Source organism: Alosa alosa, chromosome 10 (assembly GCF_017589495.1).
Source record: "Alosa alosa isolate M-15738 ecotype Scorff River chromosome 10, AALO_Geno_1.1, whole genome shotgun sequence".
Classification (NCBI taxonomy): domain Eukaryota; kingdom Metazoa; phylum Chordata; class Actinopteri; order Clupeiformes; family Clupeidae; genus Alosa; species Alosa alosa.
Window position 1 is genome coordinate 24,108,301 of NC_063198.1, and position 70,995 is coordinate 24,179,295.

The 70,995-nt window shown below is 41.2% G+C and overlaps 6 protein-coding genes across 12 annotated transcripts in view; 1 reads left to right on the top strand and 5 right to left on the bottom strand.

Annotated features, from left to right (window-relative positions):
• LOC125301749 (myosin heavy chain, fast skeletal muscle-like) overlaps positions 1-2,258 on the top strand; it is a 12,764-nt gene extending 10,506 nt beyond the window's left edge. Inside the window, 9 exon segments of the mRNA XM_048254467.1 lie at positions 58-366; positions 450-653; positions 747-857; positions 859-873; positions 1,020-1,190; positions 1,274-1,378; positions 1,468-1,563; positions 1,675-1,806; positions 2,026-2,258. Of these exon segments, the coding sequence (XP_048110424.1) occupies positions 58-366; positions 450-653; positions 747-857; positions 859-873; positions 1,020-1,190; positions 1,274-1,378; positions 1,468-1,563; positions 1,675-1,806; positions 2,026-2,043 (1,161 nt within the window). The 3' untranslated portion in view covers positions 2,044-2,258.
• A 9,287-nt stretch (positions 2,259-11,545) lies between these two features.
• On the bottom strand, positions 11,546-42,354 carry cacna2d2b (calcium channel, voltage-dependent, alpha 2/delta subunit 2b). Of its 2 annotated transcripts, XM_048254440.1 has the most exons (38): positions 42,033-42,354; positions 37,087-37,168; positions 31,367-31,483; positions 30,920-30,979; positions 30,100-30,144; positions 29,681-29,810; positions 29,237-29,368; positions 28,503-28,560; positions 27,504-27,554; positions 27,113-27,212; positions 26,858-27,019; positions 26,532-26,642; positions 26,116-26,194; positions 25,905-25,954; positions 25,105-25,194; positions 24,811-24,876; positions 24,533-24,607; positions 24,148-24,222; positions 23,567-23,638; positions 23,377-23,448; positions 23,195-23,256; positions 22,918-22,994; positions 21,844-21,904; positions 21,554-21,651; positions 20,316-20,406; positions 20,153-20,215; positions 19,731-19,834; positions 19,117-19,215; positions 18,613-18,704; positions 18,391-18,438; positions 18,187-18,258; positions 16,736-16,888; positions 16,116-16,168; positions 15,918-15,973; positions 15,005-15,131; positions 14,747-14,856; positions 14,098-14,180; positions 11,546-13,876 (listed from the first exon to the last, which is right to left on the bottom strand). In XM_048254440.1, the coding sequence occupies exons 1-38, from the start codon at positions 42,146-42,148 to the stop codon at positions 13,775-13,777; spliced, it is 3,294 nt and encodes a 1,097-aa protein (XP_048110397.1). In that variant the 5' UTR covers positions 42,149-42,354; the 3' UTR covers positions 11,546-13,774. The 2 variants fall into 2 exon arrangements, with proteins under 2 accessions (XP_048110397.1, XP_048110398.1); XM_048254441.1 differs by lacking the exon at positions 30,100-30,144.
• Positions 42,355-45,197: 2,843 nt separating this feature from the next.
• Positions 45,198-53,439, bottom strand: LOC125301740 (aminoacylase-1A-like). Its single transcript, XM_048254452.1, has 15 exons — positions 53,266-53,439; positions 52,636-52,782; positions 52,152-52,216; positions 51,912-52,016; positions 51,723-51,817; positions 51,460-51,536; positions 51,261-51,350; positions 50,880-50,936; positions 50,656-50,729; positions 50,416-50,465; positions 50,005-50,149; positions 49,708-49,776; positions 47,556-47,635; positions 47,381-47,441; positions 45,198-46,547 (listed from the first exon to the last, which is right to left on the bottom strand). The coding sequence occupies exons 2-15, from the start codon at positions 52,766-52,768 to the stop codon at positions 46,383-46,385; spliced, it is 1,266 nt and encodes a 421-aa protein (XP_048110409.1). The 5' UTR covers positions 52,769-52,782; positions 53,266-53,439; the 3' UTR covers positions 45,198-46,382.
• Positions 53,440-53,499: 60 nt separating this feature from the next.
• Positions 53,500-56,560, bottom strand: abhd14a (abhydrolase domain containing 14A). Of its 4 annotated transcripts, none has more exons than XM_048254460.1 (5): positions 56,374-56,560; positions 55,702-55,874; positions 55,435-55,550; positions 54,971-55,206; positions 53,500-54,543 (listed from the first exon to the last, which is right to left on the bottom strand). In XM_048254460.1, exons 2-5 carry the CDS (start codon positions 55,866-55,868, stop codon positions 54,361-54,363), a joined length of 702 nt encoding a protein of 233 aa, XP_048110417.1. In that variant the 5' UTR covers positions 55,869-55,874; positions 56,374-56,560; the 3' UTR covers positions 53,500-54,360. The 4 variants fall into 4 exon arrangements, with proteins under 4 accessions (XP_048110417.1, XP_048110414.1, XP_048110416.1 ...); XM_048254457.1 differs by having other exon boundaries at positions 55,702-55,980; positions 56,374-56,559; XM_048254459.1 differs by lacking the exon at positions 56,374-56,560 and adding an exon at positions 56,144-56,354.
• A 1,084-nt stretch (positions 56,561-57,644) lies between these two features.
• hyal2b (hyaluronidase 2b) lies at positions 57,645-68,683 on the bottom strand. 3 transcript variants are annotated; one of them, XM_048254451.1, is made up of 4 exons: positions 68,501-68,683; positions 62,166-63,148; positions 60,015-60,104; positions 57,645-59,691 (listed from the first exon to the last, which is right to left on the bottom strand). In XM_048254451.1, the coding sequence occupies exons 2-4, from the start codon at positions 63,108-63,110 to the stop codon at positions 59,302-59,304; spliced, it is 1,425 nt and encodes a 474-aa protein (XP_048110408.1). In that variant the 5' UTR covers positions 63,111-63,148; positions 68,501-68,683; the 3' UTR covers positions 57,645-59,301. The 3 variants fall into 3 exon arrangements, with proteins under 3 accessions (XP_048110408.1, XP_048110407.1, XP_048110405.1); XM_048254450.1 differs by lacking the exon at positions 68,501-68,683 and adding an exon at positions 67,094-67,425; XM_048254448.1 differs by lacking the exon at positions 68,501-68,683 and adding an exon at positions 63,820-64,205.
• Positions 68,684-70,405: 1,722 nt separating this feature from the next.
• tusc2b (tumor suppressor 2, mitochondrial calcium regulator b) overlaps positions 70,406-70,995 on the bottom strand; it is a 3,144-nt gene continuing 2,554 nt past the window's right edge. The window contains exon 4 of the mRNA XM_048254466.1: positions 70,406-70,995. This exon is cut by the window's right edge and continues 422 nt beyond it. The gene's annotated coding sequence lies outside the window, so the exon portion shown is untranslated.

Genomic DNA, 70,995 nt, shown 5'->3' on the forward strand with positions numbered 1-70,995 from the left:
AATGTATTTGCTTTATGTCTTATATTTTAGACTTTCAAACTTCGTTATTTAATTTAGGGTACACTTGAGCACGAGGAGTCCAAGATTCTTCGAGTTCAGCTTGAACTCACCCAAGTCAAGGGTGAAATTGACAGGAAGCTGGCTGAGAAGGATGAGGAGATGGAACAGATCAAGAGGAACAGCCAGAGGGTGATTGACACCATGCAGAGCACTCTAGACTCTGAGGTCAGGAGCAGGAATGATGCCCTGAGAGTCAAGAAGAAGATGGAGGGAGACCTCAATGAGATGGAGATTCAGCTCAGCCATGCCAATCGCCAGGCAGCTGAAGCTCAGAAACAGCTCAGGAATGTCCAGGGACAACTCAAGGTACCAAAGGGTCTACCGTACATTCAGTCCATAAAGTGCAGAATAACAGTGCTAATCAATGTAATCAATGATATTTCCTACAGGATGCCCAACTGCACCTTGATGACGCTCTTAGAGGACAGGAAGACATGAAGGAGCAGTTTGCCATGGTGGAGCGCAGGAACAACTTGATGTTGGCTGAGATTGAGGAGCTGAGAGCTGCTCTGGAGCAGACAGAGAGAAGCCGCAAAGTGGCTGAGCAGGAGCTGGTGGATGCCAGTGAGCGTGTTGGACTGCTGCATTCACAGGTAAGACAATTATGAAGGGATATATTTAAATTTTGCTGGTTTCTGGTACATATCATCTGGTCAAACTGTCTTTAATTTGATAATGATATGCAGAATACAAGTCTAATCAACACCAAGAAAAAGCTGGAGGCTGAACTTGTTCAGGTCCAGGGAGAGGTGGATGACACAATCCAGGAGGCCAGAAATGCAGAGGAAAAGGCCAAGAAAGGCCATCACTGATGTGAGGAAATGATGGTGCAGTATTGTATGCATATGGACATTCAATATTACCCATTCAAAATGAAGAACAGTTAATTCAGTTCTGAGAGGAAATGTGAGGCAGTTTAAATATGCTATGTTTTAACTAAAATATTTTAAAATTTTCAGGCTGCAATGATGGCTGAGGAACTGAAGAAGGAGCAGGACACCAGTGCTCACCTGGAGAGGATGAAGAAGAACCTGGAGGTCACAGTCAAGGACCTGCAGCACCGTCTGGATGAAGCTGAGAATCTGGCCATGAAGGGTGGCAAGAAACAACTCCAGAAACTGGAGTCAAGGGTATGATCTTTGGAATATGCACCAGTTTTAAAAATACATGATATATAATATGTTTGTTTGATAAACAAATCTATATTTTAAAGGTGCGTGAGCTGGAGGCTGAGGTTGAGACTGAACAGAGACGTGGAGCTGATGCCGTGAAAGGTGTCCGCAAATATGAGAGGAGAGTCAAGGAGCTCACCTACCAGGTAGGATAGCTATGTTCATGGATTAAAACCATGACATACATACATTGTAGATGGCTGAAATTGACTGGATTATCATTATAATTGTGCAGACTGAGGAGGACAAGAAGAATGTCACTAGACTGCAGGATCTGGTGGACAAGCTGCAGCTGAAAGTGAAGGCCTACAAGAGACAGGCTGAGGAGGCTGTGAGTAAAGTCATTTTGTTTTTGCGACTGATAAACTGGTTCTGGTAATTATCTGAGACAAAAGAAGGTACTGCTTTATCAACTAAAAAGATGTATTCACTAAAACCACAGGAGGAGCAGGCCAACACTCACCTGTCCAGGTACAGGAAGGTGCAGCATGAGCTTGAGGAGGCTCAGGAACGTGCTGACATCGCTGAGTCCCAGGTCAACAAGCTGAGGGCCAAAAGTCGTGAATCTGGCAAGGTAAAGTAATAGTTCATATAAATTAGAAAACGTTTGACTAATTATTTGTATCATACAGTAAAATAATTCCTATGGCTTCTAAAGAAAAACTGCATGTAATAGATATACAAAGAACTACATATAATAGATATACAAATATACTATAAAAATAACTTTAAATAACAATAGTTTTACAAGCAGCCAAGTTGTCTTGATTTGGTTCTTATCTTTATGTTTTAGAGCAAAGATGAAGAGTGACCAGTGAAGTCCTAACTGCCAAGGAGTCATAGAATATGAATTCCTCAATAAACCCAATCAAGATTAAAAAGCTACTCTTTGCATCTTTCTTTTTTCAGATTCTCTATATAAAAGTTATAAATATATCTGGGAAAAAAATGTATGGTTATGACACAAAGTAATCAATATTTCCATAATACACAATTAAATAACTAATAAAATTTTTATTTACTTGACCAATCTTGTCAAATGTCAATCTTGTGTTCCATCAACCTAATAGTGCATCTTTGCACACTGACCTTTTGACCTACACCCATGTGAATTGTTGTAAGCACATCATATCACAAATGGTTATCTACAGCTCTGTTTTCTACATCTGTCTCATGTACAAATATCAGGAGGACATTGTGGCAGTTTAAACGGTGATACAAATTCCTTACTTTTTAGGTGAGAATCACCTTTTTGATAATAAGTAACCTGCCAGATCCAATTAGATCTGGGGAGAAATTAGTTGGTGTGGGCTGTGGTGGGTAGGCCTACAAAGTGGTTGGCCTATTATAAGAGCACCTGGAATTAGCTGGTTAACAGGCTTTAAGGGGAACTGGGGGCATGTTTTACACATTATTGAGCTATTCTATTTCTAGTTCATTTTGGAAAGTTTAAATAAAAAATCCTAGGATTCACATAACACCTTTAGCAAATATGGCATTTAGACATATAGATTAGGCTAAAGCCTATACAGCATCTACAAAAGACATATTAGTTATATGAAATGTCAAGACTTATAAAACATACGCCTAATAAAACATTAAAATGTAAAAGCATTTTATGTAAAAATATAAAAAGAAAACTTGGCTAATTTTTGTTGCATAGGCCTAGCAGGTAACTCAACTCCTGTGCTTACGCTGCTGGCTGTGTTAGGCTGAGTTATAACACAAATCCCACAAAGAGCACTGAAAACATTGCCTACCTTTGCAGAGGTTCTTAGACCTTTCCCTAGAGGGAGACAAATCCTTGGTTATAATCTGGTTGAGCCATCTGCTGTAGCTCATTCGGGCAACCTGTCTGTTGGAGAACGAGAAAAGAAATTGCATTTAGTAAAGGGAAATAGCCTACTTCGGCATATATTGCTGTATTCACAAATTTTGAACAGATGGATGCATGCTGTCCTTGCTTTACAAAAAGAAACTCAAAAATGTCCATTACATTTGGACGCATAGTGCTTTGCAATCATTGAGCAAGGACAGCATGCGTCCATCTGTTATTAAATTAAGACAAAATTCATCAATAAACTCCCAGGGTCTAAATATGGAGTTTTCCCTCAGGATTGATTAGGCCTAAAGGAAAACATGATAACATTGATTAGACCTGCCCCAGCCGTGACGCAACTAGCTGGAGCACCTCCGCCGTACGCCGGCGACCCAGGTTCATTTCCCGCCCCGTGGTCCTTTCCGGATACCACCCGACTCTCTCTCCCACTCGCTTCCTGTCATTCTCCACTGTCCTATCAAATTAAAGGTATAAAAATCCCAAAAAAATATACTTAAAAAAATAAAAAACATTGATTAGACCTACAGGAAAACACAATAAGGTTGATTATAGGCCTATAGGAAAACACAATAAGATTGATTAGACCTACATGAAAACACAATAAGGTTGATTAGGCCTATAGGAAAACACAAAAAGATTGATTATAGGCCTATAGGAAACCACAATAAGATTGATTATAGGCCTATAGGAAAACACGATAAGGTTGATTATAGGCTTATAGGAAAACATGATAAGTCAGCAACAGAGGGAGAATAGACGAAGCTTCTCGATAGGCTTGGCTGTAGACTACTATTCAGCAGCTGCAGATATTATCAGTCAACACCTTCTCTCCATTAAAACTACGATGACCTTGCTTGGCCTTTTCAAATGCTTCTGTGGGGTAACTGAACAGGTGCTTTGTTTGTTTATAGTTCATTATGAATTGTCACAAAGCAAAGCAGACTGAATTCATGTTTTTCAAAAAATGGTCCTGCCTGCAATCATCTTGACATCGTTCTATATTTCTCCCCTCACCTGGGCAAGAAATAGATCGGACAGAAGTTATTTAAACAATCAAATATGTAGGATAGGCAAAAGGTTAGGCCTATAATCTAGCAAGTAATCTGTTGCATTGCTACTTTCTTTGATATTAACCACTAAATATATGGTATTTTATACATAAAAGGTCACAAGACAAGGGCTCTCTGTAACAAAATACCAGCTACATGACCATGCTCCTCCTCAGCTAAGGATGACTCCTCTCCAACCACAGTGCACAAGGCAATACTTGGAATATTATTGCCTGTGAAAGGGAACTTTTCAATGTTTAAAAAAGTGTATGATACATCTTGAAACATTATATAAACTAAGCTTATATAAATAGTTGCTAAATATTTGAGAATGGACAATAATGTTCTATGACAAGTAACAAGCTGGAAGAGCTAACAGTGTCTTAAACACTGTAAAATAACAACTTCACTTTGAACTGTATTTGAAGACTTTACAAAAAGATCAGATTGATGATCTTTGATACAGCAGGGAAATGAAAGGGGAAAGCAAGGTATGACTGAAAATCTGACACAGAAATGACCACAAAATCAAATAACGTGCCCATTTTAGATACAAAGATTCAAAGACTACAAACGCACATTCGTGGTGGGATGATCGGGCTATTTCAAAGCGTTCAATACAGCTGGACAAAAAAGGAGGAAAGAAAAAAGGGTAACTCAAGAAATGAATGTGCCAGTTTTAAAAGATTCAAAGACTGCAAATGGACATTTAAACCCTTAAAGGGGTACCTGGGAATGTTGAGAAATGAACGTTCTAAAGAATATCTGGGTTCATTGAATTCAACATAGAATTTTAGAACCTTCAATTGTTGCGGAACTTAGAATGTTCAAAAACCTACACCTTTAAGGGTTAAACATGCAAGAACAAGAAAACAGAATAATAAAGGGAAAAAAACTTACATTGAAAAGCAGAGCTCCACTATGCTGTGCGCCTTTGTTTGTGGCCACTGTGGGCATGTGAACAGTAGCAGTTCAGATGGCATAGAGGTCCCATGCTAGTAAGATTCAAACACTAGAGCCAAACAGCAGAGCAATGACATCAGAGCTAAACAAGAAGTTGTGGTCTTTTTTTCCCCTATTAAAATTATGGTATTAAATATCATACATCAAGCACGATTCTGTTGCCTTGTCTAGGTCAGATTGTTCTATTATTACTCTGTAACATCTTTTGTTGTAAATAAACCACAATTACCAATTACGTCACCTTTATACAGTACATGTTTACTAGTATTCTGATGAACAGGGCTATGATCAATGCCTTTTTTGGCCAATGACCTCAAAATGAGGACCTCAAATTAGGACCCTTGCTGTATGAGCACTGGCAAAGAGAGGCATATAAGGAGATGCCAAGATGACAGGCAAGTTTTAAGATGCTCAAATGCCATGACTGCCATAAAGCTCAAATTTGTTCCTTCTCCGTGGCCAGTAAGCTGCAACCATATACCAGTGATATTGTGAGGCTCCCTCTCATCGTGAGCTCAGTCATTAGAATCATAAATCCACTATTTTTTATAGGTGGCCTGAGAAAGAAAATAAGTTTGTCAGTACAAAATGATAACTACTGCTAAAGGGGGGGAAAGTGTGTTCAAGTTGAAACATCGACATATTCTACCAATGGTAACATTACCAGTTTGCAACAAGTCTATAAATTGTCAGGATTCACAACAAGACCAAAATAATCCATGGCTAATCTCACAATATCAGCAGGCATGTGCTGTAGCTGACCAAACAAGGAACGCAAGAGCATTTGCACCCTGATGATGATTTATTAAATCGTTTTTTTTATTATTATTATTCATTCTAGCACCTCACACCAAAGAGGATAGCAACTCCCAGATTAGGAATTTAGTCTCAATCTCAGATAAAGTATTGTTTTGCTTTATATTCTCAATGTGGTACGGACACATGCATATGAAAGTGTTATGACATGACAGATGGTCGTGCACATAAACAGGAACCATTTTTGTTACCATATTGTTTGTTTAATCAAATACTAAATGGAGGATTTCACAGGAGGAGCAGGCCAACACTCACCTGTCCAGGTACAGGAAGGTGCAGCATGAGCTTGAGGAGGCTCAGGAGCGTTCTGACATCGCTGAGTCCCAGGTCAACAAGCTGAGTCGTGATTCTGGAAAGGTATCTAATACTATATCATAAAGTGTTATAAAGAGTATGAAATATTTCTGAGGATTAACACACCTCTAATGCACATAATTTGTCTTTATCTTTAGGGCAAAGAAGCCGATTGTGAGATGAATATCATAAGAAGTGCAATTTTATAAAATATCAATAAACATCACCCAAACTTGCCTTCTGACTTCTGACTGATAATTTCCTATCTCCACTCTAACATTCATCCATCCCAACATCCATTATTGTAACAAATAATTTGTCTATCTTTTTAATTTTTGTAACATGAGCACAATAACTCAACCAAAAACTCATCCACAGAAATATCCTATAGACCCTTTCAAGAGAGTTCCATTATCAGCATCATAGTTGGCCCCACAAGACTTCCGTTTTAACATTCCATATGTTATCTTAATGCAGAGGAAGTAGATTGGGAACCAAATAGAACATTCAAGCATTGTTTTTGTTTTTATTGTTGAAAGGGTTTAGATAATTTGGTGTGCAGTCTTGTGGGGCCAACTATGATGCTGATAACGGAACTCTCTTGAAAGGGTCTATAAAAGAACAAGAATGCATACTCAGACCACACAGTACAGTGTACCTCACAAGGAGTCACAAACTGGCATCTATCATCATATACTTTAACTCACTTTCTTCCCATATAATACATTATGGGTGTGTAGTAGTTTGAAAATATAGCCGCAAGCGGTGATGATGGCTAAGAGCACCTACGGCTCCACGACCTGTGACATTTCAGAATCCAACAATGCACTTACATGTGGTACGTTTTTGTGAAATGCACATATCTGATGTGTGTGCTATTTGTTTTTGCTAATTTTATATCGGGGACATTTACTCACTTCCTGTTTGGTGTGAAATTTTAAACTGATGGTATTCACTTAGTGCTGGTACACCACAAATATGTAGGGTACAATGGCGCATTTCCAAGTAACCAATGTATGACATACATTCTGTGATATGCAGTGTAACAGTTGACAAGTTATCCTAACTTGGGGGTCTCTGTCCCAGAGAGACTGTGAGGGATGATATGGGTGCCAAATTTCATGAGTTTTCGTGCATGTGATACATAGATTTCAGCCTAGTTGGTATGCCCCCCCATCAAAATATAAACTCAGGACACCTGCGAATTCATACACCAAATGAAATAAGTCTGATGAAACTTCTAGGGATGGTAGAGGTAAGACCAGTGAAATTGTCATTCTATCGGTTGTCAGATGGTGACACTATGCCAGACATGTGTTTTGGGCATGGCAATATCACTATTACCATAATAATCAATAAACTGGGAAGTTTCAGCCAAATCAGCCAATGCATTGTGACTTTACAGTATGACAGATTTTGTGTTTATTCAGGGATCAGATCAGATGTTGAATTTATTCAATGGTGCGCTTGACACATTTCAACATATTTGTTACTATTCAACATCAACAACATCTTGACATCATGTCCTCTAATTTTGACATAATTCTGATGAACCATCTAGGAGAAGTGTGTCATAATGTATCATGTGTCACCCGTGTAATAGCCACTCTATCTGTTACCAGATGGTGGTGCTATGCCAAATATGCATTCTAAACATGCGAATATCATCAATGTCATACTAATGAATAAAGTGTGAGGTTTGAAGCATGCAATGCATGGCAAATGTGTGACACATTTCTTGTTTATGTGGCAAGGTATGCAAATACATCATCAACAAAAAGCTTCTCAGTTTAGAATTAGCAACATTCACATTATACTATATTTGGAATGAATCGTATGTATTGTCTAGGAGAAGTACATTGAAATTGATCATGTGTCACAACAAAATCCAAAATATCTCACTTCCTGTTTGTATGGTATGGTTAATGCAATGTACTTAAGAAAATTGTTCGTCTTGGGGAGTTACAAACACCTACCAAATTTGGTGTACGTAGATGAACCTATATATGCTAACCACAGTACATCAAAATTGTTCATGTGCACAATGCGCAAAATCCCAAATATCTCACTTCCTGTTGGGTGTGGCTAATGCAATGTACATACAGTATGAAAGTGGGGAGTTGCACGCACCTACCAAATTTGGTGTGCATAGCTGAAAGTATATGCCAACCACGAGACTAAGTGAAATAAGGGAGCGCTATGGAGTCCATAGGCCACACTCAGGGCCAAGTCTATGTCCATGACAGCTTTATCGGACACCTGCCGTGTGTGCCAAATTTCATGAGTTTTAACCTATGGAGACACAACAATGGCCAAATCATCCATCTCCTTTGTAGAACACTGACAGATCATTCTCTCTCTCTCTCTCTCACACACACACACACACACACACACACACACACTAATACACAGGGAGTGGCTTCCAGGGTGCAGCTGGCTCTGTGGGTGTAGTGTGTGTCCCCTTTGTACACAGCTGTGGCTGCAGGCTGTGGGAAGGCATTAGGACCTGTGGTGATATACAGTGCCAGACAGCGCTGAAAGCCGTCCAGGAGAATCTATTTGCAGCCCTGACACACTGGTGAATCTTCAGGAACATACTGTATTTAGCTCACTGTCCACTCCAAGACAGTCGACAGCAGGCAGCATGAGAGGTTCTCTTTCTCTCTCTCTCTCTCTCTCTCTTGGCAGTTTTCCCCACTGTTTGAAACATACTCCATTGTTAAGATGATCAACATTCAAACATTCTCCAGGGATTTGCGTCACATGGCTATTTTTAGAAAGCTTTTTCCAAACAATTGTAGGTTTATCGTCTCATCTTATTTTGAAGTGGGCAAGTTTAGTGTGTGGTTGATGTCTTGTGTGTCTCTGTTACATTTAGGTCACAGTTTATTTAAATTAGGTCAAATGATAATGACTGAGAAGCCTACATTGGAGTCCTTCAAGAACTTCTTCCATTTTATGAGGGCATAGGCAGAACATCCTAGTGCAAAAAAATTGAATAACTATGCATTACATTTATATAGTACTTTTTAAGGCACCCTTGTGAATTGTGATATCACCAAAGCAATCCAAGACCATAGGACCATATGTATTAGCAGTGCCAGGGACGGGCATAGACATTTTGGACATCTTTATTTTAAAATAAAAAATGCTTTAAAATAAGTCTGTGATATACAGATTAATTAAAATACCCTCACACTCATGTAAATGTTTAATACTCAACAAATTTCTACAAAATAATCAGTTTGCAGAGACACAAAGGTCTTCTTTATTATTAATTCCCCACTTTCACATATCAGGGAAGGCTGTCTTGAATTGCAAAGAACAAACTAGTAGAATAGGCCTAGTTATTAGATAAGGCGCCAACAATCAAATTGATGCAGCTAATATTTAAGGCAGGAAACTGCAGGCAAAACAATTTTCTCCATGTACTGTAGGCTACTGGTCAATTTTGAGATTTTGGTTTACTTTTTTACTTTTTCTTTCACTGGCACCGAAATGCAACAAAGTTTAATCTCCTAATCTCAGCTTTTTGCTCAATCAATCTTTTATCTTCAGAAATAAGGACACTTTCTATCCAATAAAGGATTGGATACCTGTGCACCTGCCTGTGTGTTAGCTTAAATTAATTTCACTGATTAAAATGATCAATGTGGAACACCTAGTGAACACTTTTACAACATTTCTACAAGTAGGAAATAAAACTACACAAAGCCTTGACCTTTGACCCCATGACCCTGCTAAGCACCTATGTTATGTAGCATTCATGATGCTATATGTGTGTGTGTGTGTCTGTGTTTCTCACAGGAATTGTTCATATCTCTATCTTGCTGGCCTTGGTATCCACGATCATAGATATATATCTATGTCCACGATATTCATGAGCCAGCATGGGCATCACCATGACACTTCAGCAGTCAGAAATCCGAACCTGCGTTGTACTGATTTTAATAAAGTAAACTTATATATTTTTCTGTCTGTCACATATTGTTTAGAATATCCATATTGAGTGCAAATTTGTCAACATTTTGAAATAAATATAAGTTGAAGTTGAAGATTCTAGTTAGCCTTCTGAAAAAGTTTTTATGTGAACAGAATGGAAGTGAACCAGACGGAAGTAGTGGGTTCACAAATAAGGTGGATATCTGCAGTATTACAAACCCACTATGAGGACATGCAGGATCCAAACATGCAGAGCCATATGTGTATATAGAGAATTTGGCCAACTAGGGAATTGAATGGTCTGAGCTTTCCCGTTATGCGATTGGTTCTGAGGCGGTCACATGGTTCGTGGACGCCATGTTTCATACCAACATTCATCAGATCACCATTAGCATAGTAGTGAATAGTGGAAAAAATATAAATTGTTAAAAAATATCATTAATCATTTTTAAAAATGCCCAACTGTTGTGCATATGGCTGCAGTGCAAGACCGGGAAGTGGTTTCACAATTTCCCGTGACCCAAAATGAAGAAAATTATGGGAGCAGAAGGTAAGAAGATAAAACTGGAAGGCAAATAATTACTCCCTATTGTGTTACATGTCAATTTCTCTCTTTGACTTATGTTAAGAATTTACATAGGACAAATATAGTAATACCACCATTAATGTACCATGCTGTCAAAAAAGTTCTAACACTGCTTTAGAAACGAATGTCGGAGCCCCAGCTGTGGCGCAACTGGCTGGGGCACCTGCACCGTATGCCGGCAACCCGGGTTCGATTCCCGCCCCGTGGTCCTTTCCGGATCCCACCCCTGCTCTCTCTCCCATTCACTTCCTGTCACTCTCCACTGTCCTATAATTAAAAGCATAAAAAGCTCAAAAAATATACTTAAAAAGAAATGAATGTCTGAAGTTAGCCAAGCCTTATCCTACTGTTAACTTTCTCGCTAGCATGTTGTTCGAACTCTCTATATATACAGCTCTGCAAACATGTAAACAATATTGCCATCTACTTGTAAATAGGTATACATCTGCCCCCTCCATAATTTTCTTAGCTGAGTTGATACAGCTTTGAGCTTTGCACCTATTTAGAACAAGAGAGTGAGTATGTTCTTCTGCCTGACTGTTATGAGAGCTTAGCACCTGAAGAGGGAGAAAGCCAACAGCAGGTCTCACCTTGTCTGAGGAAAAAGCTGGAGGACTGTCAAAGACTGTGTGAGGTGGAGAGTCTGAGTCAAAGTGCTCCAGGGAAGAATAAACCACACATGATTGGCTACAGCAGCCATGTAGGACCTGGTAATGATTAAATACTTTTGATGGTTATTTCTTGTGTGTATGTCTCCTGTTGTTGAGTGTGTGTATACAGCAAAGAAATGCAGACCAAAATGAACAAACACACTTCATCTGGGTTGAAGTGAAAAATATGACATCTTTAAATCACCAGTTTCTCTTATAAACATTGTTGTGACCTACACGTTATGTTACAAATTTAGCCTTTTTCCTCCATTGTTTTGTGCCTCTGTACAAAAAATCGAAGTGAGACGGAAGACTGAAAAGAGGAGCTGTGTCCCTTTACAAACAACAACATCATTAAAAACAGGACAATAAACAAAAAGGGACAAAGAGCCCCGCAAATCTTCAATTGCATACAACACTAATGAAAACCTTTATAGAAAAATGTATCTTCCGTATGAATGAGATATTAGGGATCAGCGAAAGAGAACAAGCGCAAACGCACGGTCACAGTTTGAATATTCACATATCACACACAAACGCTCAGCCAAGGTTAAAGAGCAAAGAATAATTTAAAATAAATTGTCCCTTAAAATTGTACCACTATATACCACTAGCCTTTATAAACTTCTCACCTGTAGATATCATTATCTCAGCTTAGTGTTGACATTTTATACTATATTCTCAAAATACACAGGAATACAGTCTATCCCCATCCATATTTTAGATTCAGAACACATAGATACATTTTCAGTAATATTTAAACAAAGCTACACTGTGCTTAGAAACAGTAAAGCTGATTTGGTCATTACTATTTGCAATTCACTGTATCTGTATCCAGAACATGCAATACAGCCATCTTGATCAGTGTAGCACACTTGCAGTCAGTCAAAATGCAGTAGACATGACACCCGGGGTAAAACATAGTGCCCCAAGATACAAACTGAGTCCTTACAAAGCACTTTTTTACTACAGATCATAAAGGTGGCCCACACTGTGCAATATAAATTAAGATCCTCCTTTAAAAGAAAACATTTCTGAAAAATTATCACGATTTATCTCTGGAAATAGTGGATAGTGTAACTTCAAAACGTGCTTCTCAATATCTAAACATACCAGACCTCTTCCCTTATTTATCATGCAGCAAATATATCCATATGTTCACAGTCCAAACAAATACTACTTTCAAATGAAAACAAAAATCAGACTTGGGTCCATTCTGCTGTCCCAGAGGAAGGGTCCTGTGCTTCTATTGGGAAACACAGACCTTGAATCCACCATTTCCTTGGACAAGCGAGGGCTACACAGCCACTACTGTACATTTCCAGTCATCACTCCAATCTAACACACTCTGCCCTCAGCATGGCTTCTGAGGCATAACATTTGCACGATTGCCAAATGTCCACCAGGTCTTGTTTTCTTGTTCATCTGTATGTCCTGTAGACACAGTTGTATATCTTGAAGGGTGGAAATACACATATCCAGGTGTTCGGTGTCCTGGGTAATTTTAGCAAATGGACTAGGACTGATTTTGTCACAAGGTACAGCTGTGACTAGCGGTCGTACAAAGTGCTTTCATGGTGAACAAGGTCCTCAGAGTATTCCGGAAGCCAAATTAACACAGCCAATATTCACATCCATTCAACGGGAGAGCAGTGCACCAAGGCACGTTTGGGTGGCACACCAGGCAGACGTTATGTACACGCCCTATGAAACATTCTAGAAACATTTCTGCAAAAACTATGAGACAAAAATATTTTCAGCTTCTTCACAAATCTGTTTCTTTTTTTAAACCAAAAATAATAGGATAGAGACACTAGGCAATTGACTGTCTGGAGAAAAAAGGGTGAGATTTTAAAATACTACGCTCACCCCCCACCCCTCACCCCCACTTCTGAAAATGTACAAACAAAAAAAATCCTTACTGTGGCCAGACATTGGCGAACCTTCTGGCTGAAAAAAAACCCACACATTCTAGAACTACAACCAAAAATAAATAATTTAAATGATTGCACAATATGCATAATGCACAATATATTATTATTATAATGATGCTTATTCATAACCATAGGCAGACTTGCTAATGACAATTTACAGACCATCCCCTTTTCCCTTAAACGTTTTCAATTTGGCAAGCAAAGTTCAGAGTATAGTAACACATATGGCAGCACATTTTATGTTTTCCCCCTCAACTCATACATTTTCTGTAAAAGTTCTTTCAGATAAGATCATGTGGACAATGCTGGACTGGAGAAGAAGAGACATGGCAAGGTGCATGGTAGTCTAAAAAAGACTTGAAAGATGAAGGTAGAGTTTTGTTGACGTCTACAAAAAAGAGGAGGACACAATGGGAAATGTAAAAGCCAAAGGAAAACAGATGACAGTTCTCCATGACTGGCCTCCATTCAAGAACCGACAGTGAGGTAATATGAAATGATTTTCACCCATATGAGGACAGCAAATGAGGCATGGAGAGAGTAGCCTCGTCCACACTCGGTTGTGTTCTCCTTCAGGGGAGAGAAAGAAGGGAGAGTAAGATGGGAGAGAAAGGGAGACAGAGAAAAACATTAGCATCTGTTAACAGGACACGTCATATGCCTCTGTCAGTTGCTGTGCTGTCCAAACATTCCAGCATTTGGTTCTGGGAACTGCATGGCTATTATCCTGGGAAACTGTGGATAGCGATGTTGATACTTCTGACAGTAAAATGTGGTTGTTGATGGCTTACCAGTATGTGGTAGTCAAAGCACTTTGTAGGACCTTTGCGATAACGAGATGAGTTGAGGACTTCACATGGGTTCTCTTCCTGAACTAGAGTGAAGAGATTGAGGAAGCACAACAAAATGGACACCACGGTGGCCAGCACAAATGCAGCTATACGGACCCCTAAGGATTTGAGTCGTTGAGAGCTTAAGCAGAGACTTTCTAATGAAGAGACATAGCACTGAAAAACTCCTCCATAGACATGCATGGGGTTAGTTTGTAATGCCAGTATGGCAATTGTCTACACATATCCCGGCCCTTCCGCGGCAAAAAAGTCGACACGTGAATACATTATGCCTATCATGTGGTGTGTTGTGAATACATTGTGCCAATCACGTGCCGCTGGAGCAAGGTTGGTGTCGTGAAGCCCTGCTCATGCACATTTCTGCCGAAATAGCTGCCCGATAAGTGCCAAAAATGCGTTACAATATGGCCGCCGAGTGGAGGGACTTGCCTAAAAGGACTTTAGCTTAAGTGAATCAGTGACTATTTGCAGGTTGTGCATGAGTGTGTGTCAATTCAGCAGGAAAATGCCAGCTCAACCACCCATAGATGACTGTTCCATGTTCAGGTGTAGGGCTGCTGCAGGTATTTCTAAGATGATGGAAGGATACACTCAGTTTTTAGCAGGGTCAGTCGCTCCACTTCGCAGGTGCCGCAGGGCAGAGTCTCAGCCACCACAAAAAGCAAGTTGGTGTTCTCGATCCGTTTGGAGTGGAACAATCTTCAAGAAATACATGTCAGCATCAAGCATGTTAGAGTATGACTTATGGTATAATGCTCATCACTCATAGTAACACACACACACACACACACACACACACACACACACACACACACACACACACACACACACACACACACACACACACCTTGAGCAGTTCCCACAGTCCTGCAGCATGTCATAGGTGTTGGTTGTGTTGGTGAAGTAGAACTGGCTCTGGATGGTCACACAGCTGGTGCTTCCTCTTGGGTCGAAGCCGTCAGCCATGGCATCATCTAAACAAAACAAACTTGCTCACAAACTACTGTACTGCACCAACACACATGCATATACATATACTCACTCACCATGTTTATCCTGTCTACAGTGACATCACACTGACATACACATACACCCCAGGTACCTGGGCAAAAATATGGGTGACGCTTTACTTAGGTAGTCCGGGCACAGACTACAGATGCTCATATTATCAACTGTCAATCTGTTGACACTGTTAACTACAGTTTATGATTAAAAATGATATATTACATTTATTTGTCATATTTGATTTATTGCAATTGCAATTTTTTGCAAAAGATGCCATCAGAGATGAAAGAAACATGTTATTTTCAATTACTGGCTTCACTGACAACGATGGTGCAGCTAGGATATTCACAATGCATACCTCCATTTGCAGCCTGCAAATACTGTTTGTTTTGAGTTTGTGTTTTGGCCTGCTGCTCCACCCCCTGCCAATTTACCAATCGCACAGCTAGTAGCATTTCAACCTTTGGTTTGCCAGATTAGCCTACCTAATGCCTTTAACTGTTTTGATTTTGGACCGCAATGCCCGTTTTAAACGCTAGTGGTCGTTCTTACATGTAGCACCTTTAAGGTTAAGGTCAGGGACTGGTTTAATAATTGGTTTGGTGATGGTTCAGTAATTGTTCATCATCAATTTTTAATACAAATTTTAACAGATGATCTTTCATATCTTTATGGGAGAACTGTCCAAGTAAGGGGTTACCAAAACATTTACCATTACCAAGGCAATTATATTATATTATGTGTTACATACATACCCGCACTGAACCAGCTGGTAAAGGCAAGTCCATGGAGCAGCTGCTGAAGTAGAGTCCTATGAATGCGACAGTTTACTTCAGTGGGGTGACATGTCATCTCAGGCCACAGTTGACTTCTGTACACTTTCTACATGTTTATTTGTCAACCTCTGAAGTGCTGATTGTGTATGTGGAGAGTGCTCATATGTAGGGTCTTACCATGCAGCTGCCGAGGACCACCAAGCAAGCCGAAGAAAGTCTGCTATGGAGGGCTGAGGAACAACAGAGAAAGACAGATATGCACAGACCAAGGAGGCATTGAATTTCCACAGGGAGAGGTGGAGAGAAAAGAACATTTCACTTCACTCCCATCTCACAATTAATCTCGCTTGACCTCAATCAGGGTGCTGTATAAATGCATCTGACACATCTGTTATGGAATCAGCAAAATCAATCCATCCATCATGAAGGACAGGATCTGGGAAAACCCATCACATGTTGAAATCAAAAATCTTTGATTTCTCCATTTCAGTGAAATTTCGGCAACGTAAGATTCTGATACGTCCTTGCCAAATCCTGGAAGTTGCTAGGATGATATCAGATTCTTAAGTTGGTAAAATTTCACCATGTTATGTGGGGCTTTTCCAGATCCCATCGCATATCGTTTGTGGACCATACCAGTGAATGAAACTAATTAGATAAAATATCCTTAATATTTTTGTTGGTCTTATTCCGGATTCATCAAACAGACTTAATCCATGACACCAGTCTGTGAAATGTCTTTTCTTTTGATCTATTTTCAGTAAAAAATGCCATGCAGGCAGAAAGTGGCGTCTCACCACGAAGATGCCCCTCGGTGCTGCCCCCGTGTGGCCGCTGATGATGGGCTCACACGCAGACTGGTACTGGAAGGTCTGGCGACGGGTGAAGATGGAGCTTTCATACAGAGCATGCATCAGGTAGGGATCCACATCGCCAAAAAACAGCCCCACCTGGGGAACACACAAACACACAGGTGATCTAAAAGAGCAACGATTCTGTGAAAAAGTGTTAGGTACCCATTCGATTTTTTGTTTTAGCAATGTTATGATGACCAGGTATGTTTAATTCACATTGTCTTTATTAGAATTCAACCAGAAGATAGAGGGAGTATAAAAAACGGAAAAATGTGCATTTCTGGTTCAGGTTCTAGTCTTTTGCATCCATTCGATTGATTGTTTTTGCAATGTTCAATCTCACAGAGGGGAAGCTGAAGCCAGGTTGGCACTGGCACTGGTTCTGGCTCTGCACACTGGTATTAGAACTGGGAGGAAGATGATGACACTTTGACAGATCGAAGATCTTAATGAAAAGCTACAGCTCGAAGAGTTCATTGCTCACCTAAAGTGGAAAATGCATGGCCAAAGGCCCTTGATGAGGCAAGCTGACACTGTATTACCACCGGGGAATACTATAGGAGGGTCACCGGAGGTGTACAGTCCTTTTTTTAGGCGGCTCCTCCTCTTTGCGCCCAGCCAAAATGCTCTTGACGCCGCAGTGTCAGTTTTAGGGTGAGCCACGCACAAGTCAGCAGCTGATCTCGAGACCCCCATTGTAGCTGGATCTACCAGAAGCTTCTAGCAGGCCAGGCATGCCCATCAATTGCCTGGGTGGGGAACAACAGCTCCATCAAGAGCTTCCCCTTTGGGTGACTGATCATTATAAAACTGCTAAAACAACAAATGTAATGGTAGCTTAAGACTGAAACTGGACTGGTATCAGAACAAAAACTACATTGTGTATCAGCCCCCCACCTCTGGAACTCTCTGCCCAACTACATTGAACACTCCACGTCCATAACCACTTTCAAATCTCACCTAAAAAAACTCATCTTTTCAGACAGGCCTACTCTCTTTAATTTTTTTTTTTGGCATTTTGCTTGTCTTTATTGACCCCACCCCTTTCTCTTGCTCTTTTTAATTAATAGTATTATCATGTTATTTTATTGCTTGTTTTCTCTGTGCTTGTGTTCAGAAAGGCGCCCATAAATAAAATGCATTATTATTATTATTATTATTATTATTATTAGAACAAAAACTACATTTATGTGTGTTTAAATGGCCTACTGCGTACGTATGTCCTATGGTCTCTGGCCATATTCTAATCAAGAAAGTGAGAAATAAACAATATGGTCCTTATAGCATTGCTGAAACAAAACATGTAAGGTGCCTGAGACTTTTATGACACTGCAACTACTGTATACCACTACCACTGATCACCATAATTAGCTTCATCAGCTAGGGCAACTTGCCTTTTTCCAGTGATCTCTCTGATTGGACATAACAAGGAAACCACCATCATCAATCAGGTAACATAGTAGATCCTAGGGACAGTAAGAGGCACAGTTCAGAGATATGTGCAGCCAGCGTGGACAAATTCAGTGGTCACATTCATTTATCAGAATATCAGTGGGTTTGTGTGTACTGTATGTGTGAGTTATATTTAGGCATCTTACGTCACTGTTCACTTCACAGTCCATTTCACAGCTTCTGGAAGGCCCACACTGCACACAGTCAAACAGAAATATCTCACCAAAGGCAACCATCAGAACTCAGAAATTCACCAGGGTGGGTGGGCATTTTTAAACCATTTGAGGCACTTATATAAATAGAGCATGTATATTATGACATATATGAACTGGTTATTGTGTGGGAAATGCCAAGTCAGCGTTGGTTACCTTATGAGAGCCCTGACGATTGTCTGACACATTGCTGGCCAAAATCTTGAACTTATCCACCCAAGCTTCAAGGTCCAGTTTCACTCCCACCACTGGTCAAGAGAAACCCAACAGGAAATAAGCAGAACCAGTTAGTAAAGAAGTTAAATTATGGCCTAATCGGTCATTCTTATCATGCTGGTCCCATCATCACATGGTGCCATCCTATACACATGTTGCTAGAAGGACGCACACTCAAAAACAGCCTACTTGCTATCCAAGCAATAGTACATCTAAAACCACTTGTATCATCTTTGGGCTCCACTGTAAGCCCCAAATAAGTCTAAGTTCAATAAATCAGATCACATATGGAAAGAACAGGAACAGCACAAGACTATTCAGAGTGAATTTCCATGAGCACTGAAAAACAGAAGGGTGGTCAATGAAATCAATGCACACACAAGACACAATTAACCCAGTTAAACCAAGAACTGGACCGTTTGACAGGTCCTCCATCACACCCACCTGCAGGCTTCAGAGTCCGAGCCCCGACGGTCACCTCTACTGCAGTGCTGACCAGAATGCCCACAGTGCCATTTTCAGAGGTCAGGGGATCATCCATGGCTGTGGAGTGAACAAATACACCAGAGTCAAAGCTGTACACGTCCAACTGTGCGTAGGCACATCCAATACTCTGTGCACTCTCTAAAAAGCATAGATGAGTGTTCACTCTACCACTACAATTAAAAACTCACAGGGGCCCAACTGACAGCAGTGTAAGGCATGATAATTGGTCTGGGAGCTCACAAGTAAGTATAATTTTAAAGCAACACTTGCATAAAACCGATTAAGTATCACTGACAAAACTGACAACTGTTCACTGCACTGTGTTTACCATATGGATAATGGACTTTCAACATCTTCACAGACATTTGCTTGTGTCGCGAACGTCATTAATGACGCAACCCGCATTACTTTGAGAGCAATTGGATCTGCTCATTGCATAACATCTCACATCTCAAATTGAGCTTGCAAGACAAAGGCCATCAAACTGAATCGATGACTCAGTCTTGACCCCAGACTGCCTGAGGACAGAGCTACGCTTGGAGGTTAATGAGCCGAAGAGTGATCTGACTCACAGACACGCGACGGAGCCTTGAACATGTAGCCTTTGTTGTCGAGGCTACGTCGGTAGAAGTTGGTGTTAAAGGGCTCTGCGTCTTCCTCCCATGAATCAGCGGCCCTAGAAAGACACGTTCTCGTCATGAACCATACCATCAACAATACCATCAACAATACATGCTTTTGTTGGGCAATAATCAGTGAGTTTATATTGACCACAAGCTCCTATATAGTGTATATTGATCACAAGCTCCATCTATGAGACAAAGCACTAGGCAGTCATGCACTAGAAAATATCACTTAAACATCTTATTGTATAGCTGAAACTGAATATTAAATGATACTGTCCATTTAAGTGTATCAAATGTGTAGATTCGTTTTTCCATCCAATTGAACAAGTGAACTAGCAATAGTGAAAGCAATATTCAGTGAGTCTCACATTTTGGGGTAGACACGTGTGATTCCACTGTCTGTAGCTGCAAACAATGCCAGGAAGCCATACCTACAAAATAATGTTAACATCCATAGATCAGTCACTGGTGTAAAAAGAATGCAATAGGTATGATGATAAGCACAAGTGTGAGCACAAGTTTGTCTCTTACGTGTTGAGGTCTTTGCTCTTCCACACTCTTGTAGCCAGCTGATACATGATTTCTGAGTCCAAAAGTAGGTTGTGAATGAGGTCTTGATTACCTACACACACACACACACACACACACACACACACACACACACCAATTATTTGAGTTCTGTAAGTTTTCACAACTACATTCCAGCGGCATTTACATCTTGACTTTTATTCAGAATGTTTTCCATTTAGTATGATACCAAAGAACAGCACATAAACATTACCAACATGCAGCACAAGCAAGGAACGAACAGCAAGGCTTTATATCAGGGGTGTCAAACTCATATTAGGTAGTGAGTGAGGTAGTGACACCTCATGGGGGGCCATCATTGTCATGGTCTACATAGGTATCAGAGTGTTGTTTGATTACAGTATATCACTTATGAGAAAACAAGTACACAATTATGTACTGCTGTCATATCAAACTGATATGTAATGTACTGCTGTCTTTCTCTCTTGAAATGCCCTACTTCCATGTTATTTTTTCTGCTTCTTTTTTCCTGAGGATGCTTTGTAGTGCTAGGCTTAATCAATTTATCATATCATAGAGATATTGCTTATAACACATTGTTGAAGACAACTGGATGTGAACAACTGACAGCTGGATGTTTTTCCCTAATTTTCCCTTCTTATCCAAAACATCTGGAGGGCCGTATGAAACCTGCTGATGGGCCTGTTCGGCCTTATGTTTGACGCCCCTGTTTTATATAATAAGACAGCAGTTTTCAAAATGCAGCGTCATTTATAGTTATATCTTCGGCTGTACCTTAACGTTGCACGGTGTTTCCACAAACACTTTCTAAGATACACCTTCTCTCAGTGCAGCTTTGGTCTCTGGTAATGTAATGGTATATTACTGTAATGTCTGAAAGTATGCATCAAATGTGCTGGAAAACATGTGATTCACTAAATGAAAAGACAGCTTAACCCTTAAAGGAGTACCGTCACACCGGTGTGACGGGAATGTTGGGAAATGAACGTTCTAAAGAATATCTGGGTTCATTGAATTCAACATAGAATTTTAGAACCTTCAATTGTTGCGGAACTTAGAATGTTCAAAAACCTACACCTTTAAGGGTTAAAAACGGTCACTGATTAATTATGCAGAATGGGCCTCAAATATGACGCCAGTGACATACGCCTTACAGCACAGTTAGCTCACCATCCACCAGAGACCAAGGGGACAAAGGGAGGAACCTGAAAGGGACTCACAGTCTTCTGAGTCTGGTCTCAGATTCACGACAAAGGAGATAAAGTCTGCCAGGAACTGTGTGTTGTTCTCTGCAATGGGAAGACGCTGACAGTACTCCCTAGAGAGAGAGAGAGAGAGAAAAATAATTTGGGAGAAGAACAATCCGTTCACACAGAACACACACACAGATTAAAGGCACCCCGCTCTACCCATAACACATTTGCGTATACATAATACACACAACGCCACACTACATGCAATGTTCTGTACTTTCTGCTTTTCAATGAAGGTGATAGTCAGGCTATCATACCTTGGTGCCAGGAAAACATGTCCGCCTGCCTCAAATGAGTTTGGCAGCAAAGACTGCAAATCTGTGACAAACAAAGGTAATGAGGGTCAGCTCAGAATCAAGCCAGTGTAGTTCATTAGCTCTACGTCCTGTTAAAAGGCTCTTTACCTATTGTACACCTAATGTGTCTAACATTCGTGATGCTGTTGATAAAACTATACTGCTCAAAAAAAGTAAGGGAACACTTCAATCATACACTGGATCGGTACTCTGACACTGTTTGGTTCTGAGCACTAGTAAAACTTTTGAGGCGATTGTTTTATTTTGCAAGAACTGTCATAGATAGATAGATAGATAGATAGATAGACAATATACTTTATTGATCCCTAGGGGAAATTCAAGGTGTCATTCAAACTGTCAGACACTCTGTGAATGTAGTTTGAGAATGTAGAAAAGAAAGGTGGAAAGTTTCAAAAAATGTGTTTTAACAATTGTGGAAAACTGTAAGTGTTCCCTTAAATTTCAAAGAATATCAAAAGCTCCAGGCATAAATTCAATATCAGTTAATTCATGATAAGAGATGCAGCACAACAGATGACCCCCTTCACCCCACCCCATGAGCCGTTTTGCACAATGAGTATGCAAATGGAAATGCTATCCTAAATCCTCACTTTGCCTCCCTGTGGAATAGCCACGGCACTGAAACACTGGCAGAGGATAATAACACTGTACTGCTGCAGTCTAAGGTGGAGGAAAGATACTGCAGCAAGAAGCCTTTTGCAGTGTAGGAAATCTTAAACTCAGATACCCGAATATCGGATCTTAAAGTCAGATACTCGAATCCGGGATCTTAAAGTCAGATACTCATGTATGGAATCTTAAAGTCAGTCAGATACGGCTGTATGGAATCGTATGGAATCTTAAAGTCAGTCAGATACTCGTGTATGGAATCTTAAGGTCAGTCAGATACTCACTCGTGTAGGGAGTCTTAAAGTCAGATACTCGTGTATGGAATCTTACAATCAGTCAGATATTCATGTAGGGAATCTTACAGTCAGATACTCGTGTATTATGGATTCTCAGTCAGATACTCACACTGCAGTTGTAAAATCACATCGCTCAAGTCTGCCTGAAGGTAGTATTCACTGTAGGGTGGCAGTACCAGGCCCAAACTGCAGGGGGTGCAATTGAAGCATGAAAAGGTTGAAGAGAAAAGAAGAGGGAAAAAATGGAGACAACTTGAGTCAAACACTCCTGCGTGTTTCACATCTTTCTCCACTGATTAAACAATCAAACTAGGCCAAGCATACCTGTGCATCAGCTTCATTGTAACAACAGAGTTGATTTCATAGACACATGTGAGTGAGCCTACCTGTAATCTGTGTCTTTGATATGTGTCCAGGTATACGTCCGTTCAGCTTCATCAACGTATTTCTATGGTAACAGAACAAACATTTGTTTTTATATTTCTATATTTTATAAGTCTACAAGATACTGTTTATTGAACTCCAAAAAAGTAATCAATATGTACAAAGAAACAGACTGAGAACTTACCTCATCAACCGATTTGATCAGTGTTCTAATTGTCATTTGCCCCAGTTTCCCATCGATCATCTGCCTCCGAATCTTGATGGGTAAACACAGTATTTTTTTTTTTATTATTACTCATAAAGATGGACATTTCAATGTCATTCACCATTCTGTCCTGTGATCTGTCAAACACACAGTGGAATGTGTCTGTTACCTCCTGCTTTTTGGCATCTTCTACTTCGGCATCCAAGAAGTCCAGTGTCACTGGCTCAGGGAGGTCCATGGCCTGGAGGCAGAAAGCAAGTCAACATGTAACGCAGTAACACGTCACTGAACAGCACGTGAGTTCATTGATCAGCAATAAATTAAACTGTCGATAATATCATGGTGAATGTATGGAGAAAATGCATAACTGTGGAAGTGTTGCCGTAAAAATGCATCAAATTAAAGACATTGACCTCAATCACAGTCAATATCACAATGTACTGTAAAAACTCAGCACTGGAGGTCTCACGAACAGCCTTTGATCAGGCAAAAAGTCCAAAGCAATTTACAGTATATGGACATTACATCAGTTTAAAATAATAGTTTCAAGTTGAAAAGCCTACATTAAGCATAACAATAATAATAATAATAGCAATTACAATAATATCAACAACAATAAAAACATCAAGTATCAAGGGAAATAATGAGTTTTTATATTAACAGGACATTCTGAGCTTGTTGAGAATGCAGTACTGCAGTGACAGATGACTGATCTGAGCTCATCAGATAAAACCGAAAGCTATGACTCACCTTAGGCTGCAGGTTGGGATGGAGGAGGAGGTAGCCATTCTGATCGATGGCAAAAACATATCCATTAGCTCCAAGCTGCCAGAACAGACAGAAAAGCAGATTTAGACGATTTATTCACGTTGGCTTTCACACAGCTGGCAAGATAAACTATTCCAGTAAGGGAATGATCAATTAAGGGGTCATATTGCAGTGATTTGGATTCAAGTTACAGTGCAGAAGAGACCTAGCTAGGAATTACTACTGCATCTGTCAATACTATTAATAGAGGATAACAGTTTTACTTGTATTTTACTTGTAAGTACTAGTCAAAGTGGTAGGAATGAATGTTTAAAGAATTAGCTTGCCACTGTGATAAATGAGAGACCATGTACAGTAATATACTCACATTGTAGCGAGGAGTAAGCTTCTTGAGTTCATCCAGATGCACATCTATGCCCATCACTCCCAGTATAAGCTGGTTCTGAGAAAATGAAATAAAAAGTGCACTTAGTTAATCTCCACTTTGGATGTTGCTAGCTTTCCAAAAATGAGACACCCCTATTTTGTTCTGATCCCTAAATCAATCACAGAATCACTTCCATCACAAAATAAATCCTATCACATTCTCCATCAGCCAGTTAGCAGACATGATTCCTCGAGTCTGAGCAGCAGACATTCCAGTACCTGTGAGTTACCTTCCACCGTCAGGTTAAATACAGGCATGGTCCCTGTCACCACCAGACCCAAGCCCTGGAAACAGCAACACAGCTATATCTCAGACTGTGTACTTCCCATATAGAGACATCACACTACTCTGCTCTCCAAATATACATTCATTCCACAAATATCAACAATACTTGAAACACGCAAACACGCACACATACAGACAAACACTCAAGTAAAAAATTACTGTAAGTGGTTTACCACCAAAGGTTGCATGACACAACCCCCTTCTAATAAGGTAGTGATCTCACTCACCAGTGCATCCTGGTAGACATTGGTCCACTGGACTTGCTTGGCGTCATCCCCAGCCAAGACCATGGGACGCCCAAGAACATCCAAATACTCCTACCAGACCGGAGGGTGGAAATTTTAATCACAAAAACACCAACCAACTAGACAAAGGGGTTATCATTTGAATTACAGAAACACCAACCAACTAAACAAAGAGTTATAATCACAAAAACGCCAACCAACTAGACAAAGGGTTAGAATTTTAATCACAGAAACACCAACCAACTAGGCATACAATGATAATCAAGGATATGCAAATAGACTTAGCATCTGGCTCGAGTTAGTTAGTAGTCAGAGCGGACAGAAGAGGAGTATGCTGAATACTAAGCAAGCGTGCCGTAAGTCATGTCTGAATATACATCCTTTAGGGGATGTCGTCATACTGGAATTTTGTATGCATACCGAGGACACAGCAGTGTCCAGGGACATATCTGTGGTTGTGTGGTATGTGGGACGACACAGCATGCACACAAACAGAGAGAGAGAGAGAGAGAGAGAGAGAGCAGGTGGTATGCTGAGAATGTATGGACCCTTTCAAGAGAGTTCCATTATCAGCATCATAGTTGGCCCCACAAGACTTCCTTTTTAACATTCCATATGTTATCTTAATGCAGAGGAAGTAGATTGGGAACCAAATAGAATGTTCAAGCATTGTTTTTGTTTTTATTGTTGAAAGGGTCTATATGGCAGTCCGCATGTCTGGTTCAAATATGAACACATGTTTCCCTGTGAACAGCAGCATGATGAGAACTAGGGACACTGACCTGTGTGTTAATCCTTATGGCACAGATGGACCGGATCTCAAAATAGTATCCTGCAGAGAGAGAGAGAGAGAGAGAGAGAGAGAAGACAATGAGGCATTAAAAGGGGACAAACTAGGGAATAGGAGGCCAGCAACACATGCTATCCACCTCTACCTATTTACAGATGCTTCACTGGTACTATATAAAACTAGATGTCAGAACATACTCTTACCTTTATTTGCACATGCAATCCACTGTAAAGGTGTGACGTCGTAATTGTGCTGCCCCACAGAGAATGTGAATACTCGCACCTTGAAAACAAATGAGGTGCATGAAACACATTTATTTTGCACTAATTATCTCAGCAATTATCACTGCTCATGTATCTGTTTTTTTTTTATGAAAGCCCAGGGTGGGTTAAAGAAAAGAGTAAAAAAGTAACAATTATTTACTCATCTTAATATGACACCAAATGTGACTGGAATGTCACCTGGCTGGATTATCTCTTTTTCAGTGCCTACAGTTCCTTTCCAGCATGACTACATGCTCTAGTCTAGTGCACAGTGGACCTTCATCATGAAGCAGCCAACAAAAGCCCATTTACAGCCCCTGGGCCAAACCAGAACACCTCTAACTTGAGACACTTACTGTCTTGTTAGGCCAATTGTACTGCTCAAAAATGTCCTGCGCCCGATCCTCTCCACCATCCGTAAACAACATGATGATCTTGTTGCAGTGTGCTCGTGGCACATTTGTCTTCTGTAGATGAAAGAGGCAGATAAGAGGGAGGAGGGTGACGTAGAAGAACACAAGAGAAAAGGAAAAACAGCTTCAACTCAGTGGGCAGGAAATGGAAGCTACCGCAGGAAATGATATCTAGTAATAGTTCAGTCCTGAGCAGAGGAAACACATCTCTGGAAAAGGCTATATATGGGGCAAAGCTCCAGCTCGAGCACTCTAGAGTGATGACTCACGTTCAGAAGCTGGTCGAAGGCAAAGTGGAAGCCGGACTTGTACTCTGTGGTACCCTTGGCCTGCATCTGGTTGACAGCGTCCTTGAAGATCTTCTTGTTGCGTACATTAGCCTGCACCAGGTGCTCAAAGCAAGGGACAACCGGCTCTGCCTTCTCATTGAACTGGGGGAAAACAAGAAGTGTCAATTCCTCGTTTTCTTACTTATATCATAGCCATAGGTATGTTGTTCAGTGTCAACTCAAAAGCATACTTACTCTAGCCACATTGACGTAGTCATCATCTGAAAGTGTGTCCAGCATTTCTGTCACCGATGCCTTGATCAGCTTTAAGGTCAGGCCACTCACACTGCCACTCCTGTCATCAATGGAGGGGTCACTGATTAACATCTGACCCTGCAGGCCTCCAGTCACAAATCATGCTCTTGCAGCTACCATAACACCGGTGTGATGAGAATGTTGGAAAATGAACATTCTAAATAAAATCTGGCCTTACTGAATTCAACACTGGAATTTTAGAACCTTAAATGACTGCGAAACGGAATCTTTTGTTTGAATGTTCAAAACTGCCCTGCTGAAAGGTTTTGAGCACAGTACCACAATGACCCAGACACACTACTCTGTGTTAACGTCTGTAAATAATACTCACACATCGACCAGGATAACCATGTCCTTTGGAGATGAGGCTCCCTGAATGTACCTGCGTAATGAACAATCAAACATCAAATAATGTTGTTTCACAGCTGGACATCCATTAGATCAGTGGTTCTCAAAGTGTGGGACGGGCCCCACTAGTGGGGAATAGAGACATGACAGGTGGGACGCAATGAACAGGAGGACATTTGTTTTTTTTGTGCCTATCTTTAATAATGCCTTTCTTTTTTTCATAAATTCCAAACAAAATAGCCACACACAAACATAGGAGTCATAAACAGGCCGACATATGAATCAAAATAACAGCTGATCCAGTAGACTGAGCCGGGAAATGTAATGTGGAACCAAAATGGTTTTTAACGTTTCCATTTTGCCGGGTTGATGGGGTCTAGTGGGCCTTGAAAAATCCCCACTTCCAAAGTGGCAAATGACAGAAAAGGTTTGAGAACCACTGCATTAGACAAAATGTGTTAAGAGACTGATTTTGCCAGACTGAGGTTTTATATGTGCTCACATACAGTCAAATCTACATGTGACACAGCAATGTACAGCAATATAAGAACCATGAAAACGGTATGTCACTGTCACCTACAGATCCATCAAACATTTAATTAACATAATGGGTTCTGCATGTCCATGATCCCATGGCAAGCTATGGCACAGGGACACTCAATGTTTATAATAATCATTGCGTCAACCACAATTTGACAGTTAAAAGTTTATAAAATGAATTTAAGAAGTGAATATATACAACAAGTTCTTCCGTATCCTTACATCAGACTGAATTTCATACAAAAGGGCATTTCAGTTGTAGAGGTTTCCATCTACATGTTGTTAGCATGGTGACCATCACAATGGCTGCATGGTTGTCTCACTTATGAGTGGTAAGAGCAAAAGAATAAACCTCATCATTTCTGTTTCAGGTTACAGTCTCAGAGAGAGAGACGCCATTCTCTATCACATGACAGTCATCAAGCACATCTGGCATGCTCACCAGGGTCTCCGTCTGACATCATAAAGGTCAATCTTGTCAGGTACTCTCCACGGGGTAGCTAGGGAGGTCAACAGCAATAGGACGTGAATTGGACACACAGCCATGCATACAGTTGATATATATCCATACCCAATATTATGATCAATAAAGTTGATATACACACTGAATATTATAATCAATACACTTGATATACACACAGAATAGTATGATCAGGATATGTGCATACAGCTGACTTTATATACATTACTCATTATGATCGATACACGTTACGTTCAGCTGAGGACATTCATCAGCAATTGTTCTGAGTATGTAAAATAGCTTGTTCTATTCTTTGAAGACACGGAAATAAAAATATCTCCATGAATTATTCAGGACACATACATGTGAATAATTTATTCTTGTCTCTGTGTTCAACTGTCTGGGGACAATGGCTCTAGAAATGACTCTGTGGTGCAAAACTAGAGCTAAATACTGCAAAAGTTATTAAAAAAAACAACCCTATGGTAAAACTGGGTAAAACGTTGCAAAATGCCTTATGGACCCTTAAAGAGAGTTCCATTATCAGCATCATAGTTGGCCCCACAAGGCTTCCTTTTTAATATTCCATATGTTATCTTAATGCAGAGGAAGTAGATTGGGGCCAAAATAGAACGTTCAAGCATTGTTTTTGTTTTTATTGTTGAAAGGGTCTATAAAGGGGGCTGAGTTTGCAACATGGCTAGGTTTGGACGTACCTGGATAGTAGCGGGTGACCCCTGTGGCGCTCCCAAAGGCCTGCCAGAGGAGGGCAGGGTCCTCCCGACTGTTCTCCATGAACACCTTCTCCAGAGCCTGCGTCCAGTTCAGCTCGTTCAGAATCACCGGCGCTACAAGAACAGGGACATTTGTCCTTTCTGGTGGTGGTGCTCTGTGTTTGTATTATTTATTTTCAGCCCTTATGTCTCATTAATACAGTAAAGTACGTACAACAGACTGTTTGTCCAACAAAAGCAAACCATAGATCAATTGGAAATGGAAATGATCCTTTTATAACCACCTTATGGCTGATTTGTATATGAATATGTGATAAGTCAGAAAGCTTTATCGTCTTTACAGATGTTAAATGAGGTTTCTGTTTCTTTGCACATGAACATTTGTTTAATAGTGCTGAATCAGAAATGAGCACATTACGTCCTTACCACCCTTGTAGATGTCTGTGGGGATCTGTACTGCTGTGAATGAATAATTGACATGGTTCTTGAAGTTTGGATCATAAACAAACTCTAACTCCAACGAGTTTGATGGCTCGCTTTCACCCTCCATGGAGTACTACAGATGTAGAGCGAGAAAAACAGACAGAGAGAGAGAGGGAGAGAGAGAGAGAGAGAGATTTAAATTGGACATCTGTGAAACATCTGTGCCTTTGGGTACTCGTTGAGTAAATGCAAAAATAACACATAACGGTAATTTACTGCAGTAATGACTGAGAAGTGCACTGTTAAAATGTCAAGCTATTGAGATAAAACTAGCAATTTGCAACTGCAACTGTATGTAAAGCTGTTCGATGTACTGAAATCTTACAACAGTTAGAGAAGCAAACTGAATAGTCATAACTCACATAGTCCAGGTCTGCTTTGGAATCATAGTACTTCATATCCAGCTCCTACAAAAACATATCAAGTGGATTTTTGAGACATAGAGATTAAAGGAGTAGGCAGCTCCAGCTTTTGAATTTTACTCAATGTAGTGAGATGGTGCACTACCACCAGACGGCTACGAGCACAACCCCCCTGCAGAGCGGCGTGATGTGTGTGTGTGTGCGCGCGTGTGTGTGTGTGAAAGTGTGTGTGTGTGTGTGGGGGTTACTGAGTCAAGGGGCCTGCACTCTGCTCTCCGGCCTAATGGACTGAATCAACCAGAAAGTGGCCTGCCACTGTCTGTAGGACTCAAAGCGACCCCACGCCATGGGCTAAAAACTTCCCGGTGGCGTGCCACGTCAGAGCCACGTTCGTTACATTTGAATGAATTGCCATGGTGTGATTCATGCTGTACTCAGAGTGAGATGCGTGAGCTCTTAAGTCTACACTGTGCTCTGCTAAAGCCTTACTCCCTCACAATATTTTTGCAGGTGTGGCACCGAGGGCACTGCTAACAGGAAGCTGTTCCACTTTAGAGGAACCGGGTACTCGGGAACTGAGGCACACATGAAGGCAATAACTAAGAGGGGGAGAGTGTCCCATTAAACCACAGTATTGTTCTACAGGTTTGGAGTTGTAGAGTTCTCCCGTTCTGTGAATAAATCATAGACTATCCATTTTGAGCAGGAGGTGGGTGGGAAGTAAGTCAAGATGGTAATTTGGGGCAGCGGTGGGTGTGATATGACACAGTGCTGTGGTGGTGGTGGGTGGGGGGGAGCACGTATTCCTGGGCACGCTGACCTTGATGCTGTCCTGCCAGAGGTGCTCCTTCTGCAGACGCTCTGCCTCGCTGGCCAGCCTCTGTGGGTCAAAGGTCAAACACTCGTGTAAGTACTGAAAGACCAATCACTCGGGAGGGCTCAGCTGCAAGACACAAGCTTACTGACGTGAGTTTATTATTGAGGATTTGGCCCAGTTCCTAATATCTCGCAGGCATTAATAAGAAGCTTAGAGGGTGACTCACATTTATTTAAAGTAATACTGATATAGTGTACGTAAGCTGCCGTGAGTTGCAGTTGAGATAAACAGTTCAATTCAAATTAAACATAAATGAGCAATGGATTAATAGACTATCTATAATGGATTTATGACTATCGGATCGAAGCATCACTATGTAATGTTATTATGACATTGAGACTAAAACTGAGGTTTAGAGGATGGTATTGGTTAAAATGATACAGCACTTACACTGAGGGCCTTGCGTTTCTTTGCCAAAAGTTTCTCAATGTCTGATGCCACCCTCTCCACCATATCTTGTGGGTTGTTCTTCATCAGACTGTACTGTCTCCTTTTCTCACTGTAGATCTAAATTAAAAGGTTAATGCAAAGGACAGAATATGACTCATTCTGTAACATAGGCATCATTGTCTATCAGTAACCTTTAAATAAATAACAGCCACAAATGTTAGGGAAAGAAACAAATTCTTGGTAACCAACACTGAAAACTGGGGAGAAAAAAATGAGAGGAGCCAACATTTCAAGAGCACAGAATGGTGAATTTGTGAAGTGAGACTATCTAAATCTAAAAGGCATTAATTCAAATGTAGCCATAAGCAGCGATCATCGGGGTCCAAGCAGTGGTTTGGTTCTTAACGGGAGCATTTACTGTCTAATTACTGTCTGTCTTACTATTTACTGTCTTACTAAACGGAGTTTGGTGATGAGCTAGTGGGTGCCTTATTTCCACCCACTCGGCACATCAACGGTTAGACCAAGAATTCTCGTCGGGAAATTGAAATTCCATTGGAGCTCCAAGAGGATTAGTACACGCAGCCTTACACCACTGTTTACAGCTCTTCGAATCACAATAAAATGTCATTTTTGGTATATAGCTAATCTAGATACACTTATGGGGTGGGTGCTTGCATTTCTTTAGGAATCCGCTGTATTGGTTTGTATAGAAATTAATATTAAGTGACACATACACGTAATGGCGGAAATAGGGCATGGCCGGAAATAGGCGACGTTCCGATAGTGACAGTTTTTGCTACCCAACAGTGGGGCAGTGAAAGAAAGAACTATAATAAAAATTATATTAATACTAACAATAATAACAGTGATAATAATTATTATTAATATTATTAATAATCTTTATTATTAATAATAATCCTTACAAAAACAATAGGGATCCTGCAGTTTTTACTTCTTGGACCCTCATAAAAATCCTCATAAAAAACAATAATTATTGGATTGAGATTATTAGGTATAGATAACTTCAGGCAAAGTACTCACACAAACTCTAAGACAACCGTAAAGACCAATAAATAACTAATTGCCTTTAAATAACCAATAAACCAACCATTCTCAACTCAATCCAGAACTTCTGAAAAGGTGGTTCTTACTGCACATTATGGCAGGGATTAGTAATTAGGCAGTGATCTAAAATAATTATTGTGGGAGAGATAACTCTATTACCCTTAATGACCTATTAGGGGAGATGTACAACAGCAGTAAACATATTTTAGCCTGGGCTGAATCCCCTGATGTTGTGAGTCCTTGTCACTTTGAGCAAAAGTGTCTGGCTAATCCCACTTGCCCATTACCCATAATTTGCAATGCATTTTTTCTGCTTTATCATACAGCAATGCTGGTGATATTTCCAAACTTCATAAAACTATTCTACAAACTGTTCTACAAATACACTACATACTGTATAACCCAACCATAGCATCATGTAAGTTGGTGTGTGTGTGTGTGTGTGTGTGTGTGTGTGTGTGTGTGTGTGTGTGTGTGTGTGTGTGTGTGTGTGTGTGTGTGTGTCTAAAATGAATCTCTCGTTCTACAATTAATACAAAATGGGTGCACTACTGTTTGACAATGACCAATTTCTCACTGTTTATATATTCATAGCTGCAAACACTACTTCAAGTCAAAGCTGAGGCAGGGAGAAATAACACATACAGTACCAAAGCAGAGTGGATGGATCTAGGCTCATATCCTCAACGTATCACAGGCAATGTTATGGCTGCATGGATAACTACACTTTCTCATGGGATGATTTAGGAGAAGAAGAAAGCAGTTCTTTTCTTATGTGCAAGGGTATGCCAGATGCTGAAGTGGCATTGTGCAATGTTTGAGGCTTGAAGAGCTGTGTACCGTTTGAATCTTGGGTAACTCTTTTTTTGGCACACTAGAAAGAGACTGACGTTACCATTATTTTATAAATGGGATATCAAAGATATCCCAAACATTCATGAGGATAAGAAAACGGCAAGAGAAGTCAGGTCTACTGCATAAGCCAAGGTGTGGTATGATACCAGCACATGCTGGTGGTGCTCATTAGTGGTTTAGTTCCATAGAGTTTTCTTAGGCCCATTATCTCTGTAAATTGGGACACCCTGAAGGGCGTTAACCTCATTATATAACTGTGCCATAGCAGAAGCATAGGACACAAGGTCCTCCACAGACAGTGTAGTTATCATACACTAATGGTTGGTGTCACAGTTATCCTGAGTGCTAAAAAATTATAGATGCCAGAACATTTGACTAGCTTTATTTTAGGGTGTCCCGATATAGGGAAATTACTGCCAACTACCAGCCAATCAGAAACGTGCATCAATGAAGCGTAGTTCATCCACCTTTATACACAGGTTTCCATGCAACGTCACAAATAAAATGTGCATGCAATTAAGGGACAGAAAGCAGCAAAGAGCACAAGGAGTTGTTGTGTTGTTGTGTAAGAATTCAGCACAAGGAGTTGTTGTGTTGTTGTGTAAGAATTCATGCCTTCACCAAATAAAAATGGCGGAGGTGACATAATGTCGTACGTCAAGTGTGTATTAAATGTCAGTGGACTACTAGGACATTGTGGCTTGCCTCTGAGTATCTTTTGCCCCGTGGCTGTGTGTATCTAGAAATGTTGGTAAATGAGAAATGTGTCTATATACTTAATTTCTCTTTGACCCAATTGTTTACCTAAGGTCATTAAAGTAACAATTAATATGTAAAGTAACAGGAAAGTAACAATTAGGCATGCTCACCAAAGAGCATACATACTCCATTTTAGATAAGTTGTTCATTGAATAACAGACAGATGTTATTGATGTGAAAAGCCCTGAAGATTGAGTGGTGTGGTTCAATTGGAGTCAATCTGTCTGTGTGGAAAAAAGCCCATTTGAATTTTCTAGATCAAACATGCCACCAGCATGTCACAACTCACATTAACAAGTGCACCGATTACCAATCCATCCTGCAGTTGGGATTCTCAAATGTAGCTTTTCTATGATGACTTCTGAGCAAATAACTTCAGTGCAATGGGAAAGGAACACCAGTTAAAGAGCAGTAGTGACATCTTTGTAGCAGCCAACATACTTGCCTAAGAAACACCACTATCAGTAGGCTACAGATGGCATAGATAAAAGCTAGCTAGCTAACTTACACTAATCTCGTTTGTTTCTCTTACATTTTGTGCAGACTATTCAGTACAAAAATCAAAATGGATTAATTGATGAAAACCCTTCCAAAACAAAGTACCAGCTGTGAACAAATAAATGAGCTGATACAGCTGAATGTTTTTTCAACAAAATATCATGTGTCAATACATGGTGGAGAAATCCAATAATCTTTCCCTTTTCTCTCTCCCTGGCTGAGTGATACAAACAGCTGTAGGCGGAAACACCCAGCTGGTAGATTCATGCCCATACGCCAACGCTAGATCCTCCTACGGCTGCATTACCAGCCCAGGTCAGAGGTCAGGGTAGAGGTCAAGGATCAGCGCTGAGCCAATAAAACTGAGAGAACAAGTGTGAGTGTTCACCGTAAGTCACAACTCTGGGGAAAGAAAAGCTGGCAGTGTGCATTAAAAATCCATTGAGACATTCTCAGAATTATTAAGTCATCCATTCCTATTCTTAACCAACATAGTTGATGCGCACCAAATACGCCTTCCGTTTCTATTCTCATCTTTTGTTCTGCAACTATAAATGGCATGGTTGGAGAACAAAGAGTTATTACCTACTGATTACTACTGATTGATTGATTTATTTATTTATTTACTTACTTACTAACTACTTTACTGTCCAAATTCTCTTCTGTATCCAAACAAATTATGGAAAAAAGATGAAAAGGCAAAGAGATTTAAAAAAAAAAAAGAAAAAGGCTCTCCGGTATGAGTCATAATCCCTGGTGACATGAGATCCACAAATGATATGAGTATTTTACGCTGCACTGCAACTGCGAGAAAGAAGCCCGAGTGCAGTAAGAGGGATTTAGGGGCTGGGCAGGGGATGATGGCAGACGCTGAAGAGGCCCTCGATCTAGAGCACCGTCCACTATCCTGTACAAGACACTCGGAAAGGATTATGGGTAAATTAATGAAAAAAAAAGAACTCAGGCTCCCATCAAGGCTTTACCGGAGGCGGCCAAACCATCTGTTCAACGCTCACACAGGAGCAAAGGCACGCGCTCGGGCGTCCGGCCCGCTGTCATGCCCTCCCTGGCGTCTGTCATGGCAAGCAGAACACACCTCCAGAAGTCTGTCGCTGCAAGCCGGATATACTCCCTCAACACGGCTCATCATCATACCATGAATGATAACCCCACCCCAGACAAGCAGGAAAACACTGCTGGTTTTTTTTTTGAGTGCAGCTGTACAGAATAGGCATTTTGTATTGATATGAGGAGTTGGTTTTCTGTCAAAACAGCAATCAAAAGAGTAGAATCCTCATAGGTAAAATGCAAAACACAAATCAAGTATACTTGGCCTATAAACCTGATTTACATTTTACATGATGAGCATTTTTGACATAATAACACTAATAGGCTACTAATTATTATACGACTGCAAGACAAAAGGATCAATAATAATAAATGGCGAAGATTTTGTCATAGACTTACAAATGACTAAAACCACCAACTCGCAAGACCAGCCAACAAAAGAAGAGGTAGAGTGCATACGCTCCCTCTGAATTATAGCACACAGCTCCATCCTTACATACAGTATCTCACAGAACGCATACATGATTTGGTCCCAAAATCTTTACACATGAATCAACCAAGAAGCAGCAGGCATGCAAGAGGTCTATGCCCACATTCATGCCATCACAACAGGGCTCGGCACTCAACCTAAATCAACACAAGCTGCTTGTGAGGTTATGTCTTATTAGGTCTGCATACTATTGGAATTTGGCCAATATTCAATATGACATTTTCAAACCCATTTTGGCTAACTGCAGATGCCGATACCATTATATACATGTCTTGATTCATTTAATTGAAGAGAACACCCACAATACAGTTAACCAGTTACTCGTCTTGAGATGGCCGACTGATTTTAGAAACAACATAAATCATTTCAACTTGAATTAGATGCAAATTATGGCACATATATTTTCTATTCCTACTTTAATAGGTCTGTATGATGCTTCCCCTGGGACTGGACCAGCTTATCACATCAGCAGAAATATTCATATCTGTTGATGATGATAATTAACTTATTTGTTGCATAATGGCTGCCATGCATCAACCAGGTGGGTGCAACACTGGTGGTGTTTAGCGAGGTCAGGCCTACCCCTTCACTGTAAAATGCTTTTGGGTGTACTATAAGCACTATAAATGCAATGTGTTACACTATAGGATCATTTCTAAGCCCACCTCTACCTGTCTGGCCTGATTTGCAATTGGCAACTTTCCTCAGAACTCCGATATTGCCAGACACACACCTCCCCATATTTGCACATGAAAGGGGGTCTACAGCAGACAGGGCAGCAGCAGGCAGGAGGAAGGAGGAAAATGAACAGCTGACCCTCCCTCTGGGGGAAAGACCACACCCATCACCACCCTGTCTCCGTTCAATTATTCACGCTCCAGCTGTCTGCATGAGTGCATTCCATGAGAGTTGTAAAGCAGTGATCATTCACCATCACCAACACACACACACACACACCACACAGTCCGATAGGCACACTCACCCCCTTAAGTTGCTGCGCTCCACTGATGTGCTGCAGTACTCTGTCAATCTCCTGCTCGATACGCCGGGCCCAGTGCATGATCCTGAGGGGGCACACAGTACGAAATGAGTTAGCAGAGAGGAGAGGGCAAGCAAGGCTGCTATGCACACAAAACACATAGCACACAAAACACACACATTTGAAGAAGATACGGCAGGTAAGGCACCATCCATTTCTCAAGGTCACACAGTTTCAGCCACAAACACCATGAGCTGAGCTGAGCACAGAAACAACAACCTCAAACACGCTCAATTTCTAAACCAAATCCTGCAGAATATCTGATAGGCTATTTCAGAGCAGCCAAGACCAGCTCATGATATGTAACCATCATGACATGGCATTTCATGATGTACTCCAAAAGCTATATTTATTTGTAACTATATTGTAACTATATTTCGCCCGAAGTAGACATCTCAGACCATGTTGACCATCCCACTGTGAAATTTGAATCGCAACCAAAAAATATATTTATTCCACCATGTGGTACAGTAATGATGTAGTGTCCATGGTACTGAATGGTTAAATGACTTAATGTCGCCTTATGGCATTTCTCTGTGTAAACAACCCCAAAGAAAGACAATTTTACAGAATGCAGTCAATCTGAGCAAAAGTAATTTTTGCTAGTCCAATGAACCATTTTGTGGATTATATCATTAGCACGTCTCCTAAAACTTTTCAACTGAAAGGATAGAAGGCTGTGTAAGACACAAAGATTTGCCCTGACATCTGAACTAAACTAAAATCAAACAAGAGTGTTACACTCCAATTAGTTTTTTGTATGCTGATGAAAGCTGTGTAAGCCTATCTGTCAAAACAGACTCAGCCTTCTCTGCCCAATTCTGAAACATCAGTACTGAATACACCACATCCGTAACTAGGGCGACTGAAACACAACTGCATCATCAGCAACAGACATCTATGTTGTGTCTTTGCTTGATTGAGGTATTTATAACAGTTTATTATTCTGAACTCTTTGCTGCAAGCCATGTTTCCTGTCAGTGGCAATTTAGCCTTCACTCACTGATTGACACCATGACAACAAGATACTGATCCAAAGATGTTTTTAAGTCATATACGCACAACTCAGGCAGCACTGCTGTCAACCCATCATATTTACTTCATCGGCTCCAACCAGTAACCTCTGCCTACCAGAGTGAACACGCAAATTAAAAAACCTAACTCAACCCATAAATAAACCTAACCAAACCCATAAAATACCCTAACCTGACCCATAAATAACCCTAATCTAACCCAAATAACCCTTACCAGGATGCTAGTACATAATGGGCTCTTCACTCATCTGGTTCAAAGATGACCAGTTATCACCTAGCCACACTTACCCAATCCAGATATTTTCCGCTGTTGGTGGCCACTTTACATCTATTCAGTTTTTTTCAATATCGGCATTAAACAAATGTACACGGTATTATAACTATGCTCTTTCACAAGACTGAATACCACAACACCGGTATGCCATTGCAACCATAGATCACCCATAGCCTCATCCTCTCAGCCCCAAGAACACATTTTGTGGATCTCATCAGTAAACATACCAGTGCCTTGGAGAGGACCTTATTGGGTCATTGTGGATGATGGCCTTCTCATCCTTCCACATGCTATCATGAGTCCTCTCCGCCTTGTACTAAGACTATTTGGTGGAGCAGCAGTATCGTCACCGACTGGCAATTGATTGACCTGGGTTCGATTCCCAAATCCTCTCCTGCGAGTCCCAGTTTCTTTGGATAAAAGCGTCTGCTAAATACCAGTCAACTTTAACTTAAACATCAAGACAGGGCTGGATGTGCCAACACCATGGAAATCACAGTCCTGGTCCATGTAATTGTCATGTTCATTATGTAATGGTCCATGCTACTGGAGCCCAACTCATCACCCCTGTGTTGGTCTGCCTGCCTAAGCAGTAATAAATGGTTTACAACAGCCTGTAATCTTACACCTACACAGTTCAGTTCAGTTATGTTACTTTGCTGTTGTTAAGCTTTGATTCTGCCCTCACAGTGTATAAGTATTTTGCGTACTTTAATTGCAATATCAGGGTGAAGGACAGCTTTAATCGTAATGTTTGTTTTGGTAATAATAATAGATTATGAGTTATAGGGGGTGTCTTTTAGTGCTATGTAGTATTGACAGTTCCATAAAAAAACACTCTTTTAATTTGAATGCAAGGAAACTGGATGACTAAAACGATAGTGTGGCTTGGGTCTCTTACATCTGTCTTATTGTCATTTTGAATGTCTCTAAACTGCATTTTTTTTATTTATCTAAAATCCTCTTTTCCTAACGTCTTGTTACTATTGACCAACTTGATGTTTTTAATATGTTCAATTATAGCAGTTCTGCAACTCATACGAGGCTGCCAGTGCCCCCTGGGGTCTCCTGACCAGGCTTGATCCATCTATAGTTTCATTGGCCTTCATGTTCCTATTCCAGCTATTTCATTTTACTGTTTAATTTATTCTATATCTAACATCTAAAGCGTCCTTCATTTGGTATGTGTGGTGGTGTCGTGAGCTGTAAATAAAGATAAAAGAACACTACACTGTTAGGACACTGCCTGACAGAGAGATGCTTCAAACGTCTGTTCATTCAGCTGTTCCCGTGAGAACTCATTCATGCTGAAGCACCGGAGGTGTTTGTTCCTGTACCTTTTCTCTGTTTTGTGCTCAACCTCGGAATAACCTCACTCATCTTTGACTGACTGACTTGACTGTTTTGATCTTGGAGGTGATGTCAAAATATGTTGATAAACTATGTATAAAAACAATAAGGAAATGTTTCACAAGGGTGCATGAACATATTTAGCTAGCGTATACAATTGAGCAGTGTGGCTCAGTGTGTGAGTATATGGGTGAGAGCGTGAGAGTACGTATCATCCTAAGGCAGCTAAAGCACTCTTGGACCTTGGAGAGTGTGCTCCATTTCCTACACACTCTACCTATTCCACTGGGACTCGCATAGTGCGCCTCAGTCTGGCAGAGAGCTGATGGAACAGATAGCACACTCACTGCCGCCCCCATCCCCTCACACACACACACACACACACACACACACATGCACAAGCGAGAGAAGGAACGACTAAAGGAGACATACAGGAACCGCATAGAAAATGCTGTGACCCATATTCAGCTCCTCAAAGATGGGAAAACAATCATGAAGGTGTGGCTGAGCCGAGCAGGAGACAACCAGAGCCACGGAGGAGACGGGGCACGATCCAGTGACACGCCGGGAGACGACGCATACCAGACGGCAAAAACAGGAGCAGCGGAATTTGATAAGGGAGGCATGAGGCTGACATGAAGAGAGTGCCATGAGTGGGTGAGAGAGAGAAAGAAAGAAAGAAAGAAAGAAAGAAAGAAAGAAGGGGGAGGAGAGAGAAACAGAGAGAGAGAGAGAGAGAGAGGGAGGAAGGCAGGCAGGCAGAGCTAAGGGCTGTTGGTTGGACTGGGGGTGGAAAAACAGAGGGAGGAGTTGACAGAGGGAGGGAAAGCGCAGCCAAGAGAGTGGGAGAGAGAGTATAAATCCTGACTGCTGCTGCAGCATTAATACTTAATTGGACAGAGCTGCTGCTGCTCCTTGCTATGCCTGCCTGGTACTGTTTGCCTGTATGGAAGAGCCAGGTGGACTGAGGAACAGCCATTTGTTTCACCGCGCTCAGCAGAAAACTGTGGGCTGAGGGGAGAGGGCTGCCACCTTCTCCCCTACAGTGCAATTTATCATCCACCCCAGTCCCCTTGCACCCCACACTTCCTTGTTACAGCAATCCCCTACCTCCTCCCCTCATTGGACCACCAGCCGCCCAGTCCAGTAAATCAAACTCTGATTGGAGGAGACTTTTTTCGCTTTCTGTCCCAGGGACTACTGTTGCATCTGGCAAATCTCTGTGACTCCCATATAGGGCATGACTGGAGATTGTCTAGGGAGGGGGAGCTCCTATGGCAAGCACCAGCTGTGACTGCCTCCTCCTCAGATCTGAGTAGTTGTAGAAAATATGAACAGAGAAAGGGATTAAATGCAGGGGTTCAGCAAGGATTACAATTTCAGACCTTGCTCCAGGGCTTCCAATCCTTAACCATGATACCAGGTCCATGATTACACCAATACCGCAGCTGGATCAAAACATCCTTGAACACTAGCATAAGCTGCGCCTTAGTCAGCTCTACAAAAAAAAAAGAACCATGGGGAAATTATTCTCAAGGCAAATGATTAACAACCACGACAGAGTCTATCTGGTCATTCTGTCTATTAAAGGCATTAAATAATCTCATGGTTGGTCCATGGCGTTAGCCTTGCGCACACGGGGGCTGGCTGATAAGCGCTCTCCATGTCTCCAGCCAAAAAACGTACATCACACCATCAAGATACATCGCTTGTGCTGTTGCCACAAAACAAAAACTGACACGTTTGAAACAAAAACAACAGATATTGTGTTTAACAAATGATATCTGCAAGGTGGGCTACCACAAGGGAAACAAGATCACACATCAGACACATAAAGATCACTCAATATCATACACATTTCAGGCATATTAATAACATTATTTCTAATACGCGGATTCATGTGGTATGATGGATTTAAGCACGAGATTAAACGCAGGCGTAAAACACATGAAACCGCACAGACGGAAAACTATAAGTCAAAGCAGTAGTTAGGCATATCAATCGGTGGGTTAGCATCGAGAGACATGTTGTGTATTCGTATAATCTACAGAATAATATTTTCAAAACATCCCAGGGAGTAACAGAGTGGTTTGCTATAAAGATGGATTGCATGCATGCTCCTGCCGCACCACAGCATATCACACATGAGACACACGCATAGCATAAAGCCTTGATCTGGACCCTTGCAGTCAATGAACACAAAAATACGACTTTTCAATAAAGAGACTTACGTGTACTGCTGGGGAAACCTGTGACTATCCACTCCAAGCCATGGTACGCAAAAAATTAGGATTATCTGGACGGATATTAGGCAGGCGATGCTGCACGGCTGTGAACATATCGCCATTTTCCATTAAAAAGCCAAAGAGCAAAAATAAAAACCATGCAAGACCAATTCTCGTGAAACGAGGTAAGGCGAGTGGTCTTTAGGATTCGTATATTTTTGAGTACATGCTACCAGTTAAACTAAAGGCGATGGCTGATGTGTCCCATGCTTAGTGATCACTTGAAGCTGCTGCTGCCTTGATGCTGCGGAGTCGCACGCGCGCTCGCTCGCAGTGAGCAAGACAGGGAGCGGGTACGAATCAAGGCGCCCAAATCACCCGAGACACAGCAGGGCACAGATTCTCGTGCTCTGACGTAAGTTATGCATATTTTAACATGCTCCACGCAACATTTAAACACTGTAATGCTCTCATCTTTATGAGCCTTTATGTCTGCAATGTCCAATCTGTTAGACACCAGCATTGAGTCCCAGCCTACAACTCAATGGGATCAATCACCTGTGATTTAGGCTACTCTGTGACAGTAGATGGGCTTTTTTAGTCCTATATATAGTGAGTCCCCGGTTGTAGTTCACCCCATAGCTTATAAATTCAATAGACACCCAAGACATTTTTTGTCACTACTGGGGTGAGTAAAATCAATAGGCTCCTTTGTACGCTGGCAGAATGAGGTGAGAGCTATTCAATTATTTGCCATCTTCCCCCTTATTGTCATTAGGATCACAAAATGTACACAAAACCCATCTGTGATCGTCAGCATGGTTTGGCTTATCTCTATCAGCAAGACTGCGTGGGAGGTAGCTATCTGTATCGCTGCCAACCTCAGCCTCTGGTATCTTGGTTTGCCAAGGAGATCCAGGAAAATGAGCTATATTCTGTTTCAGTGTATTCAGTCCTACATAGAAATGCTATCATGTTTACTGAATATAATTTTACTGGCAAATACATTTTTCATTGAACCTAACTCATGGTTGTGGCGCTATAGTCTATATCACTTCCAACACAATAAACAGACATTAACTGACATTAACATTGTTCTGACCTTGTTGATAAAATCTCCAGTGCTTGTACTTCATAGCTACAGTACATGACCTCTTAAAATTACAATGCTGGAGCCAACTGATCAACACTGTTGGCCAACTAACTCAGTACCAAAATTACCTTCCCTCATTCCCTTTCTCTTTCATTGTTTTCTCTGGCCTGGGCTCACGCAAAAGGCATTGATTGGTGGTACACAGCTCTACCGCAGGCCAGCTACTATACGTACTGTTATGCAGTATGTTCCTGCCTGTGCCATCTTAGACCTGATTCTCTTCACCTGATCACCACAGAAAGGCATGCAGCAGGCCAAACATGTGAGAGTTACACAAGGCAGGAGGCGGACAGTACAGGAATTCACAGCTCTGAGGAACCTCTGGAGAGATTAAGTAACAAAATGCTGCTGGGGGGAATCAGGTGTTAAGTAAAGGGTCTAGGACATGTGACACAACACGGATTTCACTCACATCCTAGCCCGTAGGGAGCACAGCACACAGACATGTACACAAACACACAAGTGTGTACGCGTACATAGACACACACACACACACACTGTTGTCATGACAAGAACAACCCCAACATTCTGTATAATGCAATTTCAGCGACAGAGCCAATCAAAAGTTCTGTTTGCAAGTTTTGCAAAGTTTTTTTGGATATCTCTTAAATTGAGCCAATAGTACTTTAATGATTATTTAAAGCTCTGAAGGAAACTGTGAAGGACACAGCATTTGTGGTGTCCACCTGCTTAGCCACTGACACTATAAAGAGACAACATTTGTTGACCTCTAAAAGGGCAGTCTTCAACCAAGAGTGCTATACTTGTCACCCCAGCAGAATTTCAGCCTTTTCCCGACCCCTCTGCTGACAGACTGACAACAGACAGACTATAATTACTGAACACACACTTCCTGCTGCTCTCCCTTGGGAGAGAAATCCTCTCCTAATTGAAGTAGATCTCTGGGGGTTATTGAACTGTTTCAAAGAGAGAGCTGGGGACTTGGTTAGAAAATGAGACTCACAGTTACTGTATAACACAGTTACTGTATACAAACAAAATTATATTTTACGAGTCGATGTCTGAGAATCAGAAAATGTGGGCGCCAAAGACAAGGGGCATATAGAGAGACCACAAAGAGTGCTGACAAGCAAGTCATGCACTACAGTTATAAAGTAAAAAAGGAATTTATGAGACTTGAATAAAAAAAAAAAATCACTTTCAGGCTACTGGTACTGTACATGCACTTCAGTATCCCGGTTATGATCGGTATTTTGAAGTATTCTGTTTTTGTGTTTGCGCATGTAAACATCATATCCCGATTTCAGACCAAAATTAGGATAAGCTTCACAACCAGGATAATGAAGTGCATACACATAGTCATTGTGACTGCTGGTGCATCTAACAGTAGGCATTAGAAAACGTGTTGAGACGGGAAGGTTTTGAACGCACCCCCCTCCTAGTCCCATTTGACCTTAGCGTGGTGTAATCCCCACTCTGCATGGGAGTCTGTTTCTGGTACCCAGCCTGAATATGAATGGCAGGTTTAATTAACCTGACCTTAGCGGCACCAACCCACTATGATTCCACAACTCCTCCGGAAGAGAGAGGGAGGGCAGGGGCCTGCGTCGTGAGTGCCACTTAAGATGGTTTTAGCCTTTGCCTTCTGTTTTCCAGTCCGTCTAATATAGACTAGATTTTGAGCAGGTTAAGTGTGTAGCTTCATGCTGTACAATAATACATTTGATGGCATAATACAATTTATTTATTCCTGTTGAAGATAAAGTGAATGTCCAAACATTTTAAAAACAACTCCCAAATGTTTTCTAACTTTAGACAATGTACATGCTTTCAACTCTTATCCGGGGAGAAAATAAAAATCAGATAATCTCCCGCAGTCTTCCTGCACTTTAGAAATCAACTCTCATTTGTAAAATATGAAACAAAGTTCAGGAAAGGTGGTTGACCTGATGTTAAATGGTCATGGTGCCATCAAAATGCACACTGCTCTGCCCCCTTGTGGTTACTGGCTAGATCTTTTCACTCAGGATTCACAAGGCATAGAGATGACAAAGATATCATTTTTTTACCACGTTTTGAGCAAAATGTAATTATTTTATTTCTCAATTAATTTTAATTTCAACATTTCCAAAACAAAATCAGCTCACAGTATTGTTAAAGGAGTCAGCACAGCAGACAGTTCAAAAAAATCACTCTTGACAGAGGTCCTGTAAATTATTCCATACACATCTAAATGTGTTATAATAGACATGGGCGTGAAATGTCCAATGACGTGTTCATTAAAAAAATCATGTCTCTAGTATTTTGAATTACCCTTGTGTATGAAGTGTGTTATATAAATAAACCTGCCTTGCCTAGGAGATCTACAAATTCACAAGTGATTATGAGAATCTGAGATGAGATGGGAGAGAATGGAGAGGAGAGGTGATATGAGATAGAAATGGAGTCTAGCAGCATTTAATGAGCACCTTGATTCATCCCTGTATGGTTACATATTAAAGATTCCATATGAATGAATTCTTTCCCTACCGTTTTAGCAGATAAGACACTCTTTAACTGCTCAGTAAAAACTTTAGTGCCAAAAGAACTCCTGAGACAATTTATTAAAGCAACTGAATAAGTATGCAATGCAATGCCATATACCGGTATATAGTTTTTCCCCATTAAAGTTAGCCTTTGGTGTAATCAGAACTCTGTTGAAGATTAACTTTAATAAACTTAGATTTGGATATGTGCAACATCGCAGTCAGTAGAACTGGAGAATAATAAAGTTGCTGAATCGCTTCCTAACATGGAAGGAAAAAGAGAGAAGGACAGAGGCTGGAAAGGGGGAGAGGGGGAGAGGGGGAGGGAGAGAAAAGGAAAGGTGGAGAGGGGGAGGGAATAAAGGGAAAAGAGTTGAGAGAGGCCACACAGGTCTGCAGTGTCATGACATAAAGCCGACCAGGTGTGAGTACAGGTGATGTGAGTGCAGGTGTTCATGATAGCCTCCCCATCACACATGAGGACGACGCATCCTACACAGCACTGGTCTCATGGTGCTGATGCTGCCACTGCTGCAGACCTGTGCAGGAGACTAGGCCAGACAGACACCAGAGAGGAAGGAGGAGAGGGGAGAGAGAGAGAGAGAGAGAGAGAGAGAGAGAAAGAAAGAAAGAAAGAAAGAAAGAGAGAAAGAAAGAAGGCAAAGGAGGGGGGGGGGTGGTGGTTTTGGGTAGAGGGCACGATTCCAGGACAGCTACTCAAGCTTCCCCAAGTAGAGCAGGCACACTGGCCAGGGCTGGTACCAGTCTCTCATACACCTGGATGCCCCTCAGGAAGACCTGCTCGTTCAGGTGCTCGTTGTGGTCATGCAGGAGGATGGGCGTGTGGTTCATTGGTGAGAAGCCGATGGCTGGAAGACCCACCTGTGGACATGGGCAACAGTCATCACCACTGGGTCAGAGGTGAACATTTTCTTTTTTTTTTCATTTGAAACTACACCCAATTGAAATAACATCTACAGTCCAATGTTGATGATTGGTACCAAAACAAAACTCATAGGAAGTCATATGAGGGGATTGTTTGTTTGTTTGTTTGTTTACATTTATGCATTTAGCAGATGCTTTTATCCAAAGTGACATAGAAAATGACAAATAACATTCAAGCTAAGGACAAAGGACAATAAATACTACCACAATAAATACAACTATCAGAGGATGAGAGTGCAGATGTTTAAGTACTCGTCAAAGTGGGGTCAAAGGAGGTACCACAATAAATACAACTATCAGAGGATGAGAGTGCAGATGTTTAAGTACTCGTCAAAGTGGGGTCAAAGGAGGTACCACAATAAATACAACTATCAGAGGATGAGAGTGCAGATGTTTAAGTACTTGTCAAAGTGGGGTCAAAGGAGGTAATGGCAGAATAAGAAGGTATAGACCCTTTCAACAATAAAAACAAAAACAATGCTTGAACGTTCTATTTGGGCCCCAATCTACTTCCTCTGCATTAAGATAACATATGGAATGTTAAAAAGGAAGTCTTGTGGGGCCAACTATGATGCTGATAATGGAACTCTCTTGAAAGGGTCTATAGGGAAGTAGTAGGAGGAAGAGAGGAAGTGTAAGTGCATAGTAAATGCATGGAAAGTGCATGTTAAGTGTGTGGGGGTTGTGTTAGGTGTTTGTTTGTGTGAAAGGCAACAAGAAAAACACATCAAGAGAGAGGAGGGAGAGGGAGACGAATCTGAAATACATACAGCTCGGATAAAACGGCTGTCGGTGGCAGCAGGAAAGATCTCCTTCGTCAAAGTCATGTTCCTGTCAAAGACAGAACAGCAAGAACACATCATTCCACTAAAGCACTGGCCTGAGAGTCTACAAAGTGTCAGAGAATGAGATAGAGACTGTATGAGTGTGCGTGTGTTTTCTCACATGCTTTTGCAGGTGGAGCTGAAGGTGTTCCACCATGGGTCAGTGTCTTCAGTAGACGTTGTGTTCTGGTCCATGTGTTTCTGTGGAGGGACATAGCACAAACTGCACTAAGAGTCAGGAACATCACGATAACCTCCATAACATCACCCTAAGGAACATTACAATAACATCAAGGGGCCGTATTCACAAAGCATTTCATCTTACCACTAGGAGTACTCCTAAATCGCACTGAAACTTTTTAGCTAGGAGTTTTCTCTGAAAACCTATTCACAAAGCCACTCAGACCTACTCTTAGTAAGGAAAAATTACAAGTCCTAAGATAAGAGAAGAGCTCCGTTGCTATGGTTGACATCATTACTCATGCACAAGCTTGATTGAAGTGGCCACCTTGATTGGCTGGTGATTATAACGCAGGAATGATGCAAAAACCTCCCCTACGATGAAGAGTGACAGGTGATAGGTCTTTGCTGGTGAGAATGCGTGCGCTACACAGGCACAGAGCAGGCCGGGAGACGGCAGAATAAATAGCCTAAATGAATAAAGAGTAAGCACATAGCCTAGTACTGCAATACACTACGGATCGATGCAGTATCTTTGCAACACTTTTATATTCATAAGTAGTTTATGTACTGATGTTTATTTATGTTTCTGAAAATGCATCCTTGCATTTACAGACAGAATCATGGTTGGATTGAACATTTTCTATTATGTGTTCTTCAACATAAATTAAATTTTTTTTCATTCTGTTCCTGTACTGTCCCTGAGTATATTTGTGTGTGACTATGTGTTTAGAGATAAGAGGGAATATTATGGTTTTGCAGCGTTTCTCTATTCTGCATGGGTGTATCCCCTAGCCTAGAAATCTAGACGCACCCTAGCGGCGGCAATTTAATTTGCTCAGCCTGTACGTCTAGTATCAAACCATAGGGATTTCTATTGGCTAACACCGTGGATGTTATTCAATCACAGCGCTCTATTTTGTTAGAGAGTCTTAAGGCGGGCTTAACAGGATAACGACAGTCCTGCGACGGTGAACAAGGAAGGTGGCTATGGCGAACGAAGAGCGGTTGTTTGAATCGGCGTTGGCGTCGTTGGTGGAACACACTGCCAGTTCCTACAAGGGCAGGGACATCCTTTTCCACTTTCAAAAAACTCCTGAAGACCCAGCTCTTTAGAGAACATCTACTCTCATAGCAACACTTACAACAACTCTTACTGATCCTAGCACTCACCAGCCGTTAAACTGACAAGTAACTGTTAAAATACAGCACTCACCGACGCACTTATTCTTACTGTACTAATGTGTTTTTTTTAAACTGTCCTAAAATTGTGAGAATTGTTCTAAAACTTACTGTTTACCATGTTGTTAGTCGCTTTGGTTAAAAAAGCGTCAGCCAAATGTAATGTAATGTAATGTAATGTAATGTCAACTTTGGAGAAGTTGGACTTGTGCTTTTCTTTGAAAGTTGAGAAACACAATGCACTGAAGTCATTCCTTTCGAAGAAGAATGTATTTGCCGTTTTGCCGACCGGATACGGATATGGTCGTATCCGGTCGGCAAAACAATTCAAAAATTGTAGTTTGAAAGACAATTCTCTGCCCGCCCCTTGGATTAAGCGAGGTGAATGGTTCGATGCCAGACTATACATTTCAATGATATAGGATGGCCCGCCAGGCTATGTATCCCCTGCATTAGTAGCTATCTGCTCTAGATTACCAGGTTGGCACTGATCAGGGTGGGATGACCAACGCAAACTCCTGTTAGCCTGGAAGGATACTTAAACCCTGACCATTTCCTTGTTTAGTTAGAGCAGCTGGTGGATCTTTATGCAAAGTCATGCTGTCTCTCCCTTGATGCATCATTGTAAATAGAAGTCTGTTGGAATCGTGATCACTGCCTTACTAGGTCTTCATTCATCTGTGGTACCAAAATTACCACCAGATGGCAAAATCAATCTATGACAACAAAAGAGAGGGCATCAAAAATCTGAAACTAGATGGAAACTAAAATTAATTGTACAAAATTCTATAACAAATTATCTGCCGTACAAAGTGGAATCTATGGCACTACTTTATGCTCCTATTGAGTGTACCAGCCAATTTATCATGCAAGATATATAGATGTTCAGTTGATTAGGCCAGTTGACCGACCTGGGCAAACTTATATGTGATGCCTTCACCAGCCTCCTGACACCACCGTTTTATCTGTTCTTCAAATTCCTGTGGAAGAACATATATCATTATATCAGATATTTCTGTAAACTTAACAAACACGGACAATTGTATATGAACATTTGTGCCACATGAGACAGATCAATATAATGAGAATGCCATTTTAAAATACACATTTTAGCCCCCTCGTAGTCCATATTCAGTATGTAAGAAAGCAATCATTTGTTAATTCATCTTTGTTAAATTAGAAGACCTGTTTCTGTTGTGTACACATACCTGAAGGTTGACTGTTGGTGGAATCCTCATGTCAAAGCTGACGTCCATCTCAGCAGGGATGACATTGTACGCCACTCCTCCATTCACCATTGTCATGTTCACAGTGGTTACATCACCCAATGTGAAGCATTCACTGATGTCCAACCTGTCACACCATCACACACACTCACGTTCTTGTTCTTGAGGTTGTGAGGTTTAAGTGTATTTGTACAATGACTTTCTTTATGGGAAGGACTACATGGGTTGGTGGGTTTACTTCAAGGTCAAGTTTATTCATTACATTAAACGGCATAAAGCGAAATCCCAAACAAATTTTAAGGAAAGAAATATATCACACTTAAATATCAAAATATTATACTAATGCTTCAGCATAGATGCTTGTTCACTACGTTTACAAGCTCAGTGCCTTACCTATGCTTCTCTTTCTCTCTAAAGTCCAGGAAGGAGTTGATGATCTTTCGCTGAAAACAGAGCACAGTTAAGATAGGTTAGAGATTTTCAATTTTCCAATTTCTTTTTCAACTAAAAGATTACATTTATTTGTCCATACCACATACAGACCGTAATTCATAATATTCTCCCATTCTATGGATATTAGCGCACATTAGTCCGAGTTCCTGTCTACACCTGAAGTGGAGACTGCAGACTCACCAGCTTCTCTGCGGCAGTGTTCTCCACAAATCTGGAGCCGTGGCCAGGACTGCCCGGGCAGTGAACCGTGATCCCTGACCGAGCAAAACATGGAAACACATTTTAACAGTCTTCAAACAAACAAACAAACAAACAAACAACAAAGTTGAAGAGGCACATATACAGTAAGTAGTAATAGTAAGGTAATAGTGTTAAGAAGTGTTAAAAATCAACACTGTACATACACCAGGGGCTCCGCTCCCCATAAAACACAGTATACGCTTCTCCAGGGTTAGCCAGACCTGCAGATACATAAACACAGTCATGCAAACATGCAACACAATGAGCTAGCATCAGGAATGTCAGTAAGAGATTAGCATGTGGAACCATCTTAAAGCTTAATTGGAGAAAATATCCTTTTTCCTGATGCAGAACTGAAGAACAGTCTATTTTTTCCTTATTGTAAACATGCAAAATGTGTATCTAACCACTGGGCTGTTAATTAATGGACCTGAATTAGAAGACGGAACAACTGCTGGACCGCCAATCACACACAATAAAACAACCGTTACCATGCTTACAGTGTCTGAGAGCTGCAACTGAAGGAGAACTTGAATGTGTTATACCTTCATCAAGTGCAAAGCCGATGTTCAGCTGCTTAAACTCTGGGTGCTTTATGAAAGTCTCCATTCCTTTGTGGCCTCCTACTTCTTCATCTGAAATTCAGCAGATATTGGCTGAATCACTTCACAGGCTGTTGCTGTATAAATTACTGCATTTCTGTCACTGCATGAATATGGAGTCAGACTCTCTTATGTTACTCACCTGGGACAAACATCAAATGAATGGTGCGAGCAAACTTCTTCCCTTCAGCTTTCAGTCTCCGGATGGCCTCAATGTACCTGAGAGATCCCATCAAAAAGAACTGACATTTCACGAGGATAAATATGAAGCCATGCAATGATGACTTAACCAGCTGATGACCTACTTTATCTTCTTAGGAATCAGTAGAGTTCTATAAATGATTCCAGGCTGAATCCCCACATATTCATGGTATTCCCATTGGTAGAGCAAAGTTATTAACTCACTGTATGGTGACAGACTTCATATCCTGTGTCCCTCTTGCATATATGTTGCCCTCTGCGTCCTTGACGGCAGCAAACGCGTCATATTTCCAATGCTCCTGGGATTTTGGAATAGAAACAGAGTTTAGGGGGAGGAGATAGCCACGGTCCATCTTTAATACCAGGCCTGAAATAGGTGTCCAAAAGTAATACCGAATACACAGGAACAACGTCTGTATGGGAGTTCAGCAGGATGGACCGCAGGGCAGGATTGGTGCCGACCCATGTCATGATGGCAACTACCCTGCCAGGGCACACCTGGATAGGTAATGCACAGGTGTGAATGGTGTTACAGGAGTCTAGAAAAAGCTCTATGGTGTCTGAAAGGTTTAGAACAAAAATACATGTGGATGTGGCTGTATTACAGATTAAATTGAGTAAAGCTATATATACCTCCACTTTCTTCATGGGAAGGCCTAGCTCACTGGCGATGCGATCAAGGAACCCTAGGGCTGCATCTGCAAGCGTGCAAATCACAAAGATGTATTTTGACACCTACAGTACACAGATACCAAAACACCTGGGTACATTATACAGGGCTACTCATACAAGTGTCTGCCTATCTGCTTGCCAAGTCAATAATCATTACCTTGATATCTCTGAGATCATTAACAGTCAGGAGTCAAGAGTGCAAGATCAGAGTTCACTTTCTTTAAACAGACTGTACCTTGCAAGATTCTGTTGAGACAGCATAAAACGCTGGATACAACTGCCTCATTGAAAATTAAATGTCAAGGCCTTGACTAAGAGGACAATTATCACAATAATTAAAATGCATCACGTCTTCATCTGTTCAATCAACAACCAATAGTTCTCAGTTTGATCATTCCAAAAGCCTTTCTGTGGCTTCTGTTTAGTATAGGTTAGTATAGACTACCATAGTCAGGCTGCGGGTGAACGGTCTTAAGTCGTAGGTACTCCCGAAAGAGTGTCACAGAGGGGTCTTCTCTTCCATCAGTGCCCTGGGTCCCACCGCCCATATTGCTTGGCCCATCTTTATCTGGTAACATACTTGCACCCCCACCTAGAAAGAGACCATCGATTAATGTTCCAGGAATGGTGCCTGGGGAAGGTTGTTTGCCCTCGCACTGATGGTGGGAACACATGAGATTAGCCTGATCCGATAAACGTTATCACAATCTAAAAGGTAACGCAACCTGCAAACATGTTACATTTGTCAGAAAATGTGTGCAACAAGCAAATGGCAGTTAGTTAAAAACTGTCATGATGGGTAATGCAGTTAACTTTAAGGAATATGTATTCATCCCATAGGATTCATCCCTGACTAGCCTACGTGTAGCCGAAAACAACATTAGCCAGCTAGCTAGCTACAGCCAAGTTAACCAACTTCCCCTCTCTCCGAATGCGGGGGTCGTTTGACAAAGAAATTGCAATGGCACAACTCTACTCATCACGGTTGTAAAATAGTACATGATTCCCTGGCGGTGTTTTACGAATAAACATGCCTGCAGCAGCGTCAACGTTATCGTTAAGTTACCGTACCTACCTTGTCAGATTCTCACTCTGTACAAACTTCGCTTGTTCTTATCCTTGCAATTGCAAATATAATAGGCCATGTAGTCGATGTACGACTCATCGATGTTAATTATTGTCAGAGATTGTAAACCTGTGGTAAGAATGTAAACGCAACAACTCCGGTGCGTAGCACTAGGCTACATATTTGTTTGAACAATGTCCTTATCTTTAGTGTTTCAAAACGCGAATGTCAAGCGATAAGTAGTCAATGACAACACATTTTAATGTAACATTTGTACAACTGTACACGTTTTCATTTTGTATACAACCATGAGTCACATTTGCAATTGCAAAAAGCTGCCCCTTCAAATGTTACATGTCTCCATTTGTGTTAAATGTTGTGGATAATAAATAAAGCTGTAAAATTAACAAGCCAATATAGGGTCATCTTAAGATTTCAGCAACAGCAGGCCCTGTGCAGCTTGCATTAAATATTGCAATAAATATTTTGCTCAACCCCTTTTCCGTTAACATCTATTGCAGAAAAGAATGGCCATTGTGCTGATATTCCATCTCTGTCAGCACTACTTGACAACTGGTTTGAGAACAGCTGTTGCACACTATTGTGCTCCAAATAGAAAACTGTTACATGTGACACATTTTCTAACATTCTTTTGTTTTAGCATTCTCTGTTTGGTGAGAGACATCACTGCATCAAGCAGAACAATCTCTGATGGTCAATTCTTAAGAAATAATACACACCCTAACATCATTAAGGATGATAATTCTGTTTTAAAGTTCACTTCACATTCCAGCATTCTGAAATATACACTAAACTGTTCAATAAATGAATAAAATACTGCAACATGGGACTAATCTATGTAACACAACATGAATGACTGCTTCAGTGGAGCACAGTGGTTCTAAAATGATGGAACGTTAGAGCATACATATATGTCCCATACACTGAGCGGAACGTTCACGGTGGAATATCTGAATGGGAGTGTGCACCCTTCATCCTCCAAGGCCTGTGGGATCACCCGCCACCCACCTATTTTTTTTTTTTTTTCTCAGTCTCTCCACCTCTTTTGCTCTTCCTCACACACAACATGGCTTTATCCCAGTCTCAGTCCAGTTTGTTCAGGAAATCGAGCAAGGCCAGGTGGAACTCGCGGGGCTTGTCCATGTAGCAGGCATGCCGTGCCCCTTGCAGTTTGGCCACCGTGTGGTTGGGCAGCTGCAGTAGGTTCTTATGAGACTGTGCTCCCAGGTTGGTGTCCAGCTCACCAAAAACTATCAGTGTTGGTGTCTAGTGAAGGACAAAGAAAAGATTATCAATCAATGCGATACTGCAATCATCACTGATATTGTTGCTCTTCAAGGACTATTACACCATGAGCACATATATGTGAAAAACATTGCAGTGTGTGTGATTTAGGGCATCATGTAGGCCAAATAAATGCTCCCTCAATGATTCTAGATTTGTTTTTCATAATACTTCAGAGTATTCCGCTCACTGGATCAGAAAAAGATATTCCTCCAATGATGTTATGTTTTCACCCATGTCTGTTTGTTGGTTAGCATTTAGCAGGATTACACAAATCTAATGGTCCCATTTTCCCAAACTGTGGAAAGGTGTAGGAAGAGTCAAAGGACCCAAGAGAACATACACATGTAACACAGGAGAGTAACACAGGAGAAACCAAATAATCTGGGGTAAAAAGTTTCCTACTCACCTGGATGGCCTGATATTGCTGTGCAGTGTAGCTGCGAGTGCCAACTGGGGCGATGGGCACAAACCCATGCAACTGTGTGCTGTGCTTCATGAGAAAGGGCATTGAATAGTGCCCACTCATAGAGGGGCTGATCAGAACTGCAGTGCGCACCCCAAGTGACTCCAAGAACATTCGCAGTAGCTCAGCACGGCTTTGGTCTGTCTTCACAGTCTCCGAATCTGGAGAATTCCCAAATCCTGATATACAACAGAAACATATGTTGGATCCTAGAGAATTTGGCTACAGCACTGCTATGAGCACTGCTACTTGAATTTCCCCTTTGGGAATCAATAAAGTATCTATATATCCATCTATCTATCTATGAATTCATATTGGGGTACAACATGGAACTGAATAAGCCTACTGCAGGATGGGAGCACTGCATGCATGTGTTTCTGCATGCATGTGCATCAGCTGATGAGTACCTGGTAGGTCCACAGCCAAGGCTTGGTATCCATTAGTTGCAAGAAGACTAAGAGTCCCCAACTCCTCCCAGGTTTTGGAGGTAAAGGCTTGGCCATGCAGCAACACAATCTGAAGCCTTGAAATAGGAAACAAATGACAGACGCCGTTTTTAGTATACTCTGAGAAGTACATACTTATTTAGGTTTAAGTTAAGATTTAAGTTTATGAGATTGACTGGGTTTTGCATCACTACTCCGTTGTCCGTTGTAAAACCGAGTTATTCTCACTTGGGCAAGATTTGCCTTCCAGCTGCATCGACTGGGAGAGCTTCTCGGAAGAATAATGGAGGGTCTCCTGGTAGCTGCCGTGTCCGGATGGTGATATTGATGGGTGAGGAGGGAGGCGGAGTGCCCACTGACAATCCCATCCTCTGGACCTCCAAAGACGGTTCCATGCTTCCCTGGCGTATGGACGGAAGAAGCAGATACAGCAGTACAGTGGCCAGTAATACCAGTCCCAATACGACGAGGCGGTTGCGTAAAAAACTCATTATGACAGATACTGACCTGAAAGAGACACATCAGACAACAAAAGTTATCTACCCATAAAAACTAATTCACCTAATTGCAAGTCAAACGTTTGACGCTAATGTTAACGTTCCATAGAGCATCTTGCATCATCAGAGCATCCTTACTACGTTGTGCAGAGATTATAGGGATGAATACTTACCGCAAGATGCCAATTGCTTAACGTTATAGTCATTTGCCGCATTATTGTAACACGGTAACTGTGTAATAAGTATATCAATGTTGCTTCACAATCATTAATCGTTAGCTACTTTAGCTCGCAGACTTAAGGAACAGCGAATTTCTGTCGCCTTTCTTACATTGGCGTTAAAATTATACATGGCTGTCAACCTATTACACAGCAACAGAAATTATCTGCAAAAATATTCTTACAATCCTGTTGTAAGGATTCGAGTGTCACTCCATCAAAAGCAATTGATATTTCATCTGATGACGATGTCCATTTGGTTTCTGTGAGCGTACCCTTGGCTTGTTAGCAACAAACATTCCAAAGCTAATGTTTGACTACAGTACAAAAGCGCCGTGTAAAACACTTTGCCATTACACAAATGGTTCCGGAAGTCTGCCGTATGCAAGTCTACAGAGATGCCCTTGAGCCTACATGGTTGCATAATATTTAAGCATATTCATCCACTGAAACGGTATTCTGTCTTTTGCAGATTAATTTCGATCAAACCGTGTAAGTTTTCATATGTATTATATATCATATAGGCCTAATATTCCAGGCCTAGCTGTGATATGCTGACGTAGGACTAGACATTTTACATGATCTGTTTTTTAAAAGCCTGCTTAAGACTTACCAATTCAACCTTCATATTAACACTGCAGAAGGTAATGAACCAAAAGGTCTTACTGCAGTAGTTAACCAAAAACCCAACATTTGACAAACATGCAAAATGTAATAACATAATACAACATCATTCATCGAGGACCTATGTGCAGTTACCAGCCATTTGCTGTCAGCAGGGGAAACAGTGGTCAACTACTAGGGGGTCATTGTCAGAAGGGGGTGAGCTAACGAGATCCAAGAATCTTAGAGGGACTCAGAGTCTGGTTTGAGTTATGAAACAAGGCTTTCTCTGTACTTGAAGCCCAATAATATTGCTTTTGGCATACTCTGATCCAACCCCCCCGTTAGAGATGGACCAGGTCCCAAAAAGAAAAAGGGAAAAAAGAGAGAGCAGTTTAAAACAGAAAATGTACAGACAAATTTTTGTCAAGAATTGGTGTGACCTATATACAGGCTTGGTATGACCTGACTCAGAAATACAGTATGCAACTAGCCTGAGTTTATGTTTAATGACAAGATATTAATTAAAAAATAAACCACATTCTGCATACCATTATATGGTGTCTGTAGCCAAGAATTTTATTCACTTATGCAAAACGTTTGCCTTGAATTTAAACATTCTTTGTTACTTCTGCCTGGAGAATGCTGAGTGTAGCTAAAATGCATTATCATTCAGGTTGGCATTAAACAAGTAAAGCTTGGGTCAGTTCAGGCTATTTAGAGCTTGTGATTTGCCATATTATAGGATGAAATTCATGTAAATTACTGAAAGTCAATCTGACTGCCAACTTGACCAAAACGCAAATGTACATTAACTCATACTTACTCACTTTCCAAAGATAGACAATAGACCTTACTATAAACACCATCAAGATAAACATTTATTTTGTTCAATTCAAACACACCAGAGAAGGCTCCAAGGTGAAGACACAGAATACATTTTGCTGCTTGGCAACGACACAAAAGCACTGTGGTGGTGGAATATCAACACAATCACATCTGATCAAATCTACAAAGTCAAGTCTATGAAACATAAGTCTTCCATTGGAAGGTAATAAAAACCCAACGGCATGATCTCATCATAATGAACCAGAACAATAAAAGTGTGCTGAATATCAAGTTTTTATAGTAAATATTTAAGGAGAAAAAAACACAAAAAGAATATTCTGTGTTATGACAGATTGTGAAAGAGGTAATGACTTGTGTTGAACTTGTATGTAACAGTAAGTTGTGATTGCACATAAGACTTCCAGTGTTTATACTGGATGTTAAGTGAAAAAGTAATCTTAAACTTAAAGGGGAATGCATACTTGTGTCTGGGTGATATTCCTCAGTTTAAGTACTACAGCTAAGCAGTACACTGGTGTGAAAAACAATTTTTAGTGATCTTAAAGCAAAACGTTTTGGTGATTCCCAAAGCTGCAGCATATAAATGCAGGATACCTGCATAACCTGTTTAGTTTAAAAGCACACAACAAAGTTATCCCTGTTTAGTCAAGGTAAATGTTGCAATTGCGATTATCAAGGCACCATGACTAACTTGAAGGCAAGTTAACACAGCAGTGGAGGTTTACTGTATATTAGTTATTTGTACTTTTACATTAGGCTATATGTGAATTTTTTACAAACTACTATCCTCATTTGTAGACTTATCCTGTATTGGACCACATCAGTGAGTGTTTTCCAAATGTGTTATCCTTTTTGTGTCTTTCAAAATAAAGACACCGGAATACTGTGTGAAAATCAGTGATCTAAGGTCACTGCTGCTGGACATTCTCTCCACAAAGATGAAAAGTTGCACAAAGAGGTCTGCTCAGAGATATTGTTCAAAACAATTGTTAACAAATACATACAACATATTCCCTCACCAGTATACTGTGCACTGCACAGATTAAACCTATCTGTCAGACATTTCTTTTAGTGAACAAAAAGGAGAGGGCTCTATGCCACCTTTGGATGGAAGCCTCTCTCCTGTGTAGTGCCCCTTTGGTATAATGTTGAGGTTTAGACTCCTGTGCCTGAGGCCACTCCTACATGTGAAGGGGTTTCACAAGTCTGATGCATTTAGAGATGTCTCACTCTGTAGCTCATCTGAATGTGAGGGAAATGAGGAATGGGATAAAGATGAGGGGACAGATGAATATCCCCCAAAGAGGATTTTTTTTCATAGTCACAAAAACATCCTGAAACAAAAGACACACAGGCACACAAACAAACACTCATATCACCACACATTTTACTCACTAAACTATTAGTTTAGTGACTAAATAGCTAGACTAAATGACTATTAAATAATGTAATAATTGCACATACACACAGATTTTCACAAGGTATATCCATCCTTTGGGTGATCAGATCTTTGGGTTGGAATGACTCCAGAGTCACATGTGGTTAGGCGCACTATGGCGCTCTCCCTTTAACTCTGACTTTATAAAGGGATCAGCCGCTCTTTGCCTGGGCCCTCTGGGCCAACCATCCTTCGCACGTCTCCCCAAACTCAGCCACAGGTCTCAATGCAGCAGTGTCAGCAGTACGAGTGGGAGCATGAAACTGGGGAGCCAGACACGCCAGACTGAGGCTGCGTGGTTGCGTCCAGGCTCCTTCTGCGAGCAGTCCTCTCCTCGGTGGCCCGTGTAGCACTGACACTGGAAGCTCTCCCGCAGCCTCAGCTGATCCTGTGTTCCGAGCTGGCCCCGCACGTGCAGCCGACCGCCCTGCTCCTGGATGCTGTGGGTCAGCGGGTTGAGGTGCAGGTAGGCGTCCGTCTCCGTGTTCCTGCGCAGGCAGCGGCCGCGCCACCCGCACAGTGCCTTGCTGCACTGCTCTGCTGCCGTGGACACGTTGAGAAGGTAGCGACCCAGTGGACCACGCAAGTACACGTTAAGCCTGGAGCAGCTGGCCTAGAGAAAGAAAGACAAAAATATTTATTTGCTCAAAGTGTACAATGTATTTATGTGGAATTTCCTTAAATTGAAGTGCCACAAAATCCAGAAACATTTTTTTCATGATTGCCAATACATTATCGAGACTAGCTGTAAAGCCTTTAAGATTTAAGACACTGTAATTGGGTTAAATTAATGGCTATGACGTCTCTACTATTTAAGTGAAAAGTTATGAGATATGTATACGCCCATGACCCAAAACATCTGGGGACTAGAAATATTCAGAGCCTGACTGACATCCAATGATGCCCAATTAGCACAAGAGTGATGGAGTGTCTTACGTTGCTGCTGGCGTAGGTGGCATCGCCCCAGAGGATAACTCCTGCGGCCCCCAAAGCTACGCTCTCCCCAACAGTGGAGATCAGGTCATTCTGAAACATAAAGTAAAACACACACATAAAATGTAATCCAGATTTGCTAAGATTTTTGACCCACCCAGGAAAGTTTCAACATTCTTGTTCACACCCCCGGTAAGTCAGCCACACCTCGTCTTCTCATAGATGATAAACTTCTTACACATTGGACAAAAATGTCTGATGTGAACTGGTCATCATCATATCATTCTCTTCATCCCTAAAGGCACAAGGAATATCTATAAAAAAAAAAACTATACTATATATCGCTCAGTGTCTGCGTGAGAAGCAGTCAGATGGGAAAGTAAACAGTGACGAACTGGGTACTTGGCAGCACCTCATTTATCCTCACAGCTCAACAGATACGTTTTCTCTAGCCCACTTCTAGGCCTCTCTCTCTCTCTCTCATATTTCCTACCTCTGACAATTCCTATTCACACTTTCATGCTCATCCAAAATTCCCAGAAACAAGACCAATGGCTCTCACAAACACTCAGATCAGGAAGACCCAACTGCTACCATTCATTTCTTTTTTTGTGTGCTGCCTCATTACCTTTGAGTAGTTTATTTGGTATACTTATATTTGTAAATGTCAGTGTTTTCCATACCATGTTTTTACCATTTCAATGTAATCCACATAGATAATCCTGTGGGTTACCATCCTGTATTCAGTTCTCCAAATCGGCAAACAGTTTTAAGAAACTTCACATATCTCACCACTGAATGTCGATTCACCAACTCCTTCCCTCCTAATGTACACATCTGCAGCTTCAGTCATTCTCCTCACCTCATTTCAACCCCCCCAGAGACTTATGCCAAACCCATGGAGGCCCAGCTGCAGGAACAATTAAACAGCTGAATGGGGGGGTATTGTTCTCAGGAGGGAGTCTTCCTACCCACTCCAGAACAGAAACGACTCACACACATACATACACGCCGGATTATATTTCCGATGAACTACTAATGTTTAAACGCAGCAGCTGGTTGGTTCTTTTTTTACAACTTCTTTACTCCATAAAACGGTTTGTTTTAGTGGGAAAGTCTACACAAATATTATCAGAAGTCATCATTGGGTCTGATATTTATTCTTGAAACCAGAAACCCCTGATTAAAACTGTGAAAACACAGTCTCTTTGTTACTGCCACATGTGAGGCATGTATGTGTGAGCGTGTGAGCATGTGTTCTATTTTTAGCCCTGACATGTCAGTCTGTTCATTGCTGTTTGCTCCTGATGTTCCATAGGGAGCCTCCTCTCACCACTGCCAGGAAAAATATGCCACAACACCCAGCTTCTGACATATGAATAATTGAGCTCCTCTCTTTCACAGCTGAGGTCACTGCTTGGGAGCATAATTCCAACTCCAGAGTCACTGACAGGACAGAAATGAAGCTCATTCAGGGTTTTCACTTGCTACAAATATCACTTTTATGAACCCGGAATTACCCAGAGTGCTCGCTGGGTCACAGATAATGCGGAGGAGGGATCTCCTGGTGCCTCTAGAGAGAGTTGGTGATCATGTGCATGTGCAACTCAACTCGCAGCAGCAGCAGCTACATAATCTGCTGCTCCACAAGCACACTGACCACAATTGATTACCAGAGGCTTCGTGGACTGCTCACAGCCATACCAGCTCCATGAATCAGCACAGGGGTTGAGCAATTGGTAAAACAGCTGCAGATTTCAGGAGGCAAAATCCAAAGCCAATGGATAACTTTTGAGCAGGAAAATCACTCAAGGAAATAGATTAAATATGTACATTTTGGACAAAATGTAGACTTTTCGAAAAAGCATCTGCCAAATACCATAAGTATAAATATTTAATAGGAAGACCTTTGGATATCGATATACTGAAGAGGATTTATTGATGACAGCTCTCTCGCATGAGTTCTCCCAAGGAATGCTTGTATCAGCTTAACATGGCAGTAAATTAGATAAATACTTTATTATTAGATATGATATTTATTATTATTTATTCATTATATCTGACCTTCCAAGAGAAAACTTAAAGTTGAACTTTATAGTACACTGAATCCTGTGCTAGTGGCAAACCTATTGGCAGGAAGTGTTCCCTTCTCACCTCTGTTAGCAGCGTCAGCTCGTTGGCATAGGTGGGTCGTGTGTACACAAAGACAGGTCTCGCCGTCCCATTGCCCGTCGATGCCAGCCGCATGCCCTCCTTAACCCTGTTACGGACGAACTGGCGTCCAGAGAGTGTGGAGCGGAGCGCTGGGGCCACGTAGATGGAGGGGAATAGTGCCGTGCTCTCTGTCCACAGCCACTGTAACTGCTCATTGCGTGCCATCTCCACATCTGGACAGCGGCCCGTATAGTTCTCCAGCCCGCTGCGGTAGTCGTGGTTGTAGCAGTCGGGAAAGAGATAGAAGCCCCACAGCTGTCCAGGACGCAAGCTCTTGGCCGTCCGTAGGGTCTCCAGCATGAACTTGCGAGCCGACAACTCGAATTCCTGCTGAGCCACTTTGGCCACCTGGTCTGAGGACCAAATTGGGTTCTTCTGGGCCACCAGGCGTCGTGAGTGTTCCCGGTACACATCCTTCGCCTCCCAGTTACGGATCCAAAGAGGACGCCACTCTTCCCAGTCAATGACAGCAAGACCTTTTGCTGTGGGGTCCCGTATGTAGTAGCCCACATCATCGGGCATCTTCTCCAGGTGCTGAGTGAGGCTGGCACTCTGTGGGATGCCACCGTTTACAGGCTCCCGGTTGCGCTCATAGTATGGATACCGCCCCAGGCGGTCTTTGTAGAAGATGGTAAGGTTCTGGCGGACGAAGCCCTCGTTGGGTGACGCTACAATGTCAAATTGGTCCAGCTGGAAGCGGACGCCATGCCGAGGGGTGCAGTCCTCAGTGGGAGCGTTCCAGGCCAGGATCAGGGGCTTCTGGGAATAGAGAGGCCATCTCGTCGTCTTCAGCTCATGTGAACAGAGAAAATCCCAGAGGGAAATCCAGACCAGAAGCTTCAGCCCTAGCTCCTGGCCAGACTGGAACCCAAGTAAGTGAGGCATGACCGTTCACCCCGTCCCTGGACACCACTATCTATGCCCTGCAGAGAAAGGAAGGGGGTTAAAACTGTACAAAGAAAAGCTTATATGACGTTTGCGTGTTATGACATAAAACTCACATTAACCAGCTATGACCACATCCTCATTACCCAGAAACCTTTGCACAACAGGAAACTGAACTGGACTAAAATCAGTCATAGGGCAATTCCACGTAAAATTGACTTTTTGTCGCCAGTGAAATGCCTTGGCATTTGTATGATGTGAATGATAAAATGCACAAAAAATGAATTCTCATGTACATTCTTCAGCCAAAAATAGCAAATGCTCATTTCATGTAATCATTCACATCATACCATACCATCACATTTTATTGCCGTTATGGATGTTACCAAAAATGTAATTTTCCATGGAATTGCCCCAGGCAGGCAGGTGTGTAGTGCATAGTCCACACAAAATGCATTCCCAGGTGAGGTCAAACAAAGCCTGCGTCTCGGTAGAACTGACCAGTGAAGTCCCAGGTAAACACGAGTGTGTGCTAGTCGCCGTGAAAGCAACAGAAAGTATGTAGGCTACTAAGTTACCACACGAACTTTCTTAGAATTCAGTGCACAGCTACATTGTAGCTACCTCGACAATTGAAGGTGGGAAAACTGTGGTCAGTTTCAGAGATAAATACATTAGGCATAGTTCAGTTCTTCATCAAAAGACTGACCTGGGAAATATTCCAACTCGGGACACCGGCTTCCACCGTGGCTCCACATCGATCACAACGTAACATCAATGTTCCACTCCACTAAAAACTTATCTTTTAGAACCGATAAACTTTCTTCCCGAGTCCACATTTTCTAAGACCGATTTACACAACAGTTTTGGGGTCTCAAATCCTTGCCAGTACACTTCCTTGCTCACGGTGAACTGAATTGCTGACTAAATCGTGCCGAGGGAGCCTTCTCTAGACTGGTTCAATGTTAGAATATTCGCCCATTTCAAAAGTGGAGGGGGCGCGTTGACTTTTTCCCTTTTACTAAGTAAAAAATAAGCATTGGCGCGAATTGAAAGTGACGCTAAGAGGATTTTCTTTTCATTAAGGAACCTTTCCCCGATTATTGTAGAGATGGACTACGTGTATAATTAATCCAACAGCATCCCTGTAGTCTTCATCACCCCCTTTTTGTCACAGAGTTTGTATCTTCCACCATTTCGCTCTTGGGGAGGAGAGAGTCGCTTACGCATTTTAGTATAGTATAATATACTCTTTTGATCCCGTGAGGGAATTTTGGACTAATGGAGCTTCCAATTCTACGACGACAAGGTCGTATTTGATTTCCGTCAAAAGCAAAGAAGCACATTTACATTTACCGTGCCTGGTCGCTAGCCATCACGATATTGTGTTTATTGTTTTTTCAACAAACGTTTGTTATGGAACGTGGAGGCGGCCTACGGCTGGTGGCAGAGGTGGGCACAAATACACCAACAACTATTTTGTTACAAACTGCAAAATACTGGCTCATTAAATTTAACAAAATAAAATACAAATGCTGATGTGAAAAATGTATTTCATTTAAATACAAGTAGGCCTAGCCTAATTAGTAATTTGAAAATACAAAAATACACACACAACCAACTTTTAAAATAAACTGCAAAGCATATTTTTGAAAACATCCCCGATGAGACAAGAAATACTATTTTCTCATTGGCTGACAGGGGGTTATAAAGTCTGTACATTGGCGCTCCTATGAAGTAAATCTGGTAAAAAAATGTAAATGTAAAAATGTAATGACCCCATGTAGCCTAAACCACGATTGAACTGACAACAAGGCTTTGTAACAGTGAAATGAAGGGAACTATCACCAAAATTTTCCGTAACCAATGAAAGTAGGCCTACAACAAATTGAACAGGTTGGCCTCTTTTTAAACAGCATTTTCCTTTTTGTGCTATAAATGCATGGCTATTGCCTACATACATGACTGGCAACATGGGGGACAAACAGAATAACATAATGTTAGGTGTCATTAATTAATTAACTTGGTGGAGAAACTCTTCTCATCCTCATGTCAAATCCATTAGACTAAGTGGTTTTAATACTGTCCTGTAGTGAAAATGAACATCAGCTATTAGGGACTCAAGGTCATGGGGTCATGATGATCTATGGTCTTTTGGGCCTCACCATTGACTTCAAGGCAGCGCTGCCTGGAAGGCGTGGGTTATTCATGGGTTAGGGTTAGGAAATTGAGAGTTAGGGTTAGAGTTAAGATTAGGTGCCTTGAAGTCGAAGGTGGCAGCGCTCCCTTGAAATCGATGGTGGGGGCCCAAAAAGCTATCAAATGACTATGATAAGCATAGCCTATTGCATGGTTATAGGTATTGGGTAACTTTACTAGGCAGTATCAACATAAGCGTGACATGACACTGTCATGACACATGAACCCTAACCTCAAACCCTAATCCTAACCCTAACTCTAACCTTAACCCTAACCCTAACCCTAAAAAGTGTAACCGTATATTGAACTAAGTGATGAAATTTGGCTTATTGGAGAAAAATATGACAGATTTTTCTTAAATATTTAAGTATTTGATATACTCTAAATACAATCCCTCAAAGTATTTTGCTACAAACTACATTTGTTTTTTTCCAATCCTGCAAAATTTTTTAACCCTAAAAAGTGTAACCTGATATTGAAAAATGAAATTTAAATTGAAAAATATGACAGATTTTTCTTAAATAAAGTATTTGATCCAAATACAATCCCTCAAAGTATTTTGCTACAAACTACACATCAATCCTGCAAAATATAAACTTAAAATACATCAACTTAAAATACCATGTCTGGCTGGTGTTACTTGTGATGCCTGGTTGCTTTCATGCACTTTATATGCAAAGATGGAAAACTCGCTTCAAAAATCTCAGAAAGTCCTATAACATATGTTTGTTGTAGCCTACTTGATCATTCAATTCAAGTGATTTCACTAAGCTGATCTATCTGGCGGACAGTTGTGCTAGCTATAGTTAGAGCCAGCTGATTAAGTGAATTGTTTGGGGGGAAATGTGAGAACTTTCAGAAGCAGGAGTTGACCACCTCTGTTTTATGTGCCTGATACTGACATGAGACTGTGCAGTCTGCAGTGATGATTCAGTATTGCACATATATCCATCCTGTATGGCAATAGTCATACACAGGATGCAGGAACTACCCATTTAAGAAAGTAAAAGTTCAGTTATGTCAAAGGTACTGTGACTCAAATGTTCACCTGAAATTCCTGGCCACCTATTTCCTTATAACATTTATCTGTGTTATTGACTCATCATAAGTGCACCAAGCAGTCCTGTCAGCTTAGCCAAAAAATAGGAAGATAAGTTTTTACACCCTTTACTGAATGACACTCAAATTCAAACACATTTCTCTCTTTCCATTCTCGAGTTCACACATCACTGATTGAGGTTTTGCCACATTACTAATACAGTTTTCAAAAACACCCATGTGAATTGCCACAGGCGGGTCATCTAAATATTGGAGTGACTGTCAATGGTTTTCTGTAGTAGAGAGGTAGGTTGCATGCCTGGGGTAACATACCACCCACACAGCTCGTAAGGTATGCGGGATTGCTTTGAAATAAGGTTGGCTGTTAGAAAACACAGAGCGCAGAGAAACTTCAAAGTGGTTGAGTATTTAAAGGAGGAAACAGGTAATTGTAAGGAATGCCTTAAAATATACAAATGAAAGACTGTCTTACTCCTTCAGGGTCTTCAAAAAACAACTGGTAAATGTGTAAGTATGTTCTGTGTAACATTATGTACACATTATTATGTTTAACAGAAATGGAAACATATAGAAATAAGAAGATATAGAATTAAGAGCTAAGTAATTATCAGGAAATGCACCTGAAGAAATTATCTGTTATTTTGTCTACAAGAGGACCTTCAGAAAGCATACAGGTAAAGGAATGCTTTTCAGAATCAGCTTGCTAACACATGCCAGACACTCACCAAAACAAGGACCTGTCTGCTCTTGTCTTCAGCAAGTGTACAAGTCGTGAATTCTCTTCTCAGGAGGCACTGCTTGTAGTACACGCACCTTTCCCTAATGCTTTCTGTAAACTCCAAAGTCTACACTTATCAGCGCTGGAGAGAGCCCACACCTCTTTCACCTCCCATCTGCACAATGTCTTCCTGCCATGCTGACGGATGAGTAGCCATGTGAGTTGCTGCTGTTTGCTGCTCTCTGTGGAAACTCTGAACCTTGTATGTGTAACTGACAATGACGACGTTTGAAGGACAGCCGTGCTGTCCACGCTGTGGACACTTGGCGCTAAACGATTACAACAGCAGACTGACATCGATTCCCCCCCCTTCTTCTTGAGAGTATGAGGAGCATGAGTAAGTGTTGTGAGGGTCTCTTGTGTCTGTCTGGGGTTAAGTGAAACTTGAGGCTCCCTTTGTTTTTTGTTTTTTTTTTCCTTCATGAGGACAGCGAGCTCTATGCTTGTGTCTTTAACAGCCCCCAGGCTCCTATTGTACAGCTCGACACGCACAGTGCAGGCTGCACACGGGCCAGTGGTGGTCACTGGTATGGGCCAAGGTACATGAGCATCACTGTGGTTCACATAGGGTCAATGAGGATTTGTCTAAGTAACACTAACAATGCCAAATGCAGGAACCAAGCTCAAAAGTTAATGATGTTAATCCATTCTGAATCCATTCTGTGAACGATGTCACTCAAATCACGGCAATAAATATTTTTGTCATGCCCTCTTGTAATGAATTAATTGCCTGTAGTAGGTAAATTAAATTCATTATTTTGTTTTGATCAACAAGCTTCTGCAGGCCTGTCTGCATGGACAGAGGTGTTAAAGCACACAGCATACATAAAATGACATGTCAACACATTATCTTAACTGCCCCAAAGCCCCCAAGTAATACAGAATACACTTCTTATCCACATCATGCGTGCAGTATTAGGGCTTCTCCATCAATACAGTGGGAAAGATGATAACTGCCAAAGCAGTTGTATTGCAACCTCACTTGGCCTCCTGGCCCTCCCTGTGACGCTGAGTCCATTTGAGAGGGAGAGAGCACTGTGCACACAGCATATGACCTTTGAGCTCAACCTCACCTTTCTCTATGACCAAGTAAGCAAATAACGGTGTGGCGTGGCTTTGGCAGTTGTTGTCTTACAACATCCCCAAGAACAAACACCAGGAGAATGCAATAAAGAGTTGAGGCTTATGGGTCATAATATCTCAATCTTTTGAGCTTGACAATAACAGTAAAAACAAGCTCTTTCCCATGGAGGACGTATGAAATATCCTTCCATGTACACACATACACACACAAAGGCACACAGGGATTTTCGGCATACAAAGAAAAACACCAAAAAATGAACACTGTACAGACCTTGTCAGTGGACAACACTGTGTTCCATGACGAGAGGGGTTGTTTTCCACAAGGATCTGGACGTCAGTGACATCCTCTCTTGGGGAGCACTTCATGCCCTTTAGTCTGCGCACATCCGGACCATCACACAGTGGGGGGACAGGAAGAGGCTCCACAAAGAACAGGAACATTTCAGGGACTGCTGTGATAGGGCAACAGCATGTCAGCTCTAGAGCTACATAGCTCAGTGTTCACAGGCATGACAGATCAAGGTCAAACTCTTTCCCAACGTTTTTGGAACATTCATGGAATTTTCTTTCTGTGTTGCTTTGTTTGCTGAGTCAGACATAAAAAGACTTGTATGAGCACTTTACCTTGTGTACATTGCTGATTTTCTGATCTATTATGTACCATCTTCAATCTGAGTTGGAATGTGGAGGAACCATAGAGTTCAAAGACAGTAGAGACCGAGATAACATCAGGCCATCTGCAAGTCATCAGACGAACACTCCTTGATTAGACTAAATTACCACACAATGTGGTAGTGCTTTCATGATGACACTCCTGCTTGGAGACATCTATTTTTCATGAAGTTACGTATACTTCTGCAGTAGTAGACTTTTATATACTTACTCATGGGATGTGCAAATGCAATTGGAATTCCACAACATTCAACCATTTTCCAGAAAACAATCCAGTCTATGTGATCACTGGTTGTGTGATTTTCAACACATTCAATTTGTATAACTTGACAATGCTTGTATTCTCCTTTTCGCAAAAAGTGTCTGGCACTTTCCTGCTCCTGTACTGTGACGCATGAAAGTGATTACATGGTGCAGAACATTGTGATCGTGTATACTATACACAGAGTCTACACCAGGTACAATAAACGCACTTGATTAAAACTTTATCTCAATTCCACATCTATTTTGACAAGGCTACTAGTGCATGAAGTAAGAGAGCCCAAAAAAACATTCCACACAAATAACCAGACACAGGCCCATCTGGTTGAGATTAGGAGATTAGAAACACTCATCTTCTCCTCAGGAGATAATTTCCCTTCTCACTCCTGCCATTCACTAGCGCGGAAATTCAGTGGGTAGGAGCCAAGGGAGAACACTAATGTAAACAAGTCTCTGAGAGGCAAACGGAAGTGCAGCAAAGTGGAGTTTGTGTCACCAAAACCATCTCTAATTCTCAAGGTCGATATCTTATCTTCAGAGAGAGGGTCAAGTTCAGGGCTCCCTATTCTATTCTTTATGTTTCTTTATGTTTTGTTCTTGGTCAGTCCACACAATAAGGAATGGATAGAGTACAAAATAGGGTATTCATTTCAGCCCTAAAGCTGACAGAGTGGGATAACAGTGAGAATGTACGATGCCCTTGGCAGACAAACCAAATTAGAACTCTAAAATGGAAGAGGGTCAAACTTGGCAAACTTGCAGAAAAAGGACAAGAATGCTTTCAGGACAAAGCCCGTCTTGCCGTCTGTCTCACAGGTGTAGGAGACTGATAAATAGAGTGGAAAGATGCATATGATTACCGATACTAAAAAACTCTTGAGAACTGACCTGCACGATTGGGCCTTTGATACATTAAATGAAAGTTTGTGGCTCATGGACCCCTAGTGGTTTGAGAAGGTATAGCAAGAAAATACTTACAAGACCTTCAGATATGTTTTACCAATGTAGCGGTCAGGTTCGTTTAATTACAATTCCTTACCATTCATGCAAGTGCAAATGCAAGTGCAAGTTTACTTCTGAACATATATTCCTGCTTGCTGTTAGCATTGGTGAAACGTAATAGGGTACATGTGTGCCAGAATGAGCTGATTGGACTTCATATATGTCTTGCACCTGTCCGTAAGAGGCATGTAATGAAATGGCATCTCCACCCACTGCAATAATGAAGACACATACTGAAACATGTCTTAAGGGTTCTTTTTTTTAACAAATTCAATGCAGCACAAAACTGAATTGGTACAATAAATAAAATTCTGCCAAATTACACACAGATATTAACAGACCAGTGACACTGCTCATGTGGTCTCATGGCGACTTCTCTACATGTCTGTATGTGTGCGTGTGGCTGCCAAGACCAGAGAAAAAATATTTCTGACGTGACTTCCGATCAAGCACACAGTTACACCTGGATTGTCTATTTTGCCAGAAAACTCAGAGGATGATGCAACAACTTCATTTGGGAAAACATGCACAATCAAAAATGTTTAGGTATTCTGACCAAAGTTACTGACCAAAGAAATCCCACAGTTGCTTTAGAGGCTAACAAGATTTTTTTTGGCAGAACATATCCCTTGCACTGAACGCTCACTATTGAAATGGCCACATGAGAACAAAGAAAACAACGAAACATGATTCCATACATTCTTAGCGTTTCAAAAAATAATGTAGCATTATAGGACATTCGATAGAGCAAGATAGAAATGATAAAGGTATGTGTAGAATAGCACTCATCTCAAGTGAATCAATGCAACATAATTTCCACAGACATATAAT

Coding starts and splice junctions, on each gene's coding strand:
- cacna2d2b (XM_048254440.1), bottom strand. CDS start 42,148: ATGGCGATATGTTCACAGCCGTGCAGCATCGCCTGCCTAATATCCGTC. Junction 30,145..30,919: donor TCTGGCAGGACAGCATCAAG/GTCAGCGTGCCC, acceptor ATGTTTTTGTAG/GAGCTGGATATGAAGTACTA. Junction 26,195..26,531: donor ACAATTGGCCTAACAAGACA/GTAAGTGTCTCA, acceptor TTTGTTTTCAAG/GTGCGAGTATTCACATTCTC.
- LOC125301740 (XM_048254452.1), bottom strand. CDS start 52,768: ATGTTACCAGATAAAGATGGGCCAAGCAATATGGGCGGTGGGACCCAG. Junction 51,818..51,911: donor ACGTTGTTCCTGTGTATTCG/GTATTACTTTTG, acceptor CCAAAATCCCAG/GAGCATTGGAAATATGACGC. Junction 50,730..50,879: donor TGGGGAGCGGAGCCCCTGGT/GTATGTACAGTG, acceptor TTGCTCGGTCAG/GGATCACGGTTCACTGCCCG.
- abhd14a (XM_048254457.1), bottom strand. CDS start 55,964: ATGAGTTTTTTACGCAACCGCCTCGTCGTATTGGGACTGGTATTACTG. Junction 55,551..55,701: donor GGAAGGCAAATCTTGCCCAA/GTGAGAATAACT, acceptor TCCTATTTCAAG/GCTTCAGATTGTGTTGCTGC. Junction 54,544..54,970: donor AGCAATATCAGGCCATCCAG/GTGAGTAGGAAA, acceptor GTCCTTCACTAG/ACACCAACACTGATAGTTTT.
- hyal2b (XM_048254451.1), bottom strand. CDS start 63,110: ATGCCTCACTTACTTGGGTTCCAGTCTGGCCAGGAGCTAGGGCTGAAG. Junction 60,105..62,165: donor AGCTGACGCTGCTAACAGAG/GTGAGAAGGGAA, acceptor TTTATGTTTCAG/AATGACCTGATCTCCACTGT. Junction 59,692..60,014: donor CCACCTACGCCAGCAGCAAC/GTAAGACACTCC, acceptor TTCTTTCTCTAG/GCCAGCTGCTCCAGGCTTAA.